Source organism: Zingiber officinale, chromosome 3A (genome assembly GCF_018446385.1).
Source record: "Zingiber officinale cultivar Zhangliang chromosome 3A, Zo_v1.1, whole genome shotgun sequence".
NCBI classification, from domain to species: domain Eukaryota; kingdom Viridiplantae; phylum Streptophyta; class Magnoliopsida; order Zingiberales; family Zingiberaceae; genus Zingiber; species Zingiber officinale.
In genome coordinates this window covers 16,307,910-16,379,998 of record NC_055990.1, presented here as the reverse complement: position 1 = coordinate 16,379,998, position 72,089 = coordinate 16,307,910, and the positions used below count along the sequence as shown (strand labels likewise).

At 35.3% G+C, this 72,089-nt stretch overlaps 1 protein-coding gene and 1 pseudogene across 1 annotated transcript; both read left to right on the top strand.

Moving 5' to 3' along the window:
- Window positions 1-3,395: 3,395 nt before the first annotated feature.
- On the top strand, window positions 3,396-11,941 carry LOC122051177 (annotated as a pseudogene).
- Window positions 11,942-29,911: 17,970 nt separating this feature from the next.
- On the top strand, window positions 29,912-35,928 carry LOC122051178 (alanine--tRNA ligase-like). Its single transcript, XM_042612158.1, has 10 exons — window positions 29,912-31,640; window positions 31,717-31,788; window positions 31,877-31,952; window positions 32,036-32,178; window positions 32,297-32,405; window positions 32,473-32,660; window positions 34,515-34,604; window positions 34,689-34,871; window positions 35,274-35,450; window positions 35,540-35,928. Exons 2-10 carry the CDS (start codon window positions 31,768-31,770, stop codon window positions 35,606-35,608), a joined length of 1,056 nt encoding a protein of 351 aa, XP_042468092.1. The 5' UTR covers window positions 29,912-31,640; window positions 31,717-31,767; the 3' UTR covers window positions 35,609-35,928.
- Window positions 35,929-72,089: the final 36,161 nt, after the last annotated feature.

The following is a 72,089-nucleotide window of genomic DNA, read 5'->3' as shown; positions in this document are numbered from 1 at the left end:
TTACAAATATTTTCTATTAATCCGTCTTTCCGGTATCGTTATATATATTCAAGCTCCCAACCTTTAGCTGGAAACTCTCTGGATCTAGATTGGTTATCACTAGACAAAGCAACTGTTGGTTACACACATTTAAACCAGTTTTTTAAACTTCTTTCTTTTTTATATGCTGCAAGTCTACAATTTCCAATTCTTGGTAGTTTGCATTTAATTCTCAGATGTGGTGTTATTTCTCTTGCCATTTTTGTAAACCTAGGCTCCCAATGGTTAACATTCAATTCTCCCACATTTTTTATACGAATGCTGTTTTTCTATCTTCAGTTTTCGAACCTTACAAGGATCCAAGGGTGGATACTCTTGCACCCAAATTGCTCTTTATTGCCCTTAACTTGGCTGCGATGGCATTGGGTGTGTGGAAAGTAAAAATCTGACCATCTAAACTATGTAGTTTGTGCAAGTTGTTATAAGGAACCTTCAAAAAGTTACTGACTCTTTGACAGCTGAACTCATTGGGTCTTCTCCCTACACACGCATCGGACTGGGTTTCTTCACTACCTACTGCTCCAGTATGTTGCAATTTCATGCAATCCCCCTGCATCATTTCATTGATATATTATCTCTACTGAAATAGTGCTGGATAAATGATTCAGAAGCATCTTCAAAACAAAAATCCAGTTTATCTTTTTGCTGATCATTTGTGTGACTATTCTTCAGGAAGTTGAATATTCTAGCGGGGGTCTTCCTTTCCACTAATGTGCTTCTTCATCCTTGGCTTTGTTTGACACTAACATGGATTCTCATGGCGTAGTGGAAATTTTTCTGTCGGTCACAGATTTTTTATTCAGTCATGTGAAATGTGATGAACTTCATATATTGCCCTTTTTGAGGGCTTAAAGACTTATTGAACATTGTATTAGAGCTTGGTTACCAAGTGTTTTAGATTTTTGGCTTAAACTTCATTGAGTCTAGAAATTTCTGTTAACAATGTGATTTTTCGTTGATTGTCTACATTTTTATGTTTGCCACATAGATACAATGTGTTTCTTGATGGGGTCATGCAAGAGCAGTTGCATTCTATTTAACATGCAGCCTGTTCTATGATTTTGGTGTTAGAACCATTAATGTCATATAATTTATATATGCTCTTGTAAATATAATTTAGATTCTCATTATGTATGTTAGCTGTGACCATCGTATGATGCAAAAAATTAAGGCTGGTACTAAGGAATGGGTCAGAAAATAGAATGGTCTGTTCTTTTTTACAGTTATTCCTTTGTTTGGTTTGACATTCCACCCGATATTCTGGATTGAGGTACTACCCAATACCTGATTTTAGAACCGACTACTTGCACTCTTTTTCATTTGTGGTTCGATCTCAGCCTGGACAACTCGCGTTCCTATTCGTTCATCCACTGATCAAAAATCAAATCCTAGCAGCACCCTATACTTGTGTTGATATTCTCTTTTGCCACTCTTCCTTTAACCATTGATCTTTTTTATAACTTTTAGGGTGTGTTTGGTTGAGGGTTATTTTTGATAATCTTGATTATCCATTTAAGGTTATCAACAAAAATTCTGTTTGATTTAGATAATCGATGATTCCCGAGTAATGTCTCATGCCCGACACGTCAGCAAAAGGGGCATGCAACCAGGAATCGGAAAACCTCGGAAAATTGAGATTTTTCTTGATTCCGGGGTTATATATCGATTTTTTTTTTTACCCAAAATACACTCGGATAAAAGAAAAATGTGAAAAAAAATAAAATGTAAAGGAAAAAAATGAAAAATATAAAAAATAAAATAAAAATTAAAAAAAAAAACGTAAATTTTTTTAAAAAATAAAAAATATTAAAAAATAATAAAAAAATGGTAAAAAAACTTTTAAAAAAATATTAAAAAATTTTAAAAATAGAAAAACATTAAAATTTTAAAAAACAAATACAAAAAAACATTAAAAATAAAAAAATAGAAAAAATATTAATTTTTTAAAAAAATACAAAAAAAACATAAAAAAATAAAAAAATAGAAAAAATGTAAAAAAAATTTAAAAAGAAAAAAAATAAAAAAAATGTTAAAAAACATTTTTAAAAATTAAAAAATAGAAAAATGTAAAAAATCCTAAAAAAAAAAGTAAAAAAATAAAAAAAATATAAATTAAAAAACATGAAAATATAATAAAATATAATAGAATTTAAATAATAATAGTAATAATAATAATAATAATAATAATAATAATATTATTATTATTATTATTATTATTATTATGTATAGTTGGTTTTGTAACTAAGGGTAATCTATTAAAATACTAAACTAGGTTGTTCATTAAAACCTTCAAACAAACATATTTTTGTTGCATTACCTAAATTGAACCAAACAATATTTGGTTATGTTTTATTCCCCATAACCTTGGTTATGTGATTACCTGGTAATCACATAACCAAGGTTATACATGATAACTTGAACCAAACGCACCCTTATAGTGTGAGAGCAGAGCCATAGTAGAGGTATGAGACCGCTGAGGAGCTATTGCTTTAGGTGGCGAATGATGTATTGAACACGACAAGGACATGACATCAAAGGGTTGGGATGATTGGAAAGGACGTGGCAAGGGTAAGATATGTTCCAAAAAAAAGGGTAGATCCGCTACCTTAGCGGTCCCCCTAGTGCCGACCCTATGGATATGAAGGGAGGTTCATACAGGTACACAGGTCATAGACACATGACGAGGTAAGATGATGTTCCAAAGGTTGTGGAGATGGTGGAGATAGGGAAGATGGAGAAGAGCTGTGAGTTTTGACATTGTATTCGGAATTAATAACTTTCTTTATAATTTTAATCATATAGATTATAAGACAATTTATATAATTTTCGGGATGAAATAGTAAATATTTAATTATAGTTTATCTTTAGATTTTGTTCTACAGTGCAACAAAAAATTAGATATTATTTTTACGATTTCTCTCCAATTTATTTGATTTTTCATCTTTATTTCCATTTTAATTATGATACTATTTCATTCTCTTCAATCACGCGTGTCTCTGCAAGTTAATGTTACTCTAAAAAGTTATACATAACCGTTACAATATTATTTCATTTAATTTTCATTCCTTTAAATTATGATTCTATTACATTCATATACAAGGTAAACCTATAACCATCATTAAGATTCTAGAAATAAGTCAAAACTTGATTTGCAAGGCAATGTTATCGTAGAAAGTGGTACACAACCGTTACAGTAATCTCGTAACGTTTTTAACGTTATTTACGGCGAATCTCCATTGGCGCACCTCCTCAACTCTAGGATGAATATCACGACTCCGAAGTGTTACGGTCCAAACCGTTATATTTCTCGATTTCTTTTTATCTCATATAAATATCCTAAAATGAGCGTGCTGGAGCATGCCATTCTTCAACGTGCTCCCGCCGCTACGCTACCTTGTCGGCCCTAGGTTTAGGGTTAGCGTCTCCATCTACTCCACCGTTGCCTCCGCTTTCAAATCGGCGGCGCCTTGCGACGAATATGGATCACCAAGCGGCGCCGGTGGAGTGGCCCGCGGACAAGGTGAGGGAGACCTTCTTCCGGTTCTTCGAGAGCAAGGAGCACGTGGAATGGCGGTCGAGCCCTGTGGTTCCTCTGGATGACCCTACCCTTCTCTTTGCCAACGCCGGGATGAACCAATTCAAACCGATCTTCCTTGGGACGGTGAACCCCACGACTCCGCTCGGACGGCTCAAGCGGGCGTGTAATACTCAGAAATGCATTTGCGCTGGAGGGAAGCACAACGACCTCGATGACGTTGGGAAGGATACCTATCATTATACGTTCTTTGAGATGCTTGGCAACTGGTCGTTCGGTGATTACTTCAAGACCGAGGCCATCTCTTGGGCGTGGGAGCTTCTAACCGAGGTCTTCTATTTTTTCCTATTCGTCTCCTACTTTCCAATAATAAGGTCTCGATCTTTAGCATTTCATATTCGTCTTCAATTGTTTTACTAATTCGAACTATATCTTTCAGAAAAATAGCATTGCTTATTGATTTTCAATCAAATTACCAGTCTTTCAATATAAAGTCCAACGCCGGTTGAGTATGTTTGAATATTCATGGTGCTTGTCGGAGGCTGAAATTGTTTCCTTGATTTTATTTAATTTGAGTTTTTACAAGTCAATGCTTGTATGTTCAGGTGTTCCAAATCATTAACTTTTACTGGTTCACATAAAATGTATGATAGGTTCTGCATATTAATTGCTCAGTGCTAAGTCAACTCATAGTTATTTATTGACTTGCAGGTATATAAATTGCCTAAAGATAGGCTATATGCTACTTATTTTGGCGGTGATGAGAAGCTGGGACTTCCAGCGGATTTTGAAGCTAGAGATACATGGCTAAAATTTTTGTTACCTGTTCGGGTGTTGCCCTTTGGATGTAAGGTAAGATACAATTAGTAACCTAAGTTAGTGCTTTTTTTCATATTAACTGTTTATTTGAAACTTGAAATGCCTTGGGACTTTCCAATCTGCTTTAAAATTGATTTGTTTGTAAATTCTGCATTTGCTTTTGTGAATAAGGTTATCAGGAGACTCAATTTTGAAAAAACTTTACTAAGTATTAGCACTGTGTAACGAATACTCAGAATGAATTGTGAATATATCTTATTTCATTCTTCTATTTGAGTAAAACTTCTCTAGTTGAGAATTCCTGTTTTCCAAAGAATACAACCTTAGATAACTTCTCATACTGTGAATCAAAAGAAAGAAATTGTGATGCAAAGATGAAATTGTATTCTGGAATCTTCAACTATATTAAGGTTTTTGTCTACTGAGGAAAAAAAATGAGCGAAAAGGGTTATGTTAACTATTTTGCAAAAACTAATTTCTATCAGCTCAAGAAAAACTTACCTATCTGAAAATCTGCAGCACCAGCTGTTAGTTGACATTTGACTGCTTCCACAAGTCTTTAATAATTTTAAACTATTTTGCTGATATTTAGCCCACATAATAGCAATATGCTTAAGGTAGTAGCTATATTTCAACAGAAGGGAAGATGCACAGTTTTTTTTTGTCTATCTCACTCCTATCATGTGTTTATGGAATAGTACATAATTAGAATATCCACATATGAAAGCTTCAATTATATGGACATGCAATTTTCCTATTCATCATTAATACGTCCCTTACATTGACAACCAATTCTATACATAACAATGATGATTTGACAAAATATCATTTCTTAAATTTGGCTATAATATCTTAACATTTATTTCGAGGCATGAATAAGGTAATTTACCTATGTAACACAAGAATCAAAGTCTCAAATGAATAAAAGGATGAAATATACTTAGGGTGTAAAATCAAAGTGTCATATCTTTTTACACTAGTTATGTATGAACTCATTGAACACATCTAAGATACGCTATCATGTTTGCTTGTAGATGATATTGTTTTGGTTGATGAAAGTTGTGAAGGAGTAAATGCTAAATTTGAACCTTTGCAAGAAAAATTAGAAGAAAAAGTAAAAGGCTTTAAGTTTAATAGATGAAAGACAGAGTACATAGACTTTAAATTTAATAGTAATAGATGTAGCAAGACAATTGTTGAGATAGAAGATGACAAATTACCCGTAATTAACTTAAAGGAGATGATGAATTACTTGTAATTGATAAATTTAAATATTTAGGATTGTTATTGTAAAAGGATGGAGGAGTTGATAGAGATGTTTCATATCGGATACAAGTAGGATAGTTGAAATGGAGGAGGGTGTTGGGTGTTTTTGTGGCCGTAAGGTATCTCTAAACCTTAAAGGGAAATTTTATAAAATAGTGGTTAGACTTGTTATGTTATATGAAGTTGAATGTTGGATTACGAATCGAGTACAACAAAATATGAGCGTCGCAGAGAGGAGGATGTCAAGGTGGATCTGCGGACATAAGTGGATGTGCGAATATATGAGGATGGACAGAAATAAGAAATGAGAATATTAGCAGAAAGACATGTTTAAGATGATATGAACATGCATTTAGGTGACCAATAAATATCCTAGTTTAGGAGATGTGAGACCATGACAAATATGCACATCAATCAAGAAAGAGAAAAACGAAAGAAGACTCAGTTAACAATGAGAAAACAAAATAAAATTCATTTAAATATAGATGAAGATACAGTAGGGGGATCGAGCCTAGTGGCATAAAAATATCCATATAGTTGACCCCACTTAGTGAAATAAAGGATTGGTTGTTCTTGTTGTAGATGAATTCCTTTCTCTTATTCATATCATCATTCTGCTATTCCAAGTTTTTTTCTAGAACAGTTGCATAATTTGTGATTATTATATGTACTCATCACCTTTCTTACCTGACCAGTTTTTGTTCCCTCTTCTGTTTACTTCATATGTATTGATTAAATTCTAGATTAATTCTTATGTCATGCCACACAATTCTCAAAAGGGCGGATCAAATTTTGAGTGGAAAGGCCCAAATTGGAATTAAAAAAAAAACTTAAACAGTTAAACTTGTTTTGCATTACTATGTTATCTGCAAGTGTCTTTTCCAATTTGGTTCTTGATTACTTTGTTCAATTTCTTGTGCTCCATTTCTGTTTTTGCTCAAGTTATGATTAAGCTTCATTTTTAGCTTGATCTATATGGATTGCCAATCTGTTTCATAACAATTATAAAAAGTTTTCCTTATGTAATTCTTTGTAATATCAACAGGACAACTTCTGGGAAATGGGTGATACTGGTCCTTGTGGCCCTTGCACAGAAATACATTTTGATCGTCTTGGTAATCGTGATGCCGCATCTTTGGTTAACAATGATGATCCTACATGCATTGAAATTTGGAATCTCGTGTTTATTCAAGTATGATTTTATTTTTATTTTGCCTTTTTTTTTAATATTTGAAAATATTATTTTCTTTTTTAATTGATTCTCCTTCTTTATATTTCTTTCTATACACTTTCGCAGTTCAACCGGGAAGCTGATGGAAGTCTGAGGTCTTTGCCTGCTAAACATGTTGATACAGGCTTAGGTTTTGAAAGATTGACTTCTATTCTTCAAAACAAAATGAGCAATTATGATACAGATGTATTCATGCCTATATTTGATGCCATTTAACAAGTATGTTATTATCAAACTCCTTTGTTTATTTTTGAAATACATTGAAATTTTGATGAAACCTCCCTGTTAATGTTTACAGGTGACAGGGGCTCGTCCTTACTCAGGCAAGATAGGATCTGATGATATGGACAAAGTCGACATGGCTTATAGAGTGGTTGCTGATCACATAAGAACACTTTCTATTGCTATTGCCGATGGTTCCCGTCCTGGTAAATATTTCAAAATTTGTGTTTCTGAACCATATGGTTTTATCTATTAGAACTCTTAAAGTCTGTTTGAAGTTTTCAGATCACCATAAGTTGTTAGAAGCGAGTAAGTTCCAGTATTTTTCCAAACAGGGCGTCTAGCTGATTCCGATTGTAATATAGATCATTATGTTATTCCATATTTTCATGCCTAAATATGCATTTGAGGTATGGGGAATCCTCGAGCCCTGGAAAATAATATTTTTGCTCACTGGAAGTCTATGCTGTTTTTTCTGATCCTTAAATATTGTTGTTAGCTACTTGATTTGAGTAGGTAAAATGAAACCGCACAACTCTCTATTGCTAATGTCACCTGGGGTTATGAATATTGTCAATGTATTCACTTCCTGATAAATTTAACGGCACTTTCTTCTCAATATGGTATCTAGAAGTTGCAAACTTTCTTGCTCTTTATGCTGCACCTCTAGTCATTCCACTCAATATCATCAATTCAGTCCACCTATCTCAGCATCTTCACCAATCATTTAGCCAGGTAATGTTGCTCAACGTTACATTGCTTTCCTTTTGTATGTGTTGACCAAAGCTTCCATAGCCATTCCCTTGAGCTTTTCAGACGATTTTCTAGCAGCTAGGCCAGTTTGAATTATCATCTTTGTCATCTTCAACAACTTAGCCGACCTCATTTAGTGGGATAAAGACTTGGTTATTGTTGTTGTCGTCGTCATCTTCAACAACTAAGATGCATATATAAATTCTTAGATAGAACAAACATACATGATGTACTGTTCAAATAGACGTTTCTAGTATTCTGTACCTGACATTTGGTTGTTATGCATTGTGTCAAAAGTAGTTGTCTGATGTTTTGTAATGGAAGGGTACCAGACAAAGCTACCAGTCAAGCATAATTGATTCTCTCTAGTAGCCAAGATTGTATGCTTAGCCCACCTGCAGCCTAAACTTTCCCTGTTGTAACATCTTAACTTTAGTTATGGTATGCCATGATTTTGATTGTTTGTGTGCATGTAATAAGATATCTCAGTTGTCAACTTCTTATTTGTGAATGACCTTTGATTGCATATCGTTCACATATGTATTTTTTTTCTAATCTGTTCACTTTTGCTTGTGTTTCATATCATTTAAATACCTCAACAAGTTGTTATATCTACAGGAAATGAGGGACGGGAATATGTTCTTAGGCGTATTCTTCGACGAGCTGTCCGATATGGTAGAGAAGTTTTAAAAGCACAAGAAGGATTCTTTAGTGGGTAAGGTGTAATCAAGACAGTGCTTGATCATCATCATGCACACATCTTGTGTTGAAGCGTTATGCTTAAGTGATGGATGTTAATTTCTCATGTCTTCATGTTTGATTTTCTCTAACAGACAACCCTAAATATGTTGGCAAACTACCCGTTGAAGAAGTGGATCAAAGCACAAAGGCCTTTCTCTATGCATATTTCTTGTTTTTACCATTATAAGAATGTTAATGTGGGAAAGCTTTTTTTGTCAGATAAAAAACAGTCAAAAAAGGTCTAATATTGCTGGGATTTGAATAAATTATTTTTTATAAATACAATTAAAATTTCTCCGCCATCATGTTAATATTTCTAATAATCATGTATCAAGTTTATAGAGCTTATTGTGCATTTGAGCCTTGTGTTATTATCAATATCCTAATGGATATGAAAGTCCATGGCCTCCAACTATGATACTTGAAGATTCCATAGTAGATGCATTGTTGAGAATGATTATATGATCTTTATTGTGATTGGGTGGACATGAATTTGTTGATGGTGAGCAGTCTTTATGCACAAATGATTGATGCTAGGCAATTTAGAACTGCATGTCTAAGTAATTCTATCTTATCAATATCCTAATGGATATGAAAGTCCATGGCCTCCAACTATGACACTTGAAGATTCCATAGTAGATGCATTGTTGAGAATGATTATACGATCTTTATTGTGATTGGGTGGACATGAATTTGTTGATGGTGAGCAGTCTTTATGCACAAACGATTGATGCTAGGCAATTTAACTGCTAAGCTGTGTGTTGGTATTATGATTAAAAAAAATTAAACTCTGCTACCTAAGTGCTTTATGAAACTATCTGGAAAAGGCTTGCTTTCACAATAGGATTACTCGTGTTGAGTTCTATTTCAATGCTAGATCAATTTCATATTGCCTTTGTTATCATTAGGATATAGACATTCATAAATGTAACTTTGATCTTGTTTTCTATGTTTGTTATTTTTTGTCTCATGATTGCAATGATATCTAGTCTTGTAGGTATTGTTGCTAAAGTGATGGGCGATGTATTCCCAGAGCTGAAGCAATATCAGTCTAAGATACAAGAGATAATAGCAGAGGAGGAAGCAAGTTTTGGAAGGACATTAGTAAAGGTAAATGTTTTATTCATGTAATTATAGATGCCAAATTGAAGCCATGCATCATATTTTTCTTTTTTCTCCCTCTGAAAAATATTTCTTTTGTTATAATATTATTATCTTACCTATTTGGTTCTTGTTAATTCAATTTCATGTCATTCTTCAATATCTCCCAGTCGCAATCAGAACTTCTATAATCAGTCAGAAAAGTTGGTTTTGACAATCCATGAGTATAGGTTATATAATTGCATTTTATTCAACTTGCCTTTCTGTTTGACCGTTATTTGAATTGCATTTCTCTGTTTGTGAATATTCAAGATCTTATTATTGTGAAGTCTGTGAAAGAAGTATATCAATCTGGAGCAGGGATGAAAATGCCATTAATTTAGTTGCGTTCTCATCATATTCATTTGTTAAACATGTGAGCAGCATTATCTTCATTTATATGTAAATTCCTCCAGTTAGATGTCCACATACTGTGAATGCTGCCCCACTCCATTTGGCTGTCCATGTCATGTTCATATATTTGATGAGCAATGAGCTTGGAAGGTGGTACAGCAATAGTAACAAGGATCACAGCAACCAATTAGTTTCTTGTTGTTTATTACTATATATTATTTGTTCATTTATCAAATTTTTGTATTGGTAAATAATACGTAATGGAGCGCATTATTTTCAGGGAATTGAGAAGTTTAAGAAGGCTGCGCAGGATGTTCAAGGCACTACAATAAGTGGGCAGGCATGTACTGTTAGTTGTCGATTAATTTAGGTGTATGATCATTTATGTAAATAGATTTGTTTTTATGCTCTCTTTGTTGTCACATTTCTTGTAGCATTCATGAGTGAGAGAAGTGAGCTAGGGGAAACAGTTTGCAGGGAGATAATAAGAGAAACTGATCTCTCAGATCGTGTTCCCTTGAAAATCTGTTCCACATATCCTTGGAGGAAACGACGAAGGAGTGAGGGAAACTTTATTTTCTAAACTTAATTGCTAAAAATGAGAAATAAACTTAAGATAAACAAGAAATAAAATAATATTTTACTGAAATGAGTGAATTTTTGCCCAAATAAACACTTTCTGTTTGATTTTTGGGAGAAAGAGAAAACTGCAGTAGGTTTGAGAAACTTTTCCTATCCCTCCAGTTTTGCTCAAGGAAATGGACGGAAACGAGTGACATGAGAATTCTCTTCTCCATCGTATTTCATCCATCTCATTTTTTTGCTTGGATGTAATATTCAATTTCTTACTTGGTCTTAATGTGACTATTGTTTCTTACAGTCAATTACTTATTTCCCAGTTAATTTCAAACTTTGTTGTTATTCATTTCTTTTTCCTTTTCAGATTGCCATTTCTTCTAATTTTATAATTGGGACTTTATAGAAAAAGTAAATGATTTTCTATTTCCCCTTATTAAGTGAGCAGGTAATATTGATATCATCCTTTGAAAAGAGGGCTATTACATGGTATATAGACTATGCACCACATAATCTAAATCTAAGACATTTGAGGTGGGATTAAGCCCCTTGCACCTATAATTTTTAACTGAAAACTCAACAATTCTTGGCACTCCCTTCAATCAGGAAGGAAGATACTATATATGTATAGCTTGTTACTGAGTGGAGGAAGAGGAGAAAAAAAGAGAGTGTTGAGGTAGGGAAGAGGGAATGAAGAGATTGGAGGTGGGGGTGTTGATTTCCTTTGTTTCCTTTACTGGAAAGTAAAGGAGGGAAGAGGAATGAGAGAAAAAGACACCTTTAACCTTCAATTTATCATTCTTGATATTTGAGATAAAAAGAATCCTTACACTTTTTGAATAGTAAGGCATATTTATATATAAACAAGGGGTCTATTTTATGAAACTATAATTAGGTTAATTGTTAATTAGCCTAATTGGTAGATATATAGTAATTAATATATACGGATATTATGATAACTAATATATCCAGATATGGTATCTAATATATATATATATATATATATATATATAAATAATACTCCCCTTTAAGTTGAAGCATAGATATTAATTATACCTAACTTATTATAAAGATAATTAACCTGAACCCTATTTAAAGCTTTTGTGAAGATGTCTCCGAGTTGTTCTTTCAGTCTTCACATATCTTATAGAAATCAAGCTTAGTTGAATTTTCTCATGAACAAAATGACAATCAATTTCAATGTGCTTAGTTTGCTCATGAAACAGGATTCGATGCAATATGAAGAGTAGCTTGGTTATCACACTACAGTTTTGCTGGTACTGAAATTTTAAATCCTATTTCAGTCAAGAGTTGATATATCCACATTATCTCACATACAGATTGTACGCCTTATATTTTGACTTAAAACTGGATCGTGACACAACATTTTGTTTCTTACTCTTCCATGAGACTAAATTTTCTCCAATAAAGATACAATAACCTGAAGTAGATCTTCTATCTATTTTGAAACCTGCTCTGCCCAATCTACATCTGAAAAACATTCAATATGAGTGTGCCCATGATTTGCATATATGATACTTCGTCCCGGTGTTCCTTTCAAGTAACACAAAATTTGCTCTAACGTTGTCCAATGATGAACAGTTGGAGATGACATGAACTGATTGACAACATTAACCGAATATGTAATATCTGGATGAGTTACGGTAAAATAATTTAACTTTTCAACCAACCTTCAATATCTCTCATGATGTTCAAATAGTTCTCCATCTCTTGTGAGGTGTATGTTCTGAGTCATTGGAGCACTACAAGACTTTGCTTCCAATTTTCCTGTTTCAGTTAATAGATCGAGGATATTTTCTCCGAGATAGAAATATACCTTTTTTACTCTAACTTCATATTTTAGCATCTCCAAGTCTTTTGTGTGAAACTGAGCAATGAAAGATTTGAGAGATAAGATTCTCATAATATCAGTACTAGTGATAACAATATCATCCATTTATACAACTAATAAAATAATACCAGCTCCAGATTGCTTGTAGAACACAGAATGGTCAGATTTGTTTTTCATTATATCAAAATTTTCAACCTGACTAAATTTCCAAACCAAGCACGAGGATTTTGTTTCAAACCATATAAGATTTTTGAAGATGACAAATTCTCCCTGACTCCCTCTGAGCAACAAAACTAGGAGGTTGCTCAATATACACCTCTTCCAAAAGATTACCCTGAAGAAAAGCATTCTTGATATCAAGTTGATGTAAAGGCTAATGATGAGTAACGACCATTGAAATAAACAACTGAACAGATGTCAACTTTGCAACAGGAGAACAAGTGTCAGAATAATCTATACCATAGGTCTGAACATAGCCTTTAGCGATAAGACGGGCTTTTAATTTGGCAACTGAGCCATCTGAATTGACTTTAACTGTGAATACTCATTTGTATTTAATAGCCCGTTTCCCTGAAGGTAGATCAACCAAGTCCCAAGTGTCATTGTCATCTAAAGCATTCATCTCCTCTATCATTGCATCTTTCCAACCAGGATGAGATATGACCTCATGGATAGTTTTAGGAATAGAGATAGAATCAAGTGAAGCAATAAAAGAATAAGAGGAAGACGATAAGCCGTTATAAGAAACAAATGAAGTAGGATAAGTACACTAGTGTTTACGTTTGCTTAACGCAATAGGAAGATCATCGCTTGGGACTGGGTTGCGAACTAGTAGGTGTAGGACATGAATCAAGAGGTTGACGCCTAGAATAGACTTGAATAATAGGTGGCTTAACAAGAGCCAGTTTCGGTTTTGGGTGCAGAGGATGTGATAGAATTTATCAACAAATCATCATCCTCCATTTGACGAGTCGGAATAGGTGAGGACGGGAAATAAGGTGTGTCTTCCATAAAGGTAACATCAATTGAAACATGATATTTGTTAATACTCGGATTATAACACCTATAACCTTTCTGAAGACGAGAATAACAAAGGAAGATACACTTCAAAGACTTGGGATCTAATTTAATGTCATGCGGACAAATATCCTGAACAAAACAACTGCTACCAAATATCCTAGGGTTAATAGGAAACAATGACTTATTAGGAAAAAGGATTTTGTAAGGGATCTCATCGTGAAGAACTATTGATGGCATGCGGTTAATAAGAAAACATGCTGTAGAAACTGCATCGACCCAAAAAGGTTTAGGAATATTCATTTGAAATAAAAGGTCTTGTGTAGTTTCAAAAAGATATCTATTTTTACGTTCAGCCACACTATTTTGGGATGGAGTATCAATAAAAGAAGTTTCATGGAGCATGCCATTCTGACTCATATACGATTGGAATAAATTGGACGTATATTCCTTGACATCATCAATTGGCAAAGTACGGATGGATGCATTGAACTGTGTTTTAATTTCCGTAAAAAAGGCATAAAATAGAGAAAATAACTCAGAATGATTTTTTATTAAGTATAGTCATGTTACACGAGAATAATCATCCATAAAAGTAACAAAATATCTAAAATCAGTTTAGACAAAATAGGACAAGGACCTAAATATCAGAATGAACTAATTCAAAAGGAATAGTAGCTTGTTTATTTACTCCTGGACTCAAACTAAGATGGTGATGTTTTACAAACTGACACCATTTACAATCTAATAAGACACCTTACCATATTGTGGATAAAGCTTTTTGAGCAAAGGGAGAGATGGATGCCTCAACCTACAATGAGCCTCGAAAGGAGAAATGACACGAGCAAACAAAAGAATTTGAGAGCGGTGTGTCAAGAATATAGAGGCCTCTAGACTATGTCTTTTTCCAATAATCTTCTTCGTCAAAAGATCCTGAAATAAGCAATGATTAGGAAAAAATGAGATGCAACAGTTAAGATTACGAGTTAGTTGACTGATAGTGAGCAAATTAAAAGATAAATTAGGTAAATGTAAGACAGAAGATAAAGAAAGCAAATGGGTAGGATTGATAGTGCCAGATCCATGAACACAAGATGGAGACCCATTGATAACCATGATTTTACTGCATTATTTTGATTCATTTATGCATGGTTTTGAGGTCGATTTTATAGGTAAATCATGGTTACATCACATTTTGTGCATAGTGGTTATTTTTGGACTTAATTGCAAATGATATTATTTTTGGTGTTATTTGATGCTAATATTTTATTCTTATTTTGTAGGCATCAAAGGATCTTGGATTTGGATCTATTTGGACCGAAATTGGGCTCGAATCGGAGTTCAAACGAGAAGATCAAGCTTTGAAGCATTATGCGTCGTTTATCAAGAATAGGATAGATCTGAACCATCCGTTGAAGATCTGGCCGATCCAATCTAATGGGGAGCAGATCTGAGCCAATGATGAAGATTCAGAAGTTTTGATCCAGATCTGAGTTCATCTAGCCATTGATCCAGTCCGAATTATTCTGGACCGTTCATTGAAGACAGGGCAGATCTTGGCCATTCAGTGATGATCTGGTCGATCCGACCTACGGGAGGGTAGATCCAGACCCTATATCAACATCAGTACCTTCGGATCAGATTTTGGATGACTTTTCACCGTTGATTTAGCCCGGAATCATCTCAACCGTCCATTCCAGATCCAGATCTGATTTAAATGAGAAGCTACAGTACCCTGCTTCTTCGTCGACTCCACAGCACACACTGTTCGCGTCCCGCGGCGCATCTTCTTCGGATTCCGACCACCATCTCCTCTTCCCGTTCTATTTTCCGGCGAATTCATCGGCGACGACGTTCTCAGTTGCTTGCGACCAGCTTCCGGCCATCTGAGCTCGTTCAAAGGTGGTCCTGCGGCGAGAATTGTGTCCGCAAACCTCTGCTTCTGCCGCTGCCGATTGTGAGGTGTTCCTCCAATCGGTGGTTCTGCTTCCATCACTGAGCTTTGGCGGTGTTCCTCCACTGCTACTGGACCATTCCCGACGACCTTCCATCCATCATCTTCTCCACATCAGATCTGAGGTTGCAGCTCATAGATTTTCAAATTTCCCGAGTTGGGCGGCACCGATCTTCATTAGCTTCGTTTGGAGTGGTCTCCGATGGTGCTGGTGAAGGCTGAGCTGACTGTAGCTACTGATGTTGTCTTCTCTGATTACAGTTGGAGTGTTCTCCGGTGTTTCCTTGTGTGACGGCAAGGAGAAATTGCCGTGAGAAGAGATTTGGAGTTGAGATGGTTTAGGGTTTCTTTTATGCGTTCTTTTTATTGTTGGTAGATTTATTTGGATTCAGTAATCATAGTTTTCTTTTAGCTTAATTGTTTTAATTCAAATGTTTGGAGTAATTTAGTTTCAATTGATTTTAAAGTTGTTATTAATCTTGCTTTAGCTTAGGGTTAAGTATTAGTGAGTAATTTAGTTTTCTGTAGTTTAATTAGCTTAAATTTCAACAATAGTGTAGTTTCTTATTTGCTTGCATTTCATTTGCTTAATTTGGATTTAAAGTTTTAAAACCCCCATTTATATGTTAAAACCCCAAAAATAGGAAATAAAGACAATCCTAAATTACATTCTACCGTTGGTTCCTCGGGATCGATCTTGGGCTCGTTACTACAACGTTATTGTAAAATTAAGAGGTTCAGTGAAATATTAAATTGTTAATTTGATAAGCCTATTTGTGACATTTAATATAGATTTTAAGTCTTATCAAATTTTAGCGTCGTTGCCGGGGAAATTGTAATATGCAATGTTTAGTAATTTTAGGATTGTTGTTTTGATTGCTTTCATGATTATATATTCATGTGTTGATTTTATTTGTTCCTGAGTCTTCTGATTTTATTTGCTAGTGTTTCAGTGTAAGAACAGGAAATTCATGTGACCATGGATCCATATCATCAGTATTGTGGAGATGGGATGGAGAATTATTTTTATCAGCCTCAGACTGTGATTTATGCGCCTGAATATCAGTATGAGGATGCACAAGAACAAATTGAAGAATCAATGTGGAAATTCAATGAAGTTATGCAACAAATGAGAGAGCATCAAGAGCAACAATTTGCAAGGATACAGAACATTCAGAGTCAGTTAGATCAGATTGCATCATCTATTAATCAGATACAAGCACAAAGATCCAGTGAAGAGGTGGATTGTGGAGATCTTGTCAGGCCTGACACTACTTCTATTTCTTCACAACAAGATTTATCTAATTTTATTTGTGATGATGATGTAATTGTTCAAACTGTTGATTCTATTAATAGAGTTGCTATAGATAATGTGAATGATGCAGGTTTTGTTGCAGAAGATGATTTAAGTGTAGGGGAATGCTTACTGGAAGCATTACCTCAAGAATCACCAAGAATTGAAGATGTAAGTGTAGGGACTTCTGCTATGGAGCCAAGCACCCAAGAATCACTACATGATGATGCACATTCACCAGAACTAGAGTCTGAGCATTTTCTTAATGAAAAAGAGGTAACAATCACCACTCCATGTACCTCTCAAGATGACAAGGTGAGTATTTTGTATAATTTTTCAGAGAATTTTATAGAGTTACCATTTGTTGATTTTATTAGTTGTGATTCATTTCTTGAAATATCTTTAAACCACATTGATATTTTCCTATTTTCTTTTTGCCCCACATGTGTGTGGGAGGTGTTTTGTTTTATTGATTTTGTAGGAGAACATAAGCTTCCGGAGTGGGTGCTTAAACTGAACCGACTTAGACCTCCAGAAAGAATGGTGAAAGGAAAAAGGATGAATAAGAAGAATTTGAGTGGAACCACGATTACTCCACTTCCGGGGTGGCTACTACTTCCAAACCTTCTTCAACCACCGGGAATTAAAGGGGAGTTGGTTTCAATCTTGCTTGCTCTTGCATTTTAATTCATGCTTTGTGTTTAGTTTTTATTTAATAAATTCTTTATACATTTCTTTGGTTTTATACTTTACATTTGCACTTTGTTTTTACATTTTGCATTTTACTTTCATACATTGCATTTAGTTTGGTATACATAGCACGTCATTTGAATAAAAGTCTCCATGAATTGTTTAGTGATATTTTTAAGATGGTAAAAGCTTCTTAAATTTGATCATCAATTTTAGGTCATTTGACATGATTGGATGCTTTCCTTACATGGTATTGGTTAAGTTGGTAGAGGATTCCATTTGATTAATCAAGCTTGATTGCATAAAAATACCTAGTGAGGTCCACTTTAAGCCTATACACCATTATTTTCTTTGTGTGACATGCACTTACAACAATTGAAACTCTAGAACTTGCTTAGTTTCTTTTCAAAGTCACAATAGCATTTGTGTGCATGGAAATTGAGGATTTTGTCAATTTTGTTCCACTTTATACTTTCTAATCCATTTCCTCACATTTTTTTTTATACATTCTCATCTAGTATTTCAATTCTTAATAATCTTTGCTTGTCATTCTTTTATTGAGTATTTTGGTTGAATACTTGATGAATTTATGTTGCAAGATGACAAAGGATTAAATGTGGGGGAGGGATGATGAGATGATATATTTTTGGAAATATGGGAGATTTTGTATTGGTTCAAGGGAATCATTTCATTTTCTTTGATTTTGATCTTCTTGGTGGAATACTTGAATATCCTTGAATGACTTGGATTTTTCTTGGTGAAGAAAGGATTTAATCCATTCAAGAAAGAAAAAAAAATTAGTTTGAAGAAAATGAAGAAGATTTGGAATAAATGTGCCAATGTGCTTAAATAGACTCTTGAATCTGATTCCCAATGTGAGGTGAAGGTTGATACCGGATAATAAGATGAATTGAAGGAGGCAGACATGTAGGCTACTGTTGATGTTTAGAAATTCATTGCTAAGCTGGAATTTTCATAACAAAGTTGGAATTACCTCAGTGCTTGATTTTGAAGTTTGAATCATAGATTCTGATAAAAAGAAAACATTGTGAAGAAAAGTATATGATAACAATAATTTGAATCAGATTGTCAAGTTGGAGAGGAACTGAAGAAATGCAGAAAAGAAAAGCAAGGAATTGTGAAAAATTTGTTACAAGTGTATGGAGTTTGATTTGAAGTTGAGGAACTTGATTTCAGAGTTGTTTGGAGCTGAGTTTGATTAAGCAATAGCAACAGCACTGTAAACAAAAGGAACCAGCAAAATGGAGATTTAATTAGGAGCTAATGATATTGATTCCAAAAGGCCAAGTGAGCTATTGCTATGTGCCACTTTTGTGCCAACTTTCTCTTTAAACTCTCAAATCATTGAGAAATTGAAGCAAGTGTATTGTATAATCAATAACAAAAGGATGTGCCATTCTTTCCAAGCTGAAATATGAAGTGCTCTTAAGTTGTATGCTAAATGAATTAATTTCTTGAGTTTTATCATGTCAAGAGCAAGTTACAATTGCTTTGGATTTAGAGGCTTGATACTATGTTGATACATTCAAGACTATGTGGCAAGAAGGTTTTGAAATTGCTGAAATCAGATTATGCTGATGAACAAAATGTTGAATTGCAAAAACAAGGAAGTTGTGATGTATCAAATGGTGTATCAAAATGCAATAGCAAATTTAAATCAGTGAAAAATTCAAGGGGAGATTTGTATTGTGTAGTAACAAATGGTAATCTTGCATTGATAGCTTTTATCGAGATTCATGTTAGTTACTGCAGAGAAGGAATCGCAATGACATTTTTAAGCATTTAAAGGCTGAATTTTGGGTGAATGAGAGGAATAAAAGAAGGCAGCGAAGGCTCTGTAGTTGTGAAGTGATACTCATTCAATGATTGTAGTGTAAGTTTTAGAAGGAAACAAATGGGAACAAAAGAAGTTGATTGCTGGAATGACAGAAATTAGAGTGCAGAATTGAATCTGAACTTGAATCCATAAAGCAAGAAGATTGGAATAAAGAAACGATTTAATCCATTCAAGAAAGAAAAAAAATTAGTTTGAAGAAAATGAAGAAGATTTGGAATAAATGTGCCAATGTGCTTAAATAGACTCTTGAATCTGATTCCCAATGTGAGGTGAAGGTTGATACCGGATAATAAGATGAATTGAAGGAGGCAGACATGTAGGCTACTGTTGATGTTTAGAAATTCATTGCTAAGCTGGAATTTTCATAACAGAGTTGGAATTACCTCAGTGCTTGATTTTGAAGTTTGAATCATAGATTCTGATAAAAAGAAAACATTGTGAAGAAAAGTATCTGATAACAATAATTTGAATCAGATTGTCAAGTTGGCGAGAAACTGAAGAAATGTAGAAAAGAAAAGCAAGGAATTGTGAAAAATTTGTTACAAGTGTATGGAGTTTGATTTGAAGTTGAGGAACTTGATTTCAGAGTTGTTTGGAGCTGAGTTTGATTAAGCAATAGCAACAGCACTGTAAACAAAAGGAACTAGCAAAATGGAGATTCTATTAGGAGCTAATGATATTGATTCCAAAAGGCCAAGTGAGCTATTGCTATGTGCCACTTTTGTGCCAACTTTCTCTTTAAACTCTCAAATCATTGAGAAATTGAAGCAAGTGTATTGTATACTCAATAACAAAAGGATGTGCCATTCTTTCCAAGCTGAAATCTGAAGTGCTCTTAAGTTGTATGCTAAATGAATTAATTTCTTGAGTTTTATCATTTCAAGAGCAAGTTACAATTGTTTTGGATTTAGAGGCTTGATACTATGTTGATACATTCAAGACTATGTGGCAAGAAGGTTTTGAAAATGCTGAAATCAGATTATGCTGATGAACAGAATGTTGAATTGCAAAATCAAGGAAGTTGTGATTATCAAATGGTGTATCAAAATGCAATAGCAAATTTTAATCAGTGAGAAATTCAAGGGGATACTTGTATTGTGTAGTAACAAATGGTAATCTTGCATTGATAGCTTTTATCGAGATTCATGTTAGTTACTGCAGAGAAGGAATCGCGATGACATTTTTAAGTATTTAAAGGCTGAATTTTAGGTGAATGAGAAGAATAAAAGAAGGCAGTGAAGGCTCTCTAGTTGTGAAGTGATACTTATTCAATGATTGTAGTGTAAGCTTTAGAAGGAAACAAATGGAAACAAAAGAAGTTGATTGCTGGAATGACAGAAATTAGAGTGCAGAATTGAATCTGAACTTGAATCCTTAAAGCAAGAAGATTGGAATAAAGAAAGGATTTAATCCATTCAAGAAAGAAAAAAAATTAGTTTGAAGAAAATGAAGAAGATTTTGAATAAATGTGCCAATGTGCATAAATAGACTCTTGAATCTGATTCCCAATGTGAGGTGAAGGTTGATACCGGATGTTAAGAAGAATTGAAGGAGGCAGACATGTAGGCTACTATTGATGTTTAGAAATTCATTGCTAAGCTGGAAATTTCATAACAAAGTTGGAATTACCTTAGTGCTTGATTTTGAAGTTTGAATCATAGATTCTGATAAAAAGAAAACAGTGTGAAGAAAAATATCTGATAATAATAATTTGAATCAGATTGTCAAGTTGGCGAGGAACTGAAGAAATACAACAACAACAACAACAACAACCAAGCCTTTTCCCACTAAGTGGGGTCGGCTGTATGAATCCTTTTACGCCATTGAGCTCTATCTCCTATTATATCATCATCTATATTTAAATAAATTTTATCTTGTTTTATTGTTGCTAACCAAGTCTTTTTTGGTCTTCCTCTTCCTCGTTTTATATGCATGTTTATCATAGTTTCACATCGCCTAACTGGAGCATTTATTGGTCGTCTAAGTACATGTCCGTACCATCTTAAACGTGTCTCTCTGAGTTTTTCCTCAATAGATGCAACTCCTACTTTCTCTCTAATGCTCTCATTTCTTATTTTGTCCATCCTCGTATGTCCACACATCCACCTTAACATCCTCATCTCTGCAACTCTCATCTTCTGCTCATGTGCTCGAGTCATAGCCCAACATTCAGCTCCATATAACATACCAGGTCTAACTGCGGTTTTATAGAACTTACCTTTAAGTTTAAGAGGTACTTTACGGTCACATAAAACACCCGACGCTCCCCTCCATTTCACCCATCCTGCTTGTATTCTATGTAAGATATCTCTCTCAATCACTCCATCATTTTGTAAAAATGATCCTAAATATTTAAATCTCTCGCTTCCGGGCAACTCCTCCTCTCCTATCTTAACAATTGTTTCATTACTTCTAATATTGCTAAACTTAAATTCCATATATTCTGTCTTTAATCTACTAAGCTTAAAACCTTTCCCTTCTAGTGTTTCCCTCCAAGATTCTAGCTTAGCATTTACTCCTTCACGTGTCTCATCTACTAAAATAATATCATCTGCAAACAACATGCACCACGGTACTGTCTTGAATGTGTGCAGTGAGTTCATCCATAATTAGTGTAAAAAGATAAGGACTTAGGGCTGATCCTTGATGTAACCCTATCTTTATTGGAAATGCTTCAGTTACTCCGCCTGAAGTCTTTACTTTGGTCATTACATCCTCATACATATCCTTAATTAGTTCAATATATGTTAACACCTCTCTTTTCTAAAATTCTCCATATAATTTTTCTTGGAACTCTATCATAAGCTTTTTCTAAGTCAATGAATACCATGTGTAGATCTTGTTTTTGCTCCCGATATTTTTCAATTAATTGTCAAAGGAGATGTATAACTTCTATTGTCGACCTTCCAGGCTTGAACCCAAATTGATTTTCTGTCACTGTTGTCTCCTTCCTTAATCTTTTTTCTATTTCTTTTTCCCAAAGTTTCATAGTATGACTCATTAGTTTAATACCCCTATAGTTTGCACAATTTTGTATGTCTCCCTTGTTCTTATATAAGGGAACTAGAGTACTTATCCTCCATTGATCGAGCATTTTTTCGTTTTCAATATCATGTTAAATAATTTTGTAAGCCATTCAATACCTTGTTTCCCTAAGCACTTCCATACCTCTATCGGAATATCATCTGGTCCAACGGCTTTTTCCATTACATCTCATTTAAAGCTTGTTTTACTCAAGTTTAAATTCTACGATAAAAATTAAAATTTATATTCTACCTAATTAAATTACCTAAGTTAAGTTGGTCTCCTAAACCTTCATTAAAAAGTTGATGAAAATACCTCTTCCACCGCTTCTTTATTTCTTCATCGCTTACTAATACCTATTACATTCATCTTTAATACATTTTATTTGCTAAGATCTCTTGTTTTTCTTTCTCTTTAGCTATTCTATAAATATCTTTTCCTTTCTTTTGTATCCATTTTTGATATAACCGTTCAAAAGTTTCATTTTTTTACTCACTCACTACTTTCTGCTTTTGGCTATTATATATTTTTTAAATTTTCCTCATTCTTACAAATATATAATTCCTTATAAGCTATTCGTTTTTCCTTCACTTTCTCTTGTACTTTCTCATTCCACCACCAAAATTCTTTACTTAGTGGTGCATGCCCCTTTGACTCACCGAGTACACTCTTAGCTACTATTTTTAACTTTGATATCATCTTATCTCATGTTGTATTAGAGTCATCGTATATTTCACCTAATGCTTGTATTTCTACCTTCTCCTTAAATATATTTTGTTTCTCATCTTTTAACTTCCACCACTTAATTCTAGAAATTGTATATATTTTCTTTTTATTGATACTATGTTTGAGGCGTATATTCAACATTACTACCCTATGTTGGGTAGTTAAGCTTGGGATGACTTTGCAATCTTTACAAATATTTCTATCCTTCTTCCTAACCATAAGAAAGTCAATTTGCGATTTATTATTCCCACTTTTGAATGTGACTAAGTGTTCTTCTCTTTTCTTAAAAAACGTATTAGCCAATATAAGGTCATATGCTATCGCAAAATCTAATATAGTTTTCCCTTCCTCATTCCTCGTTCCAAACCTATAACTCCCATGTACTCTCTCATATTCCTCATTTTTCACTCCGACATGTCCATTTAGATCATCTCATATTAAAATCATTTCATTTGGTGCAATATTTTGTAATATTTCATCTAAGTCCTCCCAAAACCTTGATTTGGTAGTTTCATCTAATCCTACTTGTGCATATACGCTAATTATGTTCATAGTTTCTTTCGCCATTATTATCTTAAGGGTTATAATTCTATCCCCTTTTCTAACTACTCCTACAACTTCATCCTTTAATAAACTATCTACAATAATACCCACTCCATTTCTTGCTTTACTCTTTCCAGTGTACCATAACTTAAAACCCGAGTTCTCTATCATCTTTGCATTCTCACCTATCCATTTTGTCTCTTGTACACATAAAATATTAATTTTTCTCCTAATCATCATATCTACTACCTCCATTGATTTACCAGTGAGAGTTCCTATATTCCATGTTCCAAATCTTAGATTATTAGTTTTCCTATCATATTTGTTCTTATCTAACCTATGGTGTGAGAACTCTTGCCTATTTAACACTACACCCAAGTTCTCATGGAGATGTAGCGGTCCTTGCTGAGACGTTACAGTCGGACCCTGTAACGCGAACTCTTGCATATTTATCACTACACCCGAGTTCTGGAGATGTAGCGGTCCTTGCCGAGACGTTACAGTCGGACCCTGCAACGCGTTCCTTCCGGGGAACAACCTAGCATTAGCACAATAGTTTAATGGATTCATTCATGAAATTTTGCCATAGTTTGACGCTGGCTGGCAACCTAACGCAACCCTCCTCCTTTATCCGGGCTTGGGACCGGCCATGACTGGTCATCATGGGCGGAGTTGGAACTGAAGAAATGCAGAAAAGAAAAGCAAGGAATTGTGAAAATTTTTTTACAAGTGTATGGAGTTTGATTTGAAGTTGAGGAACTTGATTTCAGAGTTGTTTGGAGCTGAGTTTGATTAAGCAATAGCAACTGCACTGTAAACAAAAGGAACCAGCAAAATGGAGATTCTATTAGGAGCTAATGATATTGATTCCAAAAGGCCAAGTGAGCTATTGCTATGTGCTACTTTTGTGCCAACTTTCTCTTTAAACTCTCAAATCATTGAGAAATTGAAGCAAGTGTATTGTATACTCAATAACAAAAGGATGTGCCATTCTTTCCAAGCTGAAATCTGAAGTGCTCTTAAGTTGTATGCTAAATGAATTAATTTCTTGAGTTTTATCATGTCAAGAGCAAGTTACAATTGCTTTGGATTTAGAGGCTTGATACTATGTTGATACATTCAAGACTATGTGGCAAGAAGGTTTTGAAAATGCTGAAATCAGATTAAGCCGATCAACAGAATGTTGCATTGCATAAACAAGGAAGTTGTGATGTATCAAATGGTGTAACAAAATGCAATAGCAAATTTAAATCAGTGAGAAATTCAAGGTGAGACTTGTATTGTGTAGTAACAAATGGTAATCTTGCATTGATAGCTTTTATCGAGATTCATGTTAGTTACTGCAGAGAAGGAATCGCAATGACATTTTTAAGCATTTAAAGGCTGAATTTTGGGTGAATGAGAGGAATAAAAGAAGGCAGTGAAGACTCTCTAGTTGTTAAGTGATACTCATTCAATGATTGTAGTGTAAGCTTTAGAAAGAAACAAATGGAAACAAAAGAAGTTGATTGCTGGAATGACAGAAATTAGAGTGCAGAATTGAATCTGAACTTGAATCCATAAAGCAAGAAGATTGGAATAAAGAAAGGATTTAATCCTTCCAGAAAGGATAAAAAATTAGTTTGAAGAAAATGAAGAAGATTTGGAATAAATTTGCCAATGTGCATAAATAGACTCTTGAATCTGATTCCCAATGTGTGGTGAAGGTTGATACCGGATGATAAGAAGAATTGAAGGAGGCAGACATGAAGGCTACTGTTGATGTTTAGAAATTCATTGCTAAGCTGGAATTTTCATAACAAAGTTGGAATTACCTCAGTGCTTGATTTTGAAGTTTGAATCATAGATTCTGATGAAAGAAAACAGTGTGAAGGAAAGTATCCGATAACAATAATTTCAATCAGATTGTCAAGTTGGAGAGGAACTGAAGAAATGCAGAAAAGAAAAGCAAGGAATTGTGAAAAATTTGTCACAAGTGTATGGAGTTTGATTTGAAGTTGAGGAACTTGATTTCAGAGTTGTTTGGAGCTGAGTTTGATTAAGCAATAGCAACAGCACTGGAAACAAAAGGAACCAGCAAAATGGAGATTCTATTAGGAGCTAATGATATTGATTCCAAAAGGCCAAGTGTGCTATTGCTATGTGCCACTTTTGTGTCAACTTTCTCTTTAAACTCTCAAATCATTGAGAAATTGAAGCAAGTGTATTGTATACTCAATAACAAAAGGATGTGTCATTCTTTCCAAGCTGAAATCTGAAGTGCTCTTAAGTTGTATGCTAAATGAATTAATTTCTTGAGTTTTATCATGTCAAGAGCAAGTTACAATTGCTTTGGATTTAGAGGCTTGATACTATGTTGATACATTCAATACTATGTGGCAAGAAGATTTTGAAAATGCTGAAATCAGATTATGCTGATGAACAGAATGTTGAATTGCAGAAACAAGGAAGTTGTGATTATCAAATGGTGTATCAAAATGCAATGGCAAATTTAAATCAGTGAAAAATTCAAGGGGAGACTTGTATTGTGTAGTAACAAATGGTAATCTTGCATTGATAGCTTTTATCGAGATTCATGTTAGTTACTGCAGAGAAGGAATCACAATGACATTTTTAAGCATTTAAAGGCTGAATTTTGGGTGAATGAGAGCAATAAAAGAAGGCAGTGAAGGCTCTCTAGTTGTGAAGTGATACTTATTCAGTGATTGTAGTGTAAGCTTTAGAAGGAGACAAATGGAAACAAAAGAAGTTGATTGCTGGAATGACAGAAATTAGAGTGCAGAATTGAATCTGAACTTGAATCCATAAAGCAAGAAGATTGGAATAAAGAAAGGATTTAATCCATTCCAGAAAGAAAAAAAATTAGTTTGAAGAAAATGAAGAAGATTTGGAATAAATGTGCTAATGTGCATAAATAGACTCTTGAATCTGATTCCCAATGTGAGGTGAAGGTTGATACCGGATGATATGAAGAATTGAAGGAGGTAGACATGTAGGCTACTGTTGATGTTTAGATATTCATTGCTAAGCTGGAATTTTCATAACAAAGTTGGAATTACCTCAGTGCTTTATTTTGAAGTTTGAATCATAGATTCTGATAAAAAGAAAACAGTGTGAAGAAAAGTATCTGATAACAATAATTTGAATCAGATTGTCAAGTTGGCGAGAAACTGAAGAAATGCAGAAAAGAAAAGCAAGGAATTGTGAAAATTTTTTTACAAGTGTATGGAGTTTGATTTGAAGTTGAGGAACTTGATTTCAGAGTTGTTTGTAGCTGAGTTTGATTAAGCAATAGCAACAGCAACAGCACTGTAAATAAAAGGAACCAGCAAAATGGAGATTCTATTAGGAGCTAATGATATTGATTCCAAAAGGCCAAGTGAGCTATTGCTATGTGCCACTTTTGTGCCAACTTTCTCTTTAAACTCTCAAATCATTGAGAAATTGAAGCAAGTGTATTGTATACTCAATAACAAAAGGATGTGCCATTCTTTCCAAGCTGAAATCTGAAGTGCTCTTAAGTTGTATGCTAAATGAATTAATTTCTTGAGTTTTATCATGTCAAGAGCAAGTTACAATTGCTTTGGATTTAGAGGCTTGATACTATGTTGATACATTCAAGACTATGTGGCAAGAAGGTTTTGAAAATGCTGAAATCAGATTATGCCGATCAACAGAATGTTGAATTGCATAAACAAGGAAGTTGTGATGTATCAAATGGTGTATCAAAATGCAATAGCAAATTTAAATCAGTGAGAAATTCAAGGGGAGACTTGTATTGTGTAGTAACAAATGGTAATCTTGCATTGATAGCTTTTATCGAGATTCATGTTAGTTACTGCAGAGAAGGAATCACAATGTTATTTTTATGCATTTCAAGGCTGAATTTTGGGTGAATGAGAGGAATAAAAGAAGACAGTGAAGGCTCTCTAGTTGTGATGTGATACTCATTCAATGATTGTAGTGTAAGCTTTAGAAGGAAACAAATGGAAACAAAAGAAGTTGATTGCTGGAATGACAGAAATTAGAGTGCAGAATTGAATCTGAACTTGAATCCATAAAGCAAGAAGATTGGAATAAAAGAAGGAGTTAATCCATTCATGAAAGAAAAAAAATTAGTTTGAAGAAAATGAAGAAAATTTGGAATAAATGTGCCAATGTGCTTAAATAGACTCTTGAATCTGATTCCCAATGTGAGGTGAAGGTTGATACCGGATGATAAGAAGAATTGAAGGAGGCAGAAATGAAGGCTACTGTTGATGTTTAGAAATTCATTGCTAAGTTGGAATTTTCATAACAAAGTTGGAATTAGTTCAGTTCTTGATTTTGAAGTTTGAATCATAGATTCTGATGAAAGAAATCAGTGTGAAGAAAAGTATCTGATAACAATAATTTGAATCAGATTGTCAAGTTGGGGAGGAACTGAAGAATTGCAGAAAAGAAAAGCAAGGAATTGTGAAAAATTTGTTAAAGTGTATGGAGTTTGATTTGTAGTTGAGGAACTTGATTTCAGAGTTGTTTGGAGCTGAGTTTGATTAAGCAATAGCAATAGCACTGTAAACAAAAGGAACCAGCAAAATGGAGATTCTATTAGGAGCTAATAATATTGATTCCAAAAGGCCAAGTGAGCTATTGCTATGTGCCACTTTTGTGCCAACTTTCTCTTTAAACTCTCAAATCATTGAGAAATTGAAGCAAGTGTATTGTATACTCAATAACAAAAGGATGTGCCATTCTTTCCAAGCTGAAATCTGAAGTGCTCTTAAGTTGTATGCTAAATGAATTAATTTCTTGAGTTTTATCATGTCAAGAGCAAGTTACAATTGCTTTGGATTTAGAGGCTTGATACTATGTTGATACATTCAAGACTATGTGGCAATATGGTTTTGAAAATTCTGAAATCAGATTATACTGATGAACAGAATGTTGAATTGCTGAAACAAGGAAGTTGTGATGTATCAAATGGTGTATCAAAATGCAATAGCAAATTTAAATCAGTGAGAAATTCAAGGGGAGACTTGTATTGTGTAGTAACAAATGGTAATCTTGCATTGATCGCTTTTATTCAGATTCATGTTAGTTACTGCAGAGAAGGAATCACAATGACATTTTTATGCATTTAAAGGCTGAATTTTGGGTGAATGAGAGGAATAAAAGAAGGCAGTGAAGGCTCTCTAGTTGTGAAGTGATACTCATTCAATGATTGTAGTGTAATCTTTAGAAGGAAACAAATGGAAACAAAAGAAGTTGATTGCTGGAATGACAGAAATTAGAATGCAGAATTGAATCTGAACTTGAATCCATAAAGCAAGAAGATTGGAATAAAGAAAGGATTTAATCCATTCCAGAAAGAAAAAAAATTAGTTTGAAGAAAATGAAGAAGATTTGGAATAAATGTGCCAATGTGCTTAAATAGACTCTTGAATCTGATTCCCAATGTGAGGTGAAGGTTGATACTGGATGATAAGAAGTATTGAAGGAGACAGAAATGAAGGCTACTGTTGATGTTTAGAAATTCATTGCTAAGCTGGAATTTTCATAACAAAGTTGGAATTACTTCAATGCTTGATTTTGATGTTTGAATCATAGATTCTGATGAAAGAAAACAGTGTGAAGAAATGTATCCGATAACAATAATTTCAATCAGATTGTCAAGTTGGAGAGGCACTGAAGAAATGCAGAAAAGAAAAGCAAGGAATTGTGAAAAATTTGTTACAAGTGTATGGAGTTTGATTTGAAGTTGAGGAACTTGATTTCAGAGTTGTTTGGAGCTGAGTTTGATTAAGCAATAGCAACAGCACTGTAAACAAAAGGAACCAGCAAAATGGAGATTCTATTAGGAGCTAATGATATTGATTCCAAAAGGCCAAGTGAGCTATTGCTATGTGCCACTTTTGTGCCAACTTTCTCTTTACCCCCTGTTTGGATGGAGTGAGGGAAAGTTCATTAACGGAAGGGGAAGGGAGGGGAAGTAAAATATTTATCTTCTCCTTGTTTGGGAGGGATGGAAGGTTCATTAACGTAACATGTGTTACTTTGTTTGTGAGGAAAGGAAGGGGAATGAAGGTTAAATAGATAAAGTTACAAAAATACCCTTATTTTTTAAATTAGAAAAATCTCATAATATTAATATTTATTTTATAAATATAAATTAGATATTTTTAATAAAAAATTAATTTTTTATATTATCATTTAAATTAGTTTTTTTAATAAAAAATTAGTTTTTTATACTATTCATACTAAAACAATGAATTATCGATAATCAAGTAATTAAATGAGAAATACTGAAAATAATGATTTTAAAAATCTTAAATAAAAAAATTTGAAAGATAACGCAACGAGAATTTCTATTCTTTAAAAACTTATTAAATTTTGATGGAAAAATTAAAAAATAGTAGATATCCTCTTAAATTTTGACGACAAAAATAATTTCTCCCTTCAATTCAGTTAGAAGACGTGTCGGATCCCCTCCTCTAATAATCTGGTAGCAAGTGAGCTGTGAAAAAGACGAGGAAATTGAACTCCAGCGATATAGTAAATTAGAAATTGAAATATTTCTTAAACTATTAAGAACAGGGATAAAATTGGAATAAAAAATATTTTGTTTTCCCTTCCCCTTCCTTACACCCCAATTCGGGGTGTAAGAAAATCTCTCTTTCCATGGGTAACGAAGGTTAAAGCTTACCCTTCCTTACCTTTCCTTCCCTTTCCTCACTTCTTCCCAAACAAGGTTCAAAATTTCCCTTCCCCTTATTTCCCCTTCCTTCCCCTTCCCTCACCTCCTCCCAAACAGACCATTAAACTCTCAAATCATTGAGAAATTGAAGCAAGTGTATTGTATACTCAATAACAAAAGGATGTGCCATTCTTTCCAAGCTGAAATCTGAAGTGCTCTTAAGTTGTATGCTAAATGAATTAATTTCTTGAGTTTTATCATGTCAAGAGCAAGTTACAATTGCTTTGGATTTAGAGGCTTGATACTATGTTGATACATTCAAGACTATGTGGCAAGAAGGTTTTGAAAATGCTGAAATCAGATTATGCTGATGAACAGAATGTTGAATTGCAAAATTAAGGAAGTTGTGATGTATCAAATGGTGTATCAAAATGCAATAGCAAATTTAAATCGGTGAGAAATTCAAAGGGAGACTTGTATTGTGTAGTAACAAATGGTAATCTTGCATTGATAGTTTTAATCGAGATTCATGTTAGTTACTGCAGAGAAGGAATCACAATGATATTTTTAAGCATTTAAATGCTGAATTTTGGGTGAATGAGAGGAATAAAAGAAGGCAGTGAAGGCTCTCTAGTTGTGAAGTGATACTTATTCAATGATTGTAGTGTAAGCTTTAGAAGGAAACAAATGGAAACATAAGAAGTTGATTGCTGGAATGACAGAAATTAGAGTGCAGAATTGAATCTGAACTTGAATCCATAAAGCAAGAAGATTGAATTCAGAATTGATTCTTGCATTTCTTAAAAGTCAGATTTTGTCTAGCTAGTCCACTTATGCAATATTGAAACAAAAATCAGAAATGGTGAAACTCCTAATCCAGGGTTAATCAAATCAAGCTGTAATTGAGGTATCAATTTAGACTATTGCGTGCCAAAGTCTATGGCAAATTTTGAACGAAGACAACCGTAAGATGAGCTCATGTCAATTCATCCTCACCTTTAAATTTTTGTCATCCTTGTGTTTTTGTTTATTATTGTGGTGTTTCAATTTACTTTAGAGTTTGCTTGGTGGGTCTGTTTCCTAATTGTACTGATCAAATATGGCATTTGACATTTGTTCCCATCCTCAGATCCTCAGATCTACTTTGACATTTGTTCAAGAAACATAGTCTTTCACTTCTTTGCTGTAGATATATGATACTGGGTCAATTGAAGGGTCATTTGGATCATTTATAGTAAACAATGTTCAAGTTTATGGAGGCTTTGTTCTTCATATTGGATCTGTTAATGGAGGGAAGGGATTGTATGTTGGTGATAAAGTAACATGCAAGGTTAAGTATACCCATTATTTGGATGTCCTTATGTTGGTTTCCTAGACCAATATAAAAGTATTTGTTGTCCTAGCAGGTTGACTATGATAGACGGTCTCTGATTGCTCCTAACCACACATGTACTCACATGCTTAACTTTGCTCTCAGGGTATGGCTTAATCCTGATTTTCATGTTTCTGGCTTTGTGGTATTAGCCTTGCTATTTGTTATCTATGCTTATTTTTGACTGAAAGTAGGAAGTGCTTGGGGACCATGTTGATCAAAAAGGTTCAATTGTTCTTCCTGAGAAGTTGAGATTTGATTTCTCTCATGGTACTAGTCACTTCAAATTTATGTAATTCTTTTTGCCAAATTTGACCATTCAGGGACTTTATTTGTTACCAAAAATTTAACAGGAAAACCTGTGCATCCTGAAGATTTGAGAAAAATTGAGTCAATTGTAAACCAACAGATCACTGATGAATTAGATGTGTATGCAAATGAAGTAACCTTGCCAGCTGCGAAGCGCATAAATGGATTAAGAGCAGTTTTTGGTGAAGTAAGAGCTATCTTGTTCTGAATAATCTAGCTTTAATTTTTAACTTGCCTTAGGTTTTTGTAAAAAATTTGGGGTGTTCTGTGAACCTAAATACAATGTATATTGTGCTCATTCTTAGATCTATCCTGATCCTGTGAGGGTTGTTTCAATTGGACGTAAGGTGGAAGATCTTCTACAATATCCCGACAATAAAGAATGGTTATCCATATCAACAGAATTATGTGGAGGTGTGATATTCTTTTTGACATTTATGGTCATTTCCTGTGTTATGTAGACACTAGTTTTCTCTGCCAGGAACTCATATATCAAACACACGAGAAGCTAAGGCATTTGCCCTTTTATCGGAGGAGAGAATTGCTAAGGGAGTAAGAAGAATAACAGCTGTCACAACTGAATGTGCATTCAAGGCATTAGAGTTGGCTTCCTCTATCTCTGCAGAAATTAGTGAAGCGTGCAAATCAGAAGGAAGCTTACTGGAGAAGGTATGGATGCCACTTTGATCTGTGAGTTTCTGTATGCAGATCCTGTTACAGCAATCTGTCACTTGCTGTGGGCAAATAATACTTGTTAAGCTCATGTCTTCAATTCTGGATAAGTGGAGTCACATATTCACTATTGAATTGTTGAGAAGTTTTATCTTCAAGGTCAAGGTTAATACCTGCACCCCTAACTCAGGAAAATAATTGACCTTATTTTGGATCTTGGGCATGGATAACCATAGCAGGATTGCAATACCCTACAATCTATTGAAAATTGTTCACCAAGATATCATCTCAAAGTTGTCTTTTAAATTATAATCCATAAACTGCAGTTAATTGCTCCATATGCTAGGTTATTGTATATAAATTTTCCATTATATTAAGTTGTTTAAGTGGCATATTATTCAATTAAGGGTGTTTGATATTTAAATTTTAGTTGATTTCCAATAGTTGGCACTCATGGTTGCTTCTTGTTTATACATGTTTTAATAATAAAATTTTGATGAAGAAATGAACTGAAAATAGCTGGCTCATGACTGCTTGTTTATTTAAGTATTTACAAAATTAAACAGCATGTGCTTTCTGTCATGTATTATAGTTGACAAAAAATAATAATTAGAATAAGGTAATATAACAAAATATCATTAAAGTTTTTGGCCTGAAAGGGCCTCTTTAATGCAAGCTCTATTGAAGAATTACCACTACAACAACTATTACTGCTTGTACCCTAACACTAGCATTGCTTGCCTACTATACTTTTGATGTTCAATTCAGCTTCTTTCAAATCCACATTAGATTGGTCAGAGCAAGTGGAGAATTCTGAGATGTTTTGTTCCCATCATGATGTTTGCATTTAACAATGAAGTAAGTGGAAGTCAGCAGTGGAGAAATATCTTGTTATATTTCTACTCTACTTCTCTACCTTTCTCGCTCCCTTTTCCTCTTTTTATTGTGTGATTCTTCCCTTAATCATTTCAGACAGTGGGTAAGCAAATCCATGTTTGATATCGAGCTTACCCAACCATCAAATTTTAATCTAATCCTAGTTAATTTCTACCATCCCAGTTTAACTATAATCTGGATCCTGATTTTGTCAGAAGATTATCCTATTAACAGAATTATATATGCTGACAGCCAAAAATCTGTTGTGCTTCTTGCTTCGAAACTTTTCACACATAATGTGAACTACAAATTTGTATTGATGCTGGTACTCGTGCAGTGCTATTTCTATTAAACTATTGCCTGTTCTTCAGGATAAGGCGAATTTTATCCTAGTACATTCGGTAGCATATTTTCTTGTGAGGGCATAAACTCACATCATTCTTTCTGCCTTTTCTGGCATAAGTACTTGCAATAAATTTACTGCTTAATGTTGAGAACTTGTGATATTGCACTTCATTCTCTGTTATATGTATTTCTTAATTCTCAATTAGATTGTCAAATAGCTTTCCTATGTTTTTTTTCTTTCTATTCTTCGTCAAAAATCATGCTTCCTCAAGCTGTGTATCTAGATGATGGACGGTTCATTATCTCATTCTCGTATATGTTAATACTTAGCTAACATGATGTAGATTGGCAATTAACTTCACAGTGTTATTGTCTCCTATTTTGTAACATAAATCATGTCTCCTCAAGCTGTATTTAATTACTTCGCATAAGGAATATAATCCATAATAGATAGCTAACGGAAGGGATACTGATGCTCGTCCCAGTTCCCTAATTATGATTGGTCTTCCAGAATGATGCTCACCAACATCCTAAACTCCAATTTTTACTTAGTTTCTTGCGTTGCCTATATTTTTATACTTAAATATCTTTGTAAGGTATATCAAACTTTGTTTTTCTGTCTTTTTGCAGAAAGTTGCTGCTCTGAAAAGTAAAATAGATGCAGCTGCCATTCCAGCAGCCTTAAAAGCGGATCTCAGAACCAAGATTTCCCAATTGGAGGTACGTATGGTGTTTTGCGGATCCTTAAACTTCTTCCAGAGTGGTCCATAAGGAAACTTATTTTTTTGTAACACATCTGACCAGGATGGTATTAGAAAGTTGAAAAAGAAGATTGCTGAAGAAAATGTTCAGAAAGCAGTTAAAGCAGCAATTGATGTTGCAAAAATCGCTGCTTCTGAAGGAAAAACTTTTTGCATCACTCAAGTGGATGTAGGACTGGATACTGCTGCAGTGCGTGAAGCAGTCTTGAAGGTTTTGGAACAACAGGTGAATCTCTTTGAACGCCTAACTATATGAACTAAGGACTTGCAGAAGCATTTTTTAAATAAGCTCCAGTAGGAGGAAATTTAAATTTCTTGTGTAGAATCTACCCTCTGATATATTGGTACATTGCCAATGACTGCGTTGCAAGCATGAGATGGTCTCAACCTCTTGGTACTGCTTTATGTTTAACTGAATAGAAAAATTGCTTCTGTAGTATGCTGCACTATTAAGGGACTTATTTCCTTGTCTCTCTTGCATTTTGTGACACTTCCATATACACTCGCAGAAACAATTTACCATTATTATAGCTTAGTTCTATTTTAACTTCATAATTCCTCACTTATACATTTCACTTTTCTATGTATCATTGATATTTTTTTGTACATACTGGTGGGTTTTCTGTAGGGGTTACCAATTATGGTATTCAGCACTGATGAGACATTGAACAAAGCTGTGGTGTACGCTGGAGTACCAAACACTGGTCCAAAGAATGGGCAAGTAGTTTTGGAGTGGCTTAATGAAGTTATGAAGCCTCTTAAAGGAAAGGGTGGTGGTGGGAAAAACGGCATTGCCCAGGGCCAAGTGAGTTGTTCAATGCTTATTAACACTAGCAGATATCAAAATGGATTTGTTTTCTAGTTAAAAATTCTTACCATGGCATGTTTTTGCAGGGGAGTGACGCATCTTGCCTCAGTGAGGCAATGGACATTGCTGCAAAGTTTGCTTCGCTGAAGCTGTAGAGTGTCTGGATTAGAAACAATGGAAGCTGATTAATTTGTAAGATATTTGCCTAGTGACCAGTGGTTTCAAATCAGTACCAGTTCTAGCTTTTGCAGCTGAACATTCTTAACGGCAAAGCATGATATTTTATAAGTATTTATTGGCGTCTTTTTCTCGTTCCAAAACATTCTCGTACTGTATGGGATAGTTTTTTCTTTCATTTAGCATTATAATTTTTTGCTCATTCTGGTTTTTATTTGTTGACGAGTCAAGTAAAATTTACATTGTGCTATAGTGGTGGGTTTTCTCTATAATGACAAAGTCACAAGTCGTCTATTAACCTGCCTACCTTCTTTTTAATTGTTTCTATTTATTATTTGTTTCTTGTAGAAAAATGCCCCCAAATATTCTTCAAATTGTAATACGTTTGTGCCGAATGTTTCATACGTTGATTTCAACGTGAACTCGGCGAGTTATTGCCCTTTTTGAAGAAATTTGCATGCTAATGATTCTGAAACGATTCATCCACGGATTCTTGGGACAAATTTGTATGGTCAACTTACTAGCGTTAATTCTGAAATCAATTTATGATTTGTGATAGTATTTTCACTTAAGGTCTTGTGTAAGGTCGTTTCGCTTAAATTTACATGCACACTTTGGGATATCGAATTACTCATTTGAAATAAGAATTGCAAAAAATAAAAATAAAAATAAAAAGTCATGTTTGGGTAAAATTTTTCAAGCATGCTTGTAACACATGCACTTGGCATCACCTCCATGGCAACAGCCACACCTTGTTTGATGATGCTGATGATGAAGTAGAAACGTTGTGAGGTTGGTGATACAAGGCATGATGGAGCTGCAAGGAGACGCGAGGAGTTAAAAAGAAGGGGGCAAATTAATTTAGCTTTTCGAATACGTTCAATTCCAGCTTCCTCTTTCCTTTAACAAAAGGAAATGAGGAATGATTATCCATTTTTTTAGCGGCCAGAAGTTTCATCGAGGAATTTAATTCCACTTTTGTTATCCCACGGTGGATAAACAAAGCCTAAAACAAACAGGCCTTTAATTCCATTCTAAACCCGCACAGAATCCTAATTGTAGTAAGCATTCCAAATTTAGATCAATGTGAAAAATGGAAAAAAAAATTGCTTGAGCCATTTATAGTTCACAAACTAGAATGGCCAAGCCCCCGGATATTAACTGAGGTGAATTCAGTCTAAAAAGATACGATGTATTAATTGATCAATAGATTCTAAACATCGAAATTAAGATTTGAGGCATGGTTCGTCGGAACTGACATAGAACGCCTAGAATTAGCGTTCTGACACATGATCGTCTTATGTCATGTCAAATTTTCAGTAAATAACATTAATTGTTATAAGATGACGTTCTTGGTTGTTATAATGGCAAAAAAGGCATGGAACGGAATGGAAGAAGAATGAGGTTTTTCGACGTCTCTCGACGTTTATTGATTCGGAATGGAGGATGAATGAAGAATTATTATTTTCCAGCGTTGAGTAAAGAAGGATTTTCCGTGAGATTTACCCATTTAGGATTTTGGCTCCGTGTGCAAGAGGAAAGAAGGTTACGGGTTTAAGGGAAAAATAAAATTAACTAAGGGGAAAACTTAAGGAAGGTGAAAATAAGAAAAAGAAGAAAAATAGTATAAATAAAATAATGAATTTTTTTTAATGAAAATAAAATAGGGAAAACTGTACCTTATTTCACTGAAAAAGATCATATCATATAGAAGAGTGAGAGATTTAAAATTTGTATATCTGATTAATACTAAATAGTGGTTACCATTCTTATGTCGTCAAATTTATAAATTTACCATTCTATGTCATCAAATTTATAAATTTAAATATTCCCCCATCTTTGAAAAGATTTCTTTGATGCCTGTAGGATTTTTAGAAAGTTCTGGTGTTCTTCAATTTCTTTTGAGAAATATGGTTCACTTGGTTTTGTTTTTACAGGGGCTTTAAGGCAGTGTTCTTTTCATAAATTCCTGGTTATATATGGTGATGAACTACATTACCATTACTGGGCTTTTCCGGGCAAACTTCTAATTGTTGTCCTAGTCCTTTATGCCATTTTTTTTATACTTTTCAATCCTATCAGCTTTCCATTTAATTTTGCTTGCAACGATTTCTTTTATGTAGTGTTTGTATTTTTGGCGTTCTCCATACAAAATCAATTTTTCTATGGAATTTTTCTATACACTTATTGCTTGATATTATTTCTGGCAAGAACGAAACAAGGTTGATTACACTATTGGTTAAAGAAGACTTCTGTCAAACTTAAGCTAACGAGTGAAACAAATCATGTTGAAGTCAGTGTAAGTTTCAATTCTTTCCATATAGTCTTCTCTTATTTAATCTCCTGGCATCAGTATAACACTAGTTTTGATTGGTGATTACAAAGTTTGTCTGATAGTAATACATTTCATTGACATGAGCAGACCAAAAAGTTGATGCCTATAGATTTTTTAGGCTTCGGACAAGAAAACACTTCTTTAAATCTGTATAATTTTTTTTAACAAAATTAATTAATCATGAATGATATTATTGTTTCAATCCATTATCAATATCAAGGTTTAAATCTTATTTTGAACTGGAGCTTCAGTGACAAAATCATACTGTGCCGATGCAATATGAGTGGTGAATTAGTGGCAGCACTAGAAAAAATTTATGATTTAGGGACAAAATTTAGGGATAAATTTTTTCCCAAATGTACAACAAATTTAGCGACAAAAAAAGAAATCATCATAATTTAGCAACGAAATTGACAACCAAATAGTTTAGTCGCTAATTAACAGCAAATAATATTTTATCGCTAAATTCATTGCCAAATAACAACTAAAGTCGATATTCTTTACAAACTCTGCGACAAATAACATATTCGTTGCAAATTTTACAACGAAAATGAGATTCTTTGACAACTCTGCAACAAATTAAAAATTCATTGCAGAAGCTTGCAATATTTATGAAATTGAGGCAGTCAAATCTGGGACGAATTCATAAATTCGTCACCAAATATAGGGCGAATCCATGATTCATCGCAGATTTAAAAAAATAAAAATAAATGAGTCCGAAACCCTAAATGGATCTCGAAATGACATGAAACCAATTATTATGTTTTGTTCTGTTCTCCTGATTATATAAATATCTTTAAAAATTAATTTGACCTAATATATATATTTTTCATTGCTAAGTGGATTGTGTGTATGCATGCGCACGCGTGCGTGCGTGCGCGTACGAAATCGCTTGATGGACCTAGAGTGCTTGGAATTATATGAAATTAGTTAATATGTGTTTGTCTCGTTTTCTTGATTATATAATTGCCCTCAAACATCAATTTGACCAAATATATTGAGAGCGGTAATTTTTTTTAACACGAATGTGACTCAATTTGACCTAATTCGTATTAAAAAAATCACTGCACTTAATATATTGGGTCAAAATATTGTATGAGGATATTTATATAATTATGAGAATATAACGAACACATAGGAACTAGTTTTATGTCATTATGATATCTTTAGGTCCATATTTAGGGTTTTAAACTCATTTATTTTAATTTATTTATTTTTTCAATCTGGAATGAATCTATGGATTTGTCGCCAAATTTGGGATGAATCCATGGATTCGTTGCCAAATATAGGACAAATATAGGACAAATATAGGATTCATTATAGATAGAAAAAATGGAAATTAAAAATAAATGAGTCCAAAATCCTAAATATGGACCTAAAGATCTCGTAATGACATGAACCCAGTTATTATGTAGTCGTCTTGTTCTCCTAATTTTATAAATATCTTCAAAAATCAATTTAACCTAATATATTTTTTTTGTAGCTAAGTGGGTTAGATGTATTTTAATATTAAAAATAGTTATTGATTGAACATACATATGCATATATGTGTGTCTGAAACTAGTAGATGGACCTAAAGAGTTCGGAATTACATGGAACCAGTTCCTATATGTTCGCCTCAATCTCTTGATTATATAATTGCCCTCAAACATCAATTTTACCTAATATTCTGAGTCCAATGATTTTTTAACACGAGTGTGATCCAATTTGACCCAATTCATGTTAAAAAAATTAATGCATTCAATATATTGGATCAAAATTATGTATGAGAGTATTTATATAATCAGGAGAATAAGACAAATGTATAAGAATTGATTTCATATTATTATGAGATCTCTAGGTCCATATTTAAAAGTTCAGACTCATTTATTTTTATTTAAATTTTTTTTCGAATCTTGGATGATTCCATGGATTCGTTGCCAAATTTAGGATGAATTTATGGATTTGTCATCAAATCTGGGACAAATTCAAGATTTATTGCATATTAGGAAAAAAAATTAAAAGTAAAAATAAATAAGTCCGAAGCTCTAAATATGAACTTAGAGATCTCGAAATGATATGAAATCAGTTATTTTGTATTCGTCTCATTCTCTTGATTATATAATTGTCTTCAAACATTAATTTGACCCAATATATTGAGAGCAGTGATTTTTTTTTAACATGAATGTAACCCAATTTGACCTAATTCGTGTTAAAAAAATCACTGCACTCAATATATTGAGTCAAATTAATGTATGAGGGTATTTATATATTTAGGAGAATAAAATAAATACATAGAAACTAATTTCATATTATTGCTTTATCTCTATAGGTCTATGTTTATTAAATTTGGTTTGAATTTGAGTTGTTTAAATATTATTGAGTTTTTAATTAATTACTTTGATTGTTTAAAATTTTTATATTATAAATTTTTTTTGGTTGGTTATTGAGTTTAATAATATAAATTTATTTATTTATTTTAATTTTTTTTCATAAATATGTTCATTAACCCTATTCATGAATATTGTTCACTATTTTTGTTTATGAATATTATTTATGAAACGAATATTGCATATGAACTATTTTCGTGAAGAATTAAATACATGTGTTCAAGTTGGTAAGTTATTTAAGTTATTTATTTAATTGATGTTATATATATTGAATGAATATAAATAATTTTTGTCAAATTGAATATTTAATTTGTTATGGTTCACTTATAGTCAAACAAAATTAAATATTATTTGGACTGATAAATAAGATTAATTTTGAAACATGTTATATCTTTTTACCCTTTCTTAACAAACAAACAGTACCAAATTAATTAAAGGGAGATAAATTTACTATAATAGGTTAGAGATCAATTTTGGATACCATGTCTTCTCAAAAATTTCCTCTCACCTCTAGTAATTTAGCGGTTGTCTATAAATTAATCTTATGATTTATCTTTTTCATATAATCTGAGGACTAAGGGTACCTACAATTTATTAACCTTTCTTAATAATGAGAATATTATATCTTTTAGAAATATTTAAAATTAAATATGTAATAAAATAATATTAAAGTAGGATCGCATCGGAAGTAGACTTTATTGATATTTTAAATCTGTTTAAAAATTAATAATTATAATCAATAAAAATATATTAAATTAATATATTATAAAAATTATTAACTTATACTCACATGAAATAAAAAATAATACTAAATTATATTTATAAAAACAATTAACCTAAATTACCTTATCCTTTGATATATAGGCATATATCTACACTCATGTGATGCAAAATTGATGAGCTTAGGGGTAAACAATTACTTTAAAATCAAAAGATTTAATTGAAATTGTATAAACTAAATTTTTGTAAACTAACAATACCCATCTAACTTTTAATAAAAATTAAATAAATGGAATTGATAAAATATCAATTAATTTAATTTTCTATTAAATTAATTATTATCTATAACAATTATATATTTCTATTTAATTTTAATTTTTTTTATTTGATTGATTCAAAATTAAGGATTTAAAAATTTTCAATCTAGCAATTTAAGATTCGACTTATTCAATTTAACCATATTAAAAATTTAAAATTGGAATTATATTAAATTAATTAAAATAATAGATATTTTACCTTATGAGATACTGTGGATATCTTTTGCCGCATAAAAAAAACAAAGCATAAACCGCATAGATCACATGAAATTACACCACATGAATAAAAAAATAATTATAATACATTCATAAAAATTTATATATAAATTAAATTTTGAAAGTCAATAATGTTATCTTTCTCATCTTACACTATGTTGATTCGGCAGGTGTACTTGCCATCATTACTACTCTTTCCTCTGATATCCCCATCGCCTCCACTCTCTCTGCAGTTGTCATCGTGACTATCCCCATCTCTTTCAGCCGCCGCCATCACAAAATCCGCAGTGCCCATAGCTCCATCTCTCTCAACAGCCACCATAGCGGAATCAGCCCTGTCAATCGTGTCTCTCTCAGCAGTCTCCATCAGACAAAATAATTGTAAAAATCTAATTCGAAATCTGAATCAAGATTAAAAGATTTGAATTCAAGATCAAATCATTATTACCCGTAAATAGAATCAGAAAAAAAAAATCTTCTACATCGGATTACAGTAATTCGATTAAAATCAACAGTATAGTCTAACAAAGGAAAAAAGAAATAGAATTAGATCCAGAAAAAAATAGAGTATAAATTTAGTGGACTGGGATCCCCCAAACACTCATAAAGTTGGAAAAATTGTTACTAAACTCTGATGAAGAAACTCTAACCCAGATCTGGAATACGAACAACTCGATTATCATTCCCCAGATTCAAATGACAAAACGAGAGTAGATCAGCATCTTCCTCCCATATTAGTGACACCAGAGAGGAGTTGTTGAAGATGGAAGCCAGCGCTTGTTCCGATCTCCAGTTCTTCCTGCTCGCCAGAGAAAATCGCCGATCCCCTTTCCTGTAGCTTCCCTCCCATATTTATAATCTTGCCAGAGTTTAGATTTCTAATATGGCTCAGATTCTTCAAAGCTTAGATCCTACGTTCCAGGAACTCCAAAGCTTAAGTCTGGATGAAAGCCTTCTCTTCAATACTCTACAAAGATTAATTAAAATTTTGTCAACAAAATGTCCCACAATTACTGCTTACATCATAGTTCCAGATAATGACCAGAATTATTAAACATAAACGAAAATACATTTAAAACTTAATGAAAGAGTGAGATTCAAAAAAAAAAAAAAAACAACTAAAAATGTTTAACCACAAATAAACATTATAAAAATCCCCCACACTTGCTTTTGACCGTCCTGACAAATCAAAATGACTCTTAAGAAAATTTAATATCACTTCTTTAAACCATACTGACAACATATAAAGGATTGTAAAAAGTAATTATCTATGTCCAACGATCTAATAATTCAATCAGTACAATGGTTTCAGATGCTCAAACAATTGCATAAACTAAAACTAAACAAAGTATTAAATTCAAAAACTTTTTGAGACATTGTAAGACCCTAGAAGCTTTGAGGCAAATCTTTGAAAAATTATTCATAAATTTCCACGAGTTTAGTTAGAAAGTGCGACAATGGGTTAACAATGATAAACGATGAAGTCAATAGATAAAATTTGATTAAACAAGTAGATAACGTAGAATAAATTTGGAATGATCGATTCGGAATTAGAAGACAAAATATACATTGTGTTGAATTTTGTTCTAAATTCAAAGCATTTTTTTTTGTAGTGTTTTTAATCCCACATTGCTAAGTGGAGAAGTTTGGAAGGGCTTATATAGGAAGCCCTTCCATCCTTGCTTAGCAATGATAAGGGGACCTACACGCATGCGCGGGCCAAGCCCAAATCGAGTGGATTTGGGGGGTTCGAGCCGGGAATCCATAAATCGGGCGTCATGTGCGTGATTAACGTGGACTTCGGTTTTGTTCCGCGCGTGAGGAAGGGACGCAGACGCGACACCGAGATGCGTTTCCTCGCTAGCGAAGCAGTGCTTCGTACCTTCTCAGAGTGAATAAAAGAGGACTTGCAGCACCTCTATTCTTCACTCAAGCCTCGAGCTTTCTCCCTTCTCTGTGCGATTCTTTCTGCTTTCTTCTCGTCTTTCTTGTCCTGAGACTTGGTCTTCCGGCGATCTGAGGTTGGGTCCGAGTGTCGCGTCCGTTTTGGAGTGCACCTACGGACGAGACGAGCGGTTGTCGCCTTTGCACCGTGAGGCGGCAATAAATTCTCTAAGGACAGTCGGCGTGCCGACACTTCAACCGGATAACTATATTCTAAACCCTACTCCTTTATTTATCTGTCTATTGCATGCTATTTTTTGTGCAAATATAATACTGCTTATATTGCTTTATTTTTACAACATTCTTAGAGAATTTATTGCCTGCATCAATAGACATGATGAATGATAGGGTAATAGGATCTGATGACGCTAGTGCTAGACCCGAGAAATTTTACGGGCAAAACTTCAGACGTTGGCAACAACGGATGAAATTTTGGCTTACTACGCTAGGGCTATTCTCCGTTATAGAAACAGACCCTCCTTCACCTAATGAAGAGGAACCTGCCCGTAGTGTTGCCTTAGAGAGGTTTAAGCAAAGGGATTATCTCTGCCATGGGAGAATCCTGTCTGCCCTCTCAGACGCTCTATTTGATGTGTACTGCTCAACCTCTTCAGCTAAAGAGCTGTGGAAATCTTTGGATAAAAAATATAACTCTGAAGATTCTGGTTTAGAAAAGTATACTGTGGCAAAATTCCTGAACTTCAAAATAGTTGAAGGCAAATCTGTGGTTGAGCAGACACATGAATTCCAAGTTCAAATTCATGGTCTTGCTGAAGGAGATATGTCATTACCTGAAAAATTTTAGGTCTTGTCTATCATCGAAAAATTGGCTCCGAGTTGGGAAGATTTTGGCATGACTCTTAAACATCGGAGAGGTAAAATCTCTCTAGAAGATTTGATGATTGCCTTAAATATCGAAGAAGAACATCAGAAGCAATATAAAAATGATGATACAAGAATGCCTATGGATTTTATTCCAAAGGCGAATGTAGTAGTCTCATCTGACAAGAAGAAATTCAAAAATTAGAAAATGAAGAACAAGATGAAACCCAACCCAAAGGTTCAAAAGAAAACTTGAACCAAACCTAAGCCTTGCTGGGCATGTGGACAGGTTGGACATTATGCCAAATTCTGCCCTAAGCGAAAGGACAAGGAGAAAAACCAAAGCAATACGTCCAACACCAAGGCACAAGTAAATGTCGTGACTGCTAGTAACGACACCAGCGATAGGTTTGTTACCTTCAAACCCGAACTAAACTTGATCTATCAACCCAATGAATGGTTAGTTGATACAGGTGCTAATGTACACTGTTGTGCTGATCACTCTGCCTTCCTTACTTATCAGGTAATTGAAAGCACTTCCGTGACCATGGGGAACCATTCTGCAGCTAGGGTGTTTGGGATAGGACAAGTTGACCTGAGGTTCACATCTGGAAAAATCCTTTCACTGCATGAGGTGCACCATGTTCCAGCGGTCCGTCGAAATTTGATTAGCGGATCAAAGTTAGTCCGTGCTGGTTATGAGTTGAACTTTAAATGTAATAAAGTTGTAATATTACATTTAGGAACCTTTATTGGAAAAGGTTACCTTAATGAAGGTTTATTCAAACTCAATGTAGAAAATGCTACCTTAAATAAATCTACTAATATTGATTGTTCATATAACATTGAGTCTTATGATATATGACATGACAGATTAGGATATGTCAATTTTAATACCATGAAAAGGATGATGAACCTTGACATGATTCCTAAATATGCTATAAATGATAGGAAAAAATGTGAAGTTTGTGTGCAATATAAACAAACCCGAAAACCTTTCAAATCAGTTGATAGAAATTCTGATATTTTAGAATTAATCCATACTGATTGTTGTGAGTTTAACGGTGTAATAACGAGAGATCATAAAAGGTATTTCATCAACTTCATTGATGATCACTCTCATTATTGTCATGTTTATTTGCTAAAAACCAAGGATGAAGCTTTAGATAAATTTATGGTTTTTAAATCTGAAGCTGAGAATCAAACCGATAAAACTATTAAGAGGTTAAGGTATGATAGGGGTGGAGAATTTACCTCGAACCTGTTTCAAAAATTTTGTCAAGATACAGGTATAATCCATGAGGTAACTGCTCCATATAGTCCTCAATCCAACGGTATAGCAGAACGAAAAAATCGAACCCTTGAAGATATGATTAATTCCATGTTAGGCAGTTCTGGGTTACCCAACTTTATGTGGGGGGAGGCTCTATATACTGCATGCCATGTGCTAAATAGAGTCCCAATGAAGTCAAGGGATAAAACACCATATGAGCTTTGGAAAGGCCGAAGGACAAGTTTGAAATATCTTAAAGTGTAGGGGTGCCTTGCAAAGGTACTAGTACCTGAACACAGAAAGAAAAAACTTGGTCCAAAGACCGTAGATGACATCTTCTTGGGTTATGCTTAAAATAGTGTTGCATATAGGTTCCTGATTATTAAATCAGAAATTCCTAGAATAGATGCAAATACTATTGTAGAACTTCGCGATGCTATATTTTTTGAGGATATATTTCCTATGAAGACGAGAACACCTCGATCTAGTATTCCTACTAGAAATGAGCCTTCTTCCGTAGAGGTCCCACTATCCGTAGTGGGTACACCTTCCTCAAGTCACTCTAGACTAGATGAATCTAGTGAGTATACAGAACCAAGAAGGAGAAAGAGGCAACGTGTGTCTACGGATTTAGGCCAGGACTTTATCACCTATAATATAGAAGGTGATCCTGTGACATATAGAGATGCTATGGCTTCTCCTGAAGCTAAACACTGGAAAGAGGCTATTAAAAGTAAAATAGACTCTATTATCTCTAATGCCACTTGGGAGTTGGTAGATTTACTTCCTGGGTGTACCACTATAGGATGTAAATGGGTGTTTAAGATAAAACTAAAACCTGATGGGTCAGTAGATAAATTCAAAGCCCGCCTAGTTGCTAAGGGATTCAAACAAAAGGAAGGGATTGACTATTTTGACACTTATTCTCCTGTTACCAGAATTACTACAATCCGAGTGTTAATCGCATTAGCATCCATATATCATCTTGAGGTCCATCAAATGGATGTCAAAACGGCATTCCTAAATGGAGATCTAGAAGAAGAGATATATATGGATCAGCCTGAGGGATATGTAGTCTCTGGAAATGAGAATAAAGTCTGTAGGTTAGTCAAATCTCTTTATGGTTTGAAGCAAGCCCCAAAGCAGTGGTACGAAAAATTTGATAGAGCTATGCTACCGTTTGGCTTTGAAGTAAATGACTCTGATAAATGTGTGTATGCTAAAATGAAAGGTGATAATTGTATTATCCTATGTTTATATGTAGATGATATTCTACTATTTGGAACTAACCTTTCTATTATTAATGAGACTAAGGCCCTCTTAAGTGGTAAGTTTGATATGAAGGATATGGGTTGTGCTGATATGATTTTAGGGCTGAAGTTGACTCGTTCAACTGATGGAATAACAATTTCTCAGTCACTCTATGTTGAGAGAGTATTAGAGAAATATGGTTATAGCCAAGTTAAATCTATTGTCACACCATATGACACTTCAAAAACTCTCCACAAGAATAATAGTGGTGTGACAATGTCTCAATTAAGATACTCACAAATAATAGGTAGTCTAATGTATTTAGCTAATTGCTCTAGACCTGATATTTCTTTTGCTATAATGAAATTGAGCAGGTTTACCAGCTGTCCGGACAGAACGCATTGGGATGCATTAGACAGAGTACTCAGATACCTAAAAGGTACTATATCCTTGGGCTTGTGGTATGGGAGATTCCCTGCAGTCCTGGAGAGATATAGTGATGCTAGTTGGATAGCAGACACTGCTGAGTGTAAAGGCGTTACTGGTTATGTGTTTACACTTGGAGGCGGTGCAGTTGCTTGGAGGTCTGTTAAATAGACGATTATATCCCGTTCTACATCTGAGGTAGAATTGTGTGCTTTAGATACCACAGTAACTGAAGCTGATTGGCTTAAGGGTCTTCTTTCAGAAATTCCCTTGATGGTAAAGGCAATACCTTCTATTTCAGTACACTGTGATAATCAAACAACAATAGCTCAGATTAGAAGCTCCAAGTATAACCAGAAACAGAAGAGACATGTACGAATAAGATTGAAGTCTATTCGTGAGCTAGTGTCTCTTGGAGTGGTGTCATTGGACTTCGTAAGTTCAAAAGACAATATTGCTGATCCACTCACAAAAGGACTTGATTCTGAGAAAATCAAGAGATCCAGTAAGGGAATGGGACTGAGACCTATCCTAGTTTCATCTATAACGACAACCCAACCTATCTGATTGGAGATCCTAAGAAGTAGGTTCAATGTGGTATAAACAAGTTATAAGGGTGAACCGTAAGCATCAAATTGATTGAGATGTAATCTCATAGTCTCTTCCCTGGATAGATGCTTGACTGCTAGTAAGGATGAGCTTGGAGGCTCTTAATGAGTTCAAGGTCTTATTGACAGGATGCTCGCAGTACATCCTTGGAGAACTCACCTATGTAAGTATAACTGTGTGGCCGCAGTGTGGGGGGTCTAGGCAACTCCCCTTAGCACTTATGAAACAAGATTCGGTGGCATGACCGTAATGCACCAACCCAGAAGGATTCAACCGTCGCCCGTGATGAGTTGTTACCATTTGACTTCACATATAAAAAGGTTTAAGTTCAAGATCTAGTTCACTTCAAACCTATGTGAATAAGATTGGTGTACTTAGGTGAAAATTCAAACCGGAAGATATTTTCACTAAAAGCTCATTGCAACCTAGCCTCAAGACATATTTTTTTTTGTTTTTAACCGAAATGATTTGAATTTGTGGGGGATTGTTGAATTTTGTTTTAAATTCAAATCATTTTTTTTGGTAGTGTTTTTAGTCCCATATTGCTAAGTGGAGAAGCTTGGAAGGGCTTATATAGGAAGCCCTTCCATCCTTGCTTAGCAATGATAAGGGGACCTACACGCATGCGCGGGCCAAGCCCAAATTGAGTGAATTTGGGGGTTTCGAGCCGGAAATCCATAAACCGGGCGTCACGTGCGCGATTAACGCGCGCAGGGGGGGAGCAAATCCCTAGCCCGTGGGCCTTGCACTCACGGGTGGCCCGGTTTGTTTTTACTGGTTTGGTTCAGTCTGAACCAAACCAGTTTGGTTTCCGGTTCAGGTTCGGTCTAAACCAAAACCAAACCAGAGTTTGGTTCCGCGCGTGAGGAAGGGACGCGGACTTCAGTTTTGTTCCGCGCGTGATGAAGGGACGCGGACGCGACACTGAGACGCGTTTCCTCGCTAGCGAAGCAGTGCTTCATACCTTCTCAGAGTGAATAAAAGGGGACTTGCAGCACCTCTATTCTTCACTCAAGCCTCGAGCTTTCTCCCTTCTCTGTGCGATTCTTTCTGCTTTCTTCTCGTCTTTCTTGTCCTGAGGCTTGGTCTTCCGGCGATATGAGGTTGGGTCCGAGTGTCGCGTCCGTTTTGGAGTGCACCTACGGATGAGACGAGCGGTTGTTGGATCTTGGGGAAATTTTGCCAGAGAGCCTTTGCACCGTGAGGCGGCAATAAATTCTCTAAGGACAGTCGGCGTGCCGACGCTTCAACCGGATAACTATATTCTAAACCCTACTCCTTTAGTTATTTGTCTATTGCATGCTATTTTTTGTGCGAATATAATACTGCTTATATTGCTTTATTTTTACAACACATTGCAAGTGGTGCAATAATAAATGGGATGCAAAATTAATCAATTTTTAGTTAATCCTTGAGACAATAAAGTTTGTTCTCGGGGTCATGGTATCACGGTAGGATATTTAGATTGTTATTTAGGTACTCATGGTTCGAACTCTAGTTACGACGTATTTGTAGAAAATTTTTCTCCAAATGGAAAGGGCATAATTAAAGGATGCTAGGTTTCTGGACTACCCGCCGCGTGCACTTTCCGATTTATCCTGATGACCAATGGGAAACTTTCGTGGGATCGAATTGATCACCCTAAAGATAATTAATAAAATTAATTAGGATTATTATTTTTTTTATTGGGGCATTTGATAAAGTATGGAAGAGCCCCTTTCTTTTACATAATCTTAAAAATATACTTCTTAGATTATTTTGGTTAAAAAATGGCCTTTAATTACCTAAACAATTATTTTAATAAAAATATTTTATTTAAACTGATTTATAAATTAGAGAAATGATATTCTTAAAAAAAAAATCTCAAGGAAAATTCTTCAGGATAGACACATAAATGATATGACCAAAAAAAAATGATGGGTCCTATCTGTCACGCCCCCAAAGGAGTCTCTGCCAGACAAAAATCTGGCAGCATCTCCCCTGTACCGGTGACAATCTGAAGCATCACTACAAGCAAAATACATCAGCCACATGCGGCTGGAATATTTATATATACAACCACGCAGTTATAATAACAGCCCACACGGCTGGAATGAAACAATCACAACCACGCAGTTATATATATAACAGCCCACACGGCTGTACCAAAACACAGCGGAAAAACGAAGGAAAGCCCACACAACACAAATAAATACAATGCATGCCGGCACGGCTTAAACACAAATACAACACCAAAAGAATAAGATAGCCACATGGCTAAACACAAATACAATGCCACGAATAAGAAAGGAATATACAATAGAAAACGAACACAGTCTTCGGATGTGACGTAGGACCCGGCAGACAGGATACTCCGAGTGACACTCCAACCATCTACCTGAAAACATAGATGTATACATGCGGTGATGAGTATAGGTAACTCAGCGGGTAATAGACAAGATAGTGCATGGTCAATAACAAACATGGAGATCAAAGTATACAGTCTCAGTAGGGAATAAAGAACATGATCCTACTATCATAATCAATGCATCTGAACATATCAGACCTACTAACCTGACATACATACTGTACAAACCACAACCGACATAATGATAGATACATACCCAATCTGGAATCAACACCTGGTATAATGGTCAGTAAACTCACCATATCTGCAACAGACCTACTCGTGACACCTGTGCAATATAAATACGACTGCAAATACATGTAAAATAAATGACATGTATGCAGCATGACAACCATATGCAACAATCATATCGCAAACAAATGCAACATACCACAAACACATGCAACTAGTATCTACTAGGCATGTATGCAAATATATCTCCAACGATGCACCGCGCATCAAATGTAAATGTGCATGTATGCTACATGGTCACCCCCGCCACCTCTCTAGACACCACGACCCCTGTATGGCCGAGAGGCTTGGGTCCGTGACAAACCGTACTAGCCTCCAGTACATGCACCGCTATAGGCGGCCGAAGCGGACGGTCAGCTAAGTAGTTATATAACTACATAGCTAAGGGTCCCTGACCACTCATATCTCAAACCCTCAAGACTCACTACTCCAGAGTGGTCAAGGCTGACAGAACACTGAGCGGCGGAGTAAGCGCGACAGGACTAGCTCCACTCCAAACTACCACTCTCCATCAGTGGCCGAATGGACGGCTATAAAAGACTGACAACCCTCTCAACTATAAGGGAGACGATAGTCGTCAGTATGTCATGAATGATGAACATGATATATATATATAATCATGATACGGACACCGTCATCATCCATGCAACTCTAAATCCACCTAAGTACCCCACAACATGAGTATAATCATCATGATACCTCCATATATCCCACCAAACATATGTATATAACTACACATGTATAGTCAACCAAAAATCTCCCATAACCCCAACAGACACGCCTACACAACCCCACGTGTACAATCAACATATATCCTCCAGTAAAAACACATCAAATACGTGTATAAACCACAGACATATAATCAACACAACTCCAATCATCACCCCAGACAGAAGTATACACGACATACGGATGGACAAGCCTCATATGAATACCACCAACGAAATAACCCCTACCATACATACTCTACATGTACACAAATACCACAGAGTATAGATAATCCAAAGTGTAGACTGTATAAGAATTAACTAGATCATCGCAAGGGTCAAGCATCGGTATCAAGCAGGAAAGCAACAAACGAACACGATATAAGATAAAGCATCCTAAACCATCACATAAAACCATGCACTAAGCTCAATAAAATCTACATAGAGGCAAGGAAGAAATACCCGCCTTAAATATAGATCGTGCCAAGTAATCCCGCGTCGAGACGCTCGTCCCGAATCCAAGTCCTGCAGAAATCAATATATTTATATTTTATTCAGCTAAATTCATATGAATTAAATAGCTAAATAAAATCTCTAACCTCATAGGATCACTCCAATCAAATCTGCTCCCTGACTAATCCTCCAAATAATCCTTAACCACCATATCTGATAACCCAACCAACAATCAATCCAATAATCCAAAGAACGATCACGTAACAATCTATATAAACCAATCACCATATCCACAAATTCCAACCCAATACAAACCCCAATCAATCCAACACATACCCATAACGATCATGTTTAACTCCACCTAATGATCCAAATCCAATACGATAATAAATCCATCCTTAATCCAACTCCTTCTAAAACCAAACATAACCTACAATGCTTCACTTCGATCCAATGCACCTTAAATCAATCCCTACAATCCATCTACACTAATCCAAACAAATGTAGATAAGAAATAAATCTTCAAAACTAACCTATCCACAATTAGCCAAATAACTACATATTACAACATCTCCAACACAATCCGATACAATTCTTTAACCACTAACTATTATAGAAATACAACCAAAACTCCACACATAGCTTATCTTGAATCAAAGTCCCCAATCCAAATCAAAAATCTTAACCAACAACGGAGTAATGATCAGAAGTATATACCTCATCAATGATCTGTTGGAACCTTTCCTTGTCCACCAGAGAATCAATCCACCATATCCATAACAGCTACTAAACACAATAAGAAAATGAATGAACCAATCTTACCCCAATCCGGAAGTGGCTGAAACTTGCGGGAATCCGAAAAGAGGAGGATCGATCACTCTTGAAGCTCCTAGGTTAGATACACACCGGTGATGCCAAAGGGAGAAGACAAGAAGCGGTGAGGAATGGGGCGATCGCAGTGAGGGGGAGAAAAGAAAACACGGAGAAGGAAAGGAATCACGCACCATCGATCTAGAGGATCGGCTGCAGCCCCCTGGAGGAGAAGACCGCTGCCAACGGTGAGCTCGCCAGCGATCGGTGAGATCGCTGCATCTCCCGTGCGCGAGGAAATGATCAGAACCGGGGTCGGAATCGGGGAAGAGAGGAAGCAAATAACGAAAATTAGGGATCCACACCTCGAGAGGGAGAAGAAGGAGGGGGCGATAGCACGAGGAGGTCGTCGGCGTCGGGGAAGAGGAGGTCGCGCGAGAGAGCCGGGAGAGGAGATCGGGGAAGAAGGTCTCGGCACAATTTGGGGAAGAAAAAGAATCGGGGGAAATAAAAGGGAAAAGGGAAATAAAATAAAATAAAACTTAGGTTTAATTTATTTAAACCCTAAGTTTAATCCTTAATCAACTCCCATTTAAATGAGTATCCCAAACAACCCTCCACCGTATCCCGAATCCATCTCCTCAAAACGGATCATACAGGCTCCGTTTAAATCCCGAAAATTTTTTAAAAATTCCCAAAAAATCCAATAAGATTTTCCGTCCAATAACATTTATTATTTAAATTTTACGGTATCTTACACTATCATTTATATGTCTATTCTTAAGAGTTTTCCTTGAGATTTTTCTTTAAAAATATCATAGCTCTATAAATTAATTATAGTGAGTGTTAGAAAATTTCTAAATTATACCAGGATCTCAAAGCTTTAAAAATGTCGGCAAGAAAAAAATAGATTAAAATAACGGTAAAGTAGAGAAAAATCCCCAATGACAACTTGAATTTTGCATGCAATCCCCACTCATAAAAAATTTTATTTCCACTCCCTGCATGCAAAGTTTTATTTGCTTCAACTCCCTCATGCAAATATTGTGACCTAATTGCCCCTCAGATTTTTAGGTACAAAAGGTCCATAAATGAATATAATTCTTCTTAAATTCAGCACTTTACATTAGAATCGAGTATATTTTCTATTAAATTGAGTATATTTTTTCCTGTTTTAATATAATTCCTCTTAAATTCAGTACCATGTAAAAAAAGAAAATCTAGTATATTTTTTATCCAATTAAATATCATTTAAAGAAAATCTAGTATATTTTCTATCCAATTGAGTATCATTTAAATAAAATCTAATATATTCGAGTATATTTTCTATTAAAATTGCCCTTCATATTTTTTAGGTATAAATAATCTAAAAATAAGTATAATTCCTATTAAATTCAGCATTTTAAACTAGAAATCGAGTATATTTTCTATTTAATTGAGTACGATTTTTTCCTTATTTAATATAATTCCTCCTAAATTCAGTACCATTTGAAAAAAATCTAGTATATTTTTTATCCAATTGAGTATCATTTAAAGAAAATCTAGTATATTTTTCATCCAATTGAGTACCATTTAAAGAAAATCTTGTATATTTTCCATTCAATTGAGATGGAAAAAGAATCGTGCTCAATTTGATAGAAAATATACTAGATTCTAGAATGTATTGAATTTAAGATGATTTATACTCATTTTTAGACTTTTTATACTTAAAATATCAAAGGCAATTATGTAAGTATATTAGATTAGGGAGTGAAAACAAAGAATTTTTTCAATGGAGAGTGCATGCAAAATTGTGTTTGCCAATGGAGATTGCATGAAAATTTTTCCTTAAAATAAAATCTTCCCTTAGCAGAAGTCAGTGTCGGTGTTAGGATCGAAGTTAGTGTTAAAATCGATGTTAGCGTCAAAGTTAATGTATGCGTTGGCGGTATTGAATATCGGGCGATACCAATCGGACAATACTAGTATTTTTCGTCGTGATATAAAAAATACATAAAATAATAAAATTTTCTAATTAATATAATAAAATAGAAATAAATTTGAAACATAATTTAAAAAATTGCCTTTACCCTTATGACACTCTAAATCAGCGTGTAAAATGGGCAAGGAAGTTAAAGCTTTAGGGTTTAGGGTTCATGTTCAACGCCGCTTCTCTGAGCTAAGTAGTTCTCTGGCGACATAGAGAAGGAATTCCAGATGCTCCTCCAGAAATCTCCTCTTACTTCCTCCGCTGCCCTCTGTTGGTAGTTTTGAGAGCATGAAAACTAAAATAATACAAATATAAAATAAAACGATGCGGTAATTATAAACTTACAGTGATCTCCCGAAGTGCTGTTGAAGCTGCTGGCGGTCGACGAAGAGGTTGCCGCTGTCGGAAGCATGATCACGGAGCAACCGGAAAGTGTTTCAACGTTCACGAACCAAATCTCAGCCAAATGCTCTCCCTTTGCTCTCACACGATCTCTCGATGCTCCCTGATCACCTCGCCAAAAAAATCTACTTGTCAATCTGCACTTGGACGCCTCTTATAAGAAGGCTAAGGAAGACGAAGGGGAAAGGACACCCCTTCCTCTCCCTAGCGTTTGCAGCAAACATGCGTTTGCAGCAGCGAAAGGGACGAACCCTTTTGTCTGCCAAGTGTAACGCCCAACATCTCCCACTTGTCCAAGTCAATCCATATGGTCACATAGACCATGTCAGTCACATAGACTACAAGGTGATCAAGTCACGAAGACCGGAGCGAAATTAGTCACAGAGACCAAATAAGTCACGAAGACTTTATGAGGATCAAGTCACGAAGATCAGAGCAAAATTTAGTCACAAAGATCAAATAAGTCACACAGACTTTATGAGAATTAAGTCACGAAGACCAGATCAGAACATCCATTTCATACATTAGGGAAAATGGTTCGTGCGACAGCAAGCACAGTGAGCATCCAATTGCTAAGAAGATTGTCACACCTTACTTAGCTGCTCCACAGAACAAATCAGAGACATAAATATCCATAGAACGAATCAAAGACATAAATGGCTTGCCTTTACCCCAGATTAAATTATTTACATCATCATGAACATCTCTAATCCCTCATATTGACCATATGTCAAGAGCATGTTCAACACCTCCAATCAAACAAATTATTCACAATTATATTTTATATACTGAACTAAAAATGTAACCGGTACCAGTGAATAAATGTCGCAGATGTAAATCAATCTTAATCTTCCTTTTTAGCTAGAATCCATTCATTCTAATCAGTTGCTTTCCTAGTTATGCTCCATAGACCGAATCATCCATAGCCAATAGGAAACATGCTAAAGTAGTAGACACTGATTAGAACTTCAAGTAGACAGCTAAATAGTCACTTAGGGTAAAATCGAGATTAACTTATAATCTCAAGGGTCTCACATAGTAGAGAAGCAGGGATCCATTCTCCTACAACCCTTCTTGTCGCCATAGCACATGTGGTATGAATCACATGCTACGATGTTATTCTCTTTACCAAAAAGAGCACATGTTTTTCCCAATTTTAACATTGTACAGATTTCGATCTAGACATTCCCAATGTCTACTCCTGAATTCAACATATGAATTCTAATATGACTTCAAGCAGATTCAGTAAATGGTGGGTGCATTTACTCCAATCATTACACAAATGATCTCATCTTGACACAAATATCAAGGCGACCTTAACTTATGGGTATGCCTCTATTCACAGCTACAAAAGTTGTCCCATAAGCAACGGTCTTACCTCTATTCGTACTTAACAAATAGAGATGTTTGTCCATGTGAGTGGACTAATCCCAATCTGCCAATATGCTTATCGAGACTTTTATTCGAATGTAACCAAGACATATACACTGAATAGATCATGGAATTTTTCATTTATCAAAATGTCTTTACAATTGTTACATTCTCCGAAGTCCCAAAGACTTCATATGCCCATGAAATGACTCTTTAGTTAATGGCTTTGTAAAAGGATCAGCAAGCATATTTCGTGTAGGGATGTACTCAAGAATAATCTTGTTCTTGTTAATAATATCCCTTACAAAATTATACTTAATTTCTATATGCTTGTCTTTGCTGTGGTATTTGGGATCCTTGGAAAAAGCTATCGCAGCTTGACTGTCACAGTACACAGTAACAGGACTCCCACTATCCTCAGCAATCCTCAGATGCTTCAGGAACCTTCTTAGCCAGACAACCTCTTGCACAACCGCTGCACAAGCCACATACTCAGCTTCCATTGTCGACAAGACTACACAAGCCTGCTTCTTGCTGTTCCATGAGATGGCGCCATCATTCAACAAGAAGACATAGTCAGATGTGGATTTTCTGTCATCAAGGTCCCCTGCCCAATCTGCATCTGAGTAGCTACTTAGGCTCATATCTGATCCTTGGAAACAGAGGCAATAATCAGCTATTTCTTTAAGATATCTTAATATCCTCTTCACCGCTTTCCAGTGTCTCGATCCTGGGTTTGACTGGAAACGATTAACTAAGCCAACAGCATAGCTTATATCGGGAGGAGTACACAGCATAGTGTACATCAAACTACCAATAGCACTGGCATATGATTTTTTCTTTATTTCGGCTATTTCCTCAGGAGTCTTGGGATACATACTTTTGCTCAAGATAGTACCTTTCGCAATAGACGTCTGTTCAATGTTACAATCTGACATATTGAAGTGTTGCAGCATCTTAGTGATATAAGCTTCTTGGGACAAACCCAAAAGCCTTTTTGATCGGTCTGTAACGATCTTCACTCCTAAGATGTACTCTGCTTCTCCCATATCTATTATGTCAAATTGTGATGAAAGCCAACTTTTGACTTCTATCACACACTCTATGTCACTTTTAGCTATTAGTATATCATCAACATATAATGATAAAATGACAAGCTTTCCTTTCCTTTCTTAGGTACACACAATGATCCTCATTGATCATTTCGAAACCATAAGATAATATTATTTCATTAAATCTTATGTTCCATTGTCTTGACGCTTGCTTTAGCCCATATATAGACTTCCGAAGTCTACATACTCTTTTCTCTTGGCCTTCAGCAACATAACCTTCTGGTTGTACCATATAGATTTCTTTGTCAAGATTACCATTAAGGAAAGCCATTTTTACATCCATCTGATGTAATTTCATGTCATATTGTGCTACTATAGCTAGGATGACTCGTACTGACACAAACTTCACAACTGGGGAGAATGTCTCTTCAAAGTCAATACCCTCCATTTGGATATATCCTTTTGCAACTAATCGAGCTTTGTATCGATTAATCGATCCATTTGCTTTCCTCTTTACTTTGAGAATCCATTTATTCCCAATAGCCCTTCGGCCCGGAGGAAGATCAACTAAATCCCAAACTTGATTCTTTCTCATGGACTCCATTTCTTCATCCATTGCAACTTTCCATTCTTTTCTAACTGAGCTTCTCAAAGCTTCCTCAACTGTTCGAGGTTCCTCATCATCAACTGGGAGAACCATCAATGCCTCATTCTCAATATCAAACCTTCTTCGAGGAATAATCTGACGACTACTTCTTCGAAGGTTAGACTGTTGAGAAACTGACTTATTCAGTGGAAAATTACTCCAACTCGATTGACTAGATTCAGACATCTCCTGACTCATTGATAAAGAAACATTATCCTCCTCCTCTATCTCATATAGAGGAATTGTCTTATCAACTTCACCTCATGTTGGGAACTCAGTTTCTAGAAAGGTAGCATCTCTTGACTCTATCTCAGAGATGGTTCCATCTTGTCGCTCACCAATAAAAACATAACCCTTAGAAGTCTCAGAGTACCTTATAAAGATACACTTCTTACCTCTGGGTCCTAATTTTCCATATTCATGTGTCTTATCATGAACATAGGTAGCTGATCCCCAAGGTCTCAGATTACTCAAATCCGATTTTCTGCCTGTCCAACGTTCATGTGGGGTAGATGGAACTGACTTTGAAGGTACTTTGTTAAGTATATAGGTCGCAACTAATAATGCATCTCCCCAATAGGAGATTGACAAATTAGCCTGCGCCATCATAGACCTAACCATTTCAAGAAGAGTCCTATTTCTTCTTTCAGCAACCCCATTTTGCTGTGGAGTTCCAGGGATAGTTAGCTGTCTAATGATCCCTTTCTCATTACACATTGTCTTGAACTGATCAGACAAATATTCTCCTCCACGGTCAGTGCGCAAGGTTTTAACCTTACGTTCCAATTAATTCTCAACTTCATTCAAGTAACGAATAAAGCAATCCATGCTTCAGATTTGTGAGAAATCAAATACACATGACCAAAACGTGTGAAGTCATCAATAAATGTAATGAAATAAGAACTCCCATTTTTAGCCTTCATATTCATCGGACCACAAATATCCGAATGAATTAATTGCAATGGTGATTCAGCCCTAATAGCCTTACCAAACGGTTTCCTAGTCGTCTTTCCAGCAAGACAATGCTCACATATAGACAAGTTAATCTTAGCATGAGTGCCTAAAAGGCCCTCCTTAGCTAATCTATTCATTCGTTCTTGTCCGATATGTCCCGATCTAGCATGCCAAATTTCATCATTAACATCAGCATTACTAGTAAGAGCAATGTTTGAAAAATAACTATTATTATTTGATTCTACATCAAGAACCATAAAACCATTTGTTACATAACCATATCCAATTAACACAAAGTTAATTCGAAGTTCGACACAACGGCTATAAAAATTTACATTGTAACCTAAATCAAGAAGACAAATAACGGAAACCAAATTCCGTCGAATCTCAGGAGCGTACAGGACATCATGTAGAAACAAGGTGCCTCCACCACGTAGGTTAAGCTTGCAAGTGCCAATTCCTTTGACTTCAATTCTTGCATTGTTTCTTACATATATCCATTTGTTGCCAGCTGGTACCCGACGGTACTCCACATATGAGCTCAATCACGAGCTACGTGGTTCGTTGCTCCTGAATCTACAATCCCCAAATGATACGAATCAGCTAACAACACTGTACTTGCAACATATTGCTCATGGAAAGAAGACAAAAATGGATCTACCTTTTTAGGCTCAGTACAATCCCGAGCAAAATGACCCTTCTTGCCACAGTTAAAGCAGGTCAACTTGCTTCTAGGTTTTTGTCTATTTTTATTTCCTTTCTTTTTGATTTGGTTTTCGCAGCAACAGCATTAACCTCCTTTCCTTTCCCCTTTCCTTTCTTGAACCACTTGTTCTTATTCTTGGAACCAGAACCTTCAGCTACAAAAGCTTGACCCGAAATCCTTGCGGATTCAATCCTCTCCGCCTCAAGTTCCACATGGCGTGAGACATCAGTGAAAGTCTTGATACTCTCACTATGGGTCAGGTTCTGTTTCATCGTTTCCCAAGAATCAGGAAGGGAACGGATAACTGCCTGAACCTGTTGTTCATCGGTCAACGTATAACCAGCAGTCTTAAGCTCTCGAATCATGTTACCCATCTCCCTGAGATGTTGGGTCATGGTAACATTCGAGCGCTTCTTACAACTATCAAACTTGATAGTTAGCTGACGGAGCTTACTCAGACTGACTCCACTATACTTCTCTCTAAGGGCTACCAAGACAGCATGAGCCGATGGTAATGGCTCATACTCAAATACCAGGTCATCCACCATTGAACTAATCAATATACCCTTAGCAATGGTATCCTTCCTTTTCCATGCCTTATAGGCATCAAGGTCACGTCTGTGCTGTGCTGTGGAACCATCAACCGGTTCCTCCATGATTTGGTTTACAGCCTCCAGAACTTCTTGTTCCTCAAGAACATATTGTATCTTGAGGTGCCAGATTTTGTAGTTATCCCCATATAATTTCTCACCCTTATTGAGTTCAGCTATGATGTTTTTAGTTGCCATGATCTACATAAATAAATAAATTATTTATTATTTCAGTGTAATTCATATATGTGCAACTATTTATTGACTCAGTGTAAATTAGAGTTAGTTTACAAAATCAAGTGATAACATTGTTTCCACTCATCATTTGTATGTTCTAATCTAATCAGCACTGATCAATTATATTACACATATCACAACTAATGAACAAATCATTTTATATGAACAAATCATATTTATATGAACTAATCATATCATGAAATGAACTAATCATTTCCAAGTTAGTTAACATATAACATAACTTTTATTATATAATTCTGTTCGTACAAAACAACAGAAATTATTACATGACTCAAAACTAAATGAGCTAACACTGTTCGTACATAACGACAGTAAACAGAACACTAATAGACTAGATAAGCTAGCACTACTCCTACTAGGATAAATGCTAGAGCAGTGGGTAATTGCATCCCGTTTATCCCGGATTCTATGATGGGTGGATTAGCCTCAGATGCATCCATCAGATCCATTTCTGGATCTTCTACACATTCTTGAGGATCCTCCTCTGATTCTTCTGGATCCATCTCTAGATCCTCCTCGGGATCCATCTCTGGATCCTCCTCTGAATCTTCAGGATCCATTTCTGGATCATCTTCAAATTCTTCGAGGTTCATTTACGGATCATCTTCAGATTCTTCGGGATTTGGATCCTCTTCAGAATCCATTTCTGGATCCTCCTCAGATTCTTCGAGGTCCATATTTTCGTGATTTGGATTCTCTTCAGATTCATTAGGACCCCATTCCAAATGAAGTAATTGTCTACACATCTCTGAATATGAGATGTGCCCTTCAGACTCATCCCAAAGTTGGAATGCTATCTGCCTTAGATGTTCTGATAAAGAATAAACCAGATACCATCTTCTTTCTGTTTCCTGAACTGGATACCCTTCTTGCTCGAGATTTCAGAACAACCAATCGAGCCGACCAATAAGCCTACTGACTCCGTGATCCGGATCATATTCCAGCTTCTTGATCTCCTCCCACAGCTTATGTTGTCGTTCATGATGGATCGAAAGCGCTAGAGGGGGGGGGGTGAATAGCGCGCGTGGCTATTTTAACGATTTTAAACACAGAATAATAACACAGCGGAAAGTAAAATCAAACACACAGAGACGCAGGTGTTTTACTTCGTTCGGAGCCTATGACGACTCCTACTCGAAGGCCCGCGGTCCTTGACCGCTTTCGGTGGGCAACAACTATATATCGGAAAGATTACAATTAGAATTACAATTAATGCAATAAGTAAACTAATACCGAAAACAAAAGATTGAAGAGTCTGAGCTTTGGGTTGTCGACGTCGAGTAGTAGCACTTCAAGGTCGTCTCGTTGGCAGCACTTCACAAAAGAAAGCTTGGAATTCGTTGTTCTTTGAAGCTGCACCTCAACCCTCCTTTTATATGCGGTTTCGGGCGCCTGGATCCCTTCCGGGCGCCTGGAGTGTGACGTGGCCAACCAACCAGGATGCTCCACGTGCCGAAGTCGCGGCAGGGATAAAGTTTGGTCCCGGGCACCCGGATCCATCCCGGGCGCCCGGACCACCTTTTTCCAACAAGTTCCTCACCTGCAAAACAAGGTTAGTCCGAGCAAAATCCCCTGCAAGACAGTATTAGAATCTGATAAAACATAGTAAGGAATAACTGACAGTCTTTGGACTGTCCGAGTCTGACTTCGGATTCCCAACCGGAAACCCTAGGTCGACCCGACGCCTACTGTTCCCTCTACGGGGAACGCATCCTCACCTACTCCCCTCAGGAGAGATTACCTGATGCCAGTCCGGTCCTCCAGACCGACTGGACTTTTCTGCTTAGGGTTACCACCCCCTAGGACCTAGGGTTACCGCCCCCTAGGGTTTTTCTCCACCTAGGGTTACCACCCCCTAGGACCTAAGGTTGCCGCCCCTTAGGGTTTTCCTCCACCTAGGGTTACCGCCCCCTAGGACCTAAGGTTGCCGCCCCTTAGGGTTTTTCCTCCACCTAGGGTTACCGCCCCCTAGGACCTAAGGTTACCACCCCTTAGGGTTTTCCCTCACCTAGGGTTACCGCCCCCTAGGACCTAAGGTTACCACCCCTTAGGATTTAACCTTTGCCTAACCGCAGCTAGGACTTTCCTGAAACACTTATTCAACACGTGAGATCATCACAAACCTTAACTTTGAATCTTTTGCCATTATCAAAACTCAGGTTCGATCGTCGGATGTTTCCCGCACCAACAGTTCATAGCGACCAGTCATCATGTATATCGTTCTTTGTATCTGGAATTGAAAAACATGATGTCAATACAAAACCGACTGACCAGTACAAAACCGGTCAAATTCAATTTCCATATATAGAACAAAGTATACAGTATACACAAGCAATTAAGAAAAACAAATTTCCTTATTTTGGGGAGTCTCATGTGACTGACATATTGGATTGGTCGATCATGAATCCGAATCTTAAACTTAGTCTATTGTCCTCATTAGAACTAATCTAATTGGACCTATGTTCTGTTATCGTTTAAGCCCATTTGAGTCAATCACAGACTTATTAATCAAACTTAGGTTCGTTTGACTCGTCCAATTGCCCATTGGATTAAGTCTGACTCATTAGAAATAAATCCAATGTTTTTGATCAAATTTTGACACAACGGAACTAATCCGGTCATATTTGATCAGCCCAACTTCTGTAATCAAGAAAACCCAATTAATTCAATAATAAACCGGACTGGTTAAACCAACAAATAATTTAAACCAGCTTTAGGTATCATTGAATCAAATTGGTCTGCCTAAATCAATCAATAATTTAAACCAGACCTGGATTTGGTTGGACAAGTTGGTCTGGTTCCATTTTTGATAAATTGGACCATAAATTAATTAAATATTTATTTATTAATTAATAATACATTTTCTTATGTATTTAATTAATTAATAAATATATTTAATTAAAATTTAACTCATGCACTATTTATTTAATTGATTATCAATTAAATCTTAAACAGTAGTTCTGCATGCAACGATTACGATTTACTGTGCTGGGAAGAAAAACAAAATTGTTTATGCCTTTAACGATTCAAGGATACCTGAATCGATTCAGTTGATGATTTTTTTTCTTTTCAGTGCTTCGTAAAAATACTGTTCATTCTATTTTTCTTCTCTTCAATTGATTCTTCAATCGATTGAAGTAGTTTCTTCTTCTCACTGTGCTTCGTTAAAAGCACTGTTCATCTCGCGATTTTGAATCGATTGAAAAACCATTTCAATCGATTCAATCCAATTGAATCGATTGGTTAATCAATTCAATTGATGAACAGTACCGTCTTCTTCGCAACAGAAGAAGAAAACGCGAACTTTTTCGCGTCGATTTCCATGCTTTCAAAATTATGCATGCTCTGATACCATTGTTGGTAGTTTTGAGAGCATGAAAACTAAAACAATACAAAGATAAAATAAAACGATGCGGTAATTATAAACTTACAGTGATCTCCCGAAGTGCTGTTGAAGACGCTGGCGGTCGACAAAGAGGTTGCCGCTGTCAGAAGCACGATCACAGAGCAACCGGAAAGTGTTTCAACGTTCACAAACCAAATCCCAGCCGAATGCTCTCCCTTTGCTCTCACACGATCTCTCGATGCTCCCTGATCACCTCGCCAAAAAACTCTACTTGTCGATCTGCACTTGGACGCCTCTTATAAGAAGGCTAAGGAAGACGAAGGGGAAAGGACGTCCCTTCGTCTCCCTGGCGTTTACAGCAAACATGCGTTTGTAGCAGCGAAAGGGACGAACCCTTTCGTCTGCCAAGTGTAACGCCCAACACCCTCAGCCAAAACGCTAGAAATCCTTATATTTCCCTAAACCTTCTTTCCAGAGCATCTGCTAACCCACGCCGTTGGGCTCTCAGTGCCCTCGCCTGCTGACTTTTCAGTACTCGATGAATAGGACCGATGGTGCGGATCTGGAGGTGGATCCATTGGTGGCGGAGTCCGAGGTGGTAGGAGGGGGAACGGAGAACTGCGAGGAAAAAAGATCGGAACTGGATGGACTTAGCGTCGGGATCGGCGTGCTTGCTACTCTTAGCAAAATAAGATCGCACCGGTTGAGCTTAGGAGATCAGGCATTCTTCCTGCTGTTCATTGCTTGCACGGTAAGATATATTTGCTTCAAGCAGCCTAGTCCAAAGGAATTAAAATAGAACTATTATGATGCATTATTTTCAATTTTCAATAATCTTCTTTGGTGGATTATGCGTATTAGATTTACTTTTCTATAATCTATATGTTTGTTTGCTACAAACTATTACTAAGTTTCTTTTAGTAATCTCATAATAGTATGCCTGTAGAAATTCCAAACAATCTTAATATCTGCTACATCAAGTTTTATATTTTCCCTTACATTCTTATGGTTACATTTAATTTAAGATTTTCCTGATCAATATAAAATATGTTACAGATAGCTGAGACTGTATATGAGTTGGAAACATTGGTGAAATAAGAAGATAGTGAGGTACTTATATTTGTTGAACACTTAGTAACCAGATCATATGTTGATATGTTATATGAATAATCGAGTGTCCATTTGAATTAGAATTTGGAATTGGTTAATGTTCACACGTAAACTCAATTTCTGGGAATGGGATTTATTTCCTTTGTTTAGGCTGAAAGTGCTATGTAGGCGTTGGCAGTTAGATGTGATAATATTGTAATTTTAAATTATTCTTTTTCCTCTAATAGTTATGGTTCTAATGTTATATTACAATAAGCTTTCAGTTTGCCTGCTTGCTTTTGCAAGATTTATATATTGCCGTATCTATCCAATTGTATGTCCATGTCAATCTCCCAACTATGTTCATTGCGTTATATGAATCTTATGCTCCATTGAGTTTGCAAGTCTATATTTCTAGTAATATTTAAATCAATTAAATATATTTTTTATTTCATTGACTAATGTATTATTTGGTCTCCCATAAGCCATTAAATCTTCTACTCTAATAGATTCATACATGCTAATCTAAATTTGATGGTGTAGGGGAAGCTCTTTTGCTTATAACATAAAGATAGTATTTGCCTCAAACTAGGATTCTGGAAGTGTATGTTATAATCTCCTATTAATATAATGTTATTATTTTAAAGCTGGCCTTTTATTCCACAATTGGTTCTAGTTACTGCTTTTAGTGTGGGTTTGTGGGAGAGATGGAAATGCTTATTGTGCTCTCGTCCAGCTATTCCACTAACCCTTTTTTGAAACCTACACAACTAACCTATCTGAAGAAGTGTATGTTGCATAAGCAAAGCCATAACTTCCATCTGTTTAGTTTTCTTACAGTTTGTTTTCTGTTTCATTTGCATGTTCAGATTTAACAATTGTGTTTCCTTTGAACCAGTGTTGAAATAGCTGATGAATTGTTAAATTGGGTTAACTTATAAGCTGATATTATGATGCTTTACTGATCATTTCATAGTGCAGTTGGACTGAAGATTTTATTTTATTTTCTTCTTTCTCTTTGGATGTAGACCTCAGTAGCATTTACTAGCTTCATAATTGCAGCCATCCCAACTCTTATCATAAGCATTTACATTACTCTGCCCAAGATAATCTAATATGAAAGATGTATTATGTTTTCCTAAACTTTTCTGAACTTTTATCATGACATTTCTTTATGAATTTATATAAGCCCAGTTCATTTTATGAAATTTTATTAGACAATTGTGTCTTATATGGCAGAATTCTCTCTGTTTTAGCTCCATTCTAACATGGTCAAATTTGCCAATTGAGCCATTAGATAAGGATGCTGCAGGAACTTATCCATATGTTTGAGAAGGCCTTGTAGGGAAAGCTTAATCTGGCTTGGGAAGGAGCCGTTACAGGGAGACCTCCAACTTTCATTTTATCTGTAGCAATTACGTTACTCAGTCCAAGATAATCTAATATGAAAGATGTAGTATGTTTTCCTAAACTTTTCTGAACTTTTATCATGCCATTTCTTTATGAATTTATATAAGCCCAGTTCATTTTATGAAATTTTATTAGACAATTCCATCTTATATGGCAGAATTCTCTCTGTTTTAGCTCCATTCTATCATGGTCCTATTGCAGTTTGTACCAATTATATGAATTGGTAGTTATCAGTCTAAGTGAATGCTAGTACATAAAACTCTAATTGAGATTGTATTGATCTATTCAATATTTTCTGAGTGCTACCCTTGTACAAACAAGGGATGCAAGTCTGATGTTCTGCTGAATTGTATACAAATCAGAATCTCCTCTTGTTGAAGATAATAAAGAGCTAAAGATTCTTCACCTACGGAGAAAAGCCCCCCAAAACAAAATCCAGACATATAGCAAAGAATGCTAGAAGTTTGGGCAGCAATGCAATTGTGGCTCTCACTTGACTAATAGTTATGGAGTTTTGATTAGACCCAAATGAGGTTATATTTTGAAGGTCAATGTTTTAAATGAGTAGTTGGTTTATTAGAACATAATTTGTGAATAACGTTCATGTTGTCTGTTGAGAAGTGTTGGAAATATGTTCCTTCTTCTGTAGGCAATGAAGTGAGTTGCAATATCTCTTACAAGTCTTGCAGACACTACACGAGAGGAACTTCCTAGTACCATGGCTGCAATAAGACTCTCAGGTATGGAGATCAGTGATCTTACTTTGGAGTTGAGTGATTTAAGGTGCATACTTAAGCTTATGGTTCCTAACAAGAGCAATATTGACATTCATGTTTCTTGTTTTCAATAAATGACTTTCTTGTACAATTGTGAGTCATGATTTAATTTTGAATATTCCAGGAAACACAAGCAAGTAATGTGCATCTATTGCTGATAATAGAGTCAAGGCATATGTTTTCCTCAAATACTTTGCTAGGAATACTATTGGATATGATTTGGTATTTGCTTCTTCTTGAGTTGATTTGGTTAGAGTGTAAGGTAAAAGAGATAAAGATGTTGGAGTGTATACTGAAAGTCTAAGCTTTGCAAACATTCATTATGAATAAAGAATCACATTTGGTCTAATTGTCTACATTTGTTTGTAGTTGTTCATTTAATTTATATTGTAGATAACATAGTATGTGGTGTCACATACAGAAGATGATGTTATCAGTACCTTATAAATTATAAACAGAAGCTCACGACTAAAATGGAAAGGAACAAACCATTAGAAGGTCGTAGTGTAATTAGGTATTAGTTTATCTTGACTATATAATTACACTAGTATACTCAGAGTGTATTGAGTAGGACCATTTAAGGTCGTTTCTTTTATACTGACTTTATAAAGGAACAAAGACCTCAGTTATTATGGAAGTGTGTGCTCTTAATCCTAATGTAATAACAAGCACATATATTTGATATTTATTTCTTTAATTTATCAATGGGTGAGATTTAATTCGTTGAATCAATAAACCCGATAAGTTGGGAAATGACATCACTTATAGTGTGTGTTGTTGATTATAGAAGGAAACTGTGTCCTAGAGATACTAGGTTGATAATGTCCTCAAGAGGAGCTCATAAAGATTGTCATGTTAAACCCTGCAGGTGGACTTAGTCTGACATGATAATAAGGTTGAGTGGTACTACTCTTGGACTTAGATATTAATTAAATGAGTTGTCAGTAACTCACTTAATTAGTGGACATTCGATATCTTAAACACAGGGAGACTAACACACTCATAATAAGAAGGAGCCCAAAAATGTAATTTGGGATTGGTGCGGTAGTTCAATGATAGTTCTCTAGTGGAATGAATTATCATTGATAAAATTAAGTTGTGTGTTCGGGGCGAACACGGGATGCTTAATTTTATCGGGAGACCAAAACCAATTCCTCCTCTCGGTCCCTATCGTAGCCTCTTATTTGTAGAGTTCTATACCCACCTATACCCACCTTCTATACCCACCCAATAGGGGCCGGCCAAGCTAGCTTGGGAACAAGCTAGGGCCGGCCTAGGTATAATATTGGGTGGCCGGCCCTAGCTTGAACCCAAGCTAGTAGGGCCGGCCAAATTAAATTTAAAAAAAGAAATTTAATTTTAATTTTTATTATTATGTGGAAGATATAATTTAAAGAGAATTAAAATTAAAATATCTCTCTTGTAAAAGATCTACAAAAGATTAAAGAAAGAGATTAGATCTCTTTCCTTATTTGTAGATTAGAGAGATGTATTATTTTCTCTTTAAAAATTATTCACATGTTGATAAAATTAAAATTATAGAAATTTCCTTTTATCAACCATGAAGAGATTTTAAAGAGAAATTTTATTTTTTAAAATTTCCGGAAACAAATTATTAAGTTTTAATTTGTTGATTGAAACTCTCCTAATTTGCTCTTTTGATTGTGGCCGACCATCATAAGTTGATTGGGAAATTTTATTTTATTTTTCTCAATTAATTCATGTCAAGGAAAATTAAGAAAATTTTATTGTAATTAAATTTCCTAATTTGCCTAGGCCAAGGAATATAAAAGAAGGGGTGAGGGTACCTTCATGAGACACAACATCTATTATTTCTCTCCCTCTTTTGTTCCTTGGTGTGGCCGGCCATCCTCTCCCTCTCTTCCTCTTGTGGTGGCCGAACCCTTCTCTTCCATTGGAGCTCTTGTGGTGGCCGGATACTACTCGGAGAAGAAGAAGAAGAAGGAGAGAAAGCTAGCATCTCTTGGAACTTGGTTAGTATTTTGGTTTTCCTCCTTGGTGAAGTTTTTCCTTTGTGGCCGAACCTTGCTTGGAGGAGAAGAAGGTGGTTGGTGGTATCTCATCTCGGAATATCGTTGCCCACACAATGTTCGAGGTTAGAAGAGGAATACGGTAGAAGATCAAGAGGTTTTTTCTACAAGGTATAACTAGTAATTTTTCTTTCCGCATCATGCTAGTTATTTATGGAAATAATACCAAATACAAGAGGCTTACGTTCTAGAATTTCGAATATGTTTTTCGATATTGTGTTCTTTTGATTTTTTCTTTTCCTTGTGATTTGATTGTTCTCTTTGGTTAACCTAAAGTTATTTTAGGAAATTAAATATTAGCTTTCTATAAAAAGTTTTGTCTAGTCGGTGGTGGTTGCTCCCATATCCAAGAAGGCCATGTGCCTCGCCACGTCAGTACTGGGAACCTTTTATGGAAATTAATATTTAATGGAATTAATAACTTAAGGAGACTTGGGTCGAACATGTTAAGTTCCGCAGGAGATCCAAGTCAAAACCTAAAAGAACAAATAGATTAAGTTTTGGATCAAACGTGTTAAGTTCCACAGGCGATCCAAAATTTAATTTAAAAGAACACATGGTAGCTAGGAAAAGGTTCAGATCTTTGTACAAAATTTTTGTACATTGGAACCTATAGGTTTTTCGAGTAGCAACCAACAAAAGAGACATCAAGAAAAATGTTATTAGTGCAATTGTGTACTAAGTGATCATACTCAATTATAGATTTTGACGTTTGGACAAAGGGTTTAAGTTGGACTTTTACTTGTATATTTGATATATGTGTTAAGTTATGCATGGATTTGACAAGATGCACATGGAGCTCACTGAGCTTGTGACTTGATTAGGTCAAGTGTGGATGATGATGATTTGGGGCGACCAAGGAGATCTGCTTGTTGGATCGAAGGTCGGATGAAATTTGGAGTAGGGTTACATGAGGCATCCGAGGGATTCTAGGATGAGAAGCATCAAGTTGGTGTTGGTGAAGTTCGTGGAGCTTCACTTTGCATGACCAAGTTAGTTGGCTTCCGACTTGAGGTCTGATGGAGTTCAAAGAAAGATGGAATGCGACATTTGAAGGACCGCAAGACGAGGAGCTTCATGGTGCATTGTTAATAGTAGCTAAATGAAGGCGAACTATGTAGGTAGGAAATGAAGAATGACATGTGAAGCGATCTGTTGGCTTGGTGCATCTAAGGTACATAAAACTTGATGGGGAACAATCTTGTGGGTGGAGTCAAGTTGCACCGCTAAGTGATGTTAGGACCGGTGTAGAGATGGTCGAGTTAGCAAGAAGAGGATGAATAGTAGTTCCTACCAAGTTATACTTGAAGAAAATACATAATGGAATTTAAACAAAAAAAAATGAATGCTAGCAATCAATTTAATGTGGTTTGGAACTCTCATTTCTATGATTTATTGTCCTTGAGTCGATTACTCCCAAAAATACCACTATTTTTTTTTTTACTTCTTAGACAACTTTCGAAGGTTGAAGATGAAGACACCTCTTACAAGCACTTGGAGTTATTACAATTGAAGCTCAAATATGAAGGAAAGGGAGTGTACAATAAGGCTCAAAATATTTGCAATTTAATATTGGAACACTAACGCTTGATTCTTCCGCCTGACTCTTTTTTGAGCCTTCATCCAACTTCTCTTGCTCTTGACCATTCTGCTGTGTTGATGTTGATTAGTCGATTAAAATGCACTATCATTTGACTAATGTATTGTATCATTTAGATCATCTAACATTGTCGTGCAATTTTTTTCATATCAAGGGCTCTCTCCAGTTCTTCTATTGTCACATCAATCGACTAGATTCTTTTATGTGTCAATTGATCCCAAACAGTTGATTATCGACTTAGCCATAAATAGAAATATTCTGTTTGCTAGTTAATTAGCCTCTAGTTGACTCTACAATAAGTTGGCTAACTCCAAACTTAATTACAAACAAAAATATTCTATTCGCTTGCTAATTCACTTAAGTCAATAACATGGTCGACTCAACCACCAGTGAACTAAAGGCACACATCAATAGTTGGATCATCGATTACAACCATTTTAAAGGTTAAGTCCGTCTAAGTTAAGATCTACCCTCTCCTAGGCATATATTTGTCAATTCATCAAAGAATTTTATATTGTCTCGATGCTATCTCTCGTCGGGCACTCGTCCCTTAGATGCACCTGAGCCTTTAGCTTGCTTTGTGTCATTGTTCACGCCTTCATCTACATTTCGCCTCCTTTAGCTTAGTTGCACTCCGATGCTCGTCCTATGGTCCCTTGGATGTGTCATGTTGTACTTCTTCAATCTTCATGGATCGTAAGCTATCAAGTCATGAGTACCCTTTGCCAAGCCAAGTCTCCAAGTATATCTGGATCATGTCCTGCATGACTTGGTAGTATATCAAATACAATTATTGAAACGACCCTGACTATTTTTTTTAAACATTCGAATGCCCCGAATCATAAATGTACTTACAACCATAACATATTTTCGATTTAACTAAGGTACTTAAATAGTTCTTAAAACAATTAACTACTAGCACATTAGGTACTGGTCATATAGTTCTAGAAATTGTTCTACAAAAGGGAACATTTAACTAATGCGGAAGCTAAATTGGAAGACTTTCGGGTTGTACTGCCATGATCTTGAACCTGCTCACTTGTCAACGCCTCTTGCCTCATTCGTCTTATTACCTGAAATAGTTAAAATCTATGAGTCGAGGGACTCAGCTCATTCAAACCATACCATGCATTAATTACTTTCTATAACCATGTGTTCTAATGGGGAACACATCCTACAAATTTCTCTTGACCATAAATTTCTTACATTGCATGATCACAACCTGAACATGAACATAATCACCCTAATTGCAGAGCATATACATAACGTAAGTAAAGCGTGACATAAGCATAATCACAAACATAACTGATACATAAATGTAAGCATGATTTAAACATGAACATGATTGG

Excerpts from the sequence above, each read along its gene's own strand:
- LOC122051178 (XM_042612158.1), top strand. The coding sequence starts at position 31,768 with ATGCTTAACTTTGCTCTCAGG. Across the intron at positions 31,953-32,035 it reads GAGATTTGATTTCTCTCATG|GAAAACCTGTGCATCCTGAA; the intron begins GTACTAGTCACT and ends AAAATTTAACAG. Across the intron at positions 34,605-34,688 it reads CCAAGATTTCCCAATTGGAG|GATGGTATTAGAAAGTTGAA; the intron begins GTACGTATGGTG and ends ACATCTGACCAG.